Source organism: Oryza brachyantha, chromosome 3 (genome assembly GCF_000231095.2).
Source record: "Oryza brachyantha chromosome 3, ObraRS2, whole genome shotgun sequence".
In the NCBI taxonomy this organism is placed as follows: Eukaryota; Viridiplantae; Streptophyta; class Magnoliopsida; order Poales; family Poaceae; genus Oryza; species Oryza brachyantha.
Window position 1 is genome coordinate 970869 of NC_023165.2, and position 63385 is coordinate 1034253.

At 38.9% G+C, this 63385-nt stretch overlaps 4 protein-coding genes and 1 long non-coding RNA gene across 7 annotated transcripts; 2 read left to right on the forward strand and 3 right to left on the reverse strand.

Annotated features, from left to right (window-relative positions):
• The first annotated feature begins 4930 nt into the window (after positions 1–4930).
• Positions 4931–9459, forward strand: LOC121053916 (transcription factor bHLH70-like). The gene is made up of 4 exons (XM_040522449.1): positions 4931–5268; positions 5759–6151; positions 6257–6631; positions 8906–9459. The coding sequence occupies exons 1-4, from the start codon at positions 5230–5232 to the stop codon at positions 8990–8992; spliced, it is 894 nt and encodes a 297-aa protein (XP_040378383.1). The 5' UTR covers positions 4931–5229; the 3' UTR covers positions 8993–9459.
• A 3154-nt stretch (positions 9460–12613) lies between these two features.
• On the reverse strand, positions 12614–19865 carry LOC102720409 (flavanone 3-dioxygenase 2-like). Of its 2 annotated transcripts, XM_006649234.3 has the most exons (7): positions 19606–19865; positions 19275–19522; positions 17352–17676; positions 15206–16322; positions 14943–15115; positions 14789–14852; positions 12614–12975 (listed from the first exon to the last, which is right to left on the reverse strand). In XM_006649234.3, the coding sequence occupies exons 1-4, from the start codon at positions 19798–19800 to the stop codon at positions 16041–16043; spliced, it is 1050 nt and encodes a 349-aa protein (XP_006649297.2). In that variant the 5' UTR covers positions 19801–19865; the 3' UTR covers positions 12614–12975; positions 14789–14852; positions 14943–15115; positions 15206–16040. The 2 variants fall into 2 exon arrangements, with proteins under 2 accessions (XP_006649297.2, XP_015690865.2); XM_015835379.2 differs by lacking the exons at positions 12614–12975; positions 14789–14852; positions 14943–15115; positions 15206–16322 and adding an exon at positions 16915–17224.
• Positions 12767–15398, reverse strand: LOC102720123 (50S ribosomal protein L11). The gene is made up of 4 exons (XM_006649233.3): positions 15206–15398; positions 14943–15115; positions 14789–14852; positions 12767–12975 (listed from the first exon to the last, which is right to left on the reverse strand). Exons 1-4 carry the CDS (start codon positions 15396–15398, stop codon positions 12767–12769), a joined length of 639 nt encoding a protein of 212 aa, XP_006649296.2.
• Positions 19866–26594: 6729 nt separating the features above from the next.
• LOC102720685 (MADS-box transcription factor 50-like) lies at positions 26595–48913 on the reverse strand. 2 transcript variants are annotated; one of them, XM_015835515.2, is made up of 8 exons: positions 48689–48913; positions 48316–48543; positions 28102–28180; positions 27463–27524; positions 27279–27378; positions 27134–27175; positions 27016–27057; positions 26595–26825 (listed from the first exon to the last, which is right to left on the reverse strand). In XM_015835515.2, exons 2-8 carry the CDS (start codon positions 48495–48497, stop codon positions 26643–26645), a joined length of 690 nt encoding a protein of 229 aa, XP_015691001.1. In that variant the 5' UTR covers positions 48498–48543; positions 48689–48913; the 3' UTR covers positions 26595–26642. The 2 variants fall into 2 exon arrangements, with proteins under 2 accessions (XP_015691001.1, XP_015691000.1); XM_015835514.2 differs by having other exon boundaries at positions 48316–48547.
• On the forward strand, positions 26772–44908 carry LOC107303948. Its single transcript, XR_001549940.2, has 3 exons — positions 26772–26859; positions 38038–38164; positions 44580–44908. It is a non-coding gene; the product is annotated as an uncharacterized LOC107303948 (long non-coding RNA).
• Positions 48914–63385: the final 14472 nt, after the last annotated feature.

Here is a 63385-nt window from a genome sequence, read left to right on the forward strand (position 1 = left end):
TTTATAAACTATTTTTATTTTTAAATATGCTGAAACAATTGTCCCGTCGGTCGTGGTCGCGGCCGCCATCGCGTGTCTTGGCCTTTCCACTCCATACCACATCCCCATATTCCCATGTCACGTTGCCGCTGCACGCGCGTTCTCTCCGTACGCAAACGTACGTCCGGCTGATCAGGCCGCGCGCCTTATGCATGCCTGCATCTGGTTGCATCGTCGGCGTGCACGCCCAATCGATCGATTCCGGGGCCCTCGCTACGTGCATTTTCACGGCTACCGACCGAGACGATCGATGGAATGCCCCCCATGCATGCTTAACGCCAGTGGAGTATAGGCTTCATCCTTCTCCGGCAATGTCGGCCGGTTGCCATGATGAGCTCGCTCCTAGTAGCTGGCTATTCCTTCCAAGATCTGTGTCCATGGCGCATTGCGTGCGTGCTGCTTTTGGTCTCGCCGGTTCTTTCGCTTTCCATCCCTATTTTGCGTGCTGTCCATACATGGATCCGCCTTTGACGCCGTCCTGATCAATTCGTCGGTATATCATATATCCTGCCAATGCCAAGGGTGTGTACATCATGCATGTGTGGATATGCATCAAATGCATGCATGGATGCTCCAAACAACATGACAATTGTATTTTGATACATGGGATGTGTTCTTTTGCTCCATCAAAGATGAAAACTTTTCTAATTTTTTATAAGTATTTAATAATACAAACAACATAATTAACTACCATATATAGAAGCTTTTGCAAAAAGAAAAAAACACCGTTTAACTGTTTAAAAAAACATACGTAAAAACCGAGGAATAATATGAGAACAAAACAACCTATCCACGGTAGTAGTATCATTTTGATTAGGATGAGAAGGAGCAAATCTAGCTGCACGTACAGTAGGTAGCAAGCACAAGATCTATGGGAGTTGAATTACCGGGGCGCGGCGCGGCATACAAGTGGAAGCAACAGACAGCTGCGGTCCAGTGGCCATCGGATGCCTCCGAAAAAAAATACGAAGCACCGGCCGCTTGCGCGGTGTGGTCCGCTGATGGATGTGGATCGGTTAGTCGTATGCGTGCGTGCGAGACAATGTGCAGATCGACATGCATGCGGCGTACGTACGTAGCTAGAGACCGCTCAGTCCATGGACCGACCACCACCTACGATCTACGCACGCTCTCCATCGCTACCCGGCTCCATTCCTGAATGCATCCAGCCACAATACACGCAGTTGTAGTGCAGTTCTTCTGATATTTTGATTAATTGTTTCTAATGGTCTTTTCCCCCCCTTTGTTTGGAGAAATTTTGAAGAAAAGTTAGAGAGATCGAACCATCTCGGGAAATTTGAGGCCCCCGAACAAAATATAAGTTGTGGATCTAAGATTCATATGTATAATATAAACAAAGCATACTTTCACTCAATTATATAACTTTACTGTTTTTTCTTACAATATTTAGGTATATATCAAGTATTAGTGATGGAAGAGTCAAGGTAGTATTGACCTTGTATCAGAAATACTTAGGGGTTTTCTGGCTAGCTTCTTAAGGTGGTGGGCTAGTCAGTCTGAGTTTGAAGTTTTACTTTTATCTATTTCATTGATATTAGGTCATTCTCTAATATCCGAATTTTTTTAGTAGTATTGACCTCATGTTTGTGTTCTATCGAAAGGCAGGTTTGGAATGTAATCTTTACTTAAATATCCATAATTAATCTTTTCCATCTTCAAGTGCTGTTGTCATATATAAACCCATTGAGTATTTCCTTTGTCATAGTATAATGCAAATAAGATTTCACACAAAATATACATATTAGAATCAAACATTCAAAGTTCAAACAAGGGTCAGTCAGTACTACTAAGGGTGCGTTCGCAAGTGACATAAGTCGAAAACTTTTTTTTCTATGCGCACGCTTACCAAACTGCTATACGGTGTGTTTTATGCAAAAGAAAATTATATAAAACTTGTTTTAAAAATCAGATTAATCTATATGTCAAGTTTACAAAAGTTAATACTTAATTAATCATATGCTAATAATTTTTTTTGTTTTACGTGTGTGCTGATTAGACTAGTCATCACTTGCAACTTCGAACGAGCCCTAAGTACGAAGGAAGATAGGAAGTTAGGAATTCACTGTGAACTAGTTAGACAATCGTCATGGATTAGTCGCCAGGGTCCAATAGAAGGATCGACAAGAACCTGGTCGATCCATGCCAAGGAAAACAGTCACAGCTCTCAAACTGCATCTAGTTCCCCGAATCTTTGATGATCAATGACGATCAATTAGGAAGGACTAATAAGTTTATTTGAGAGTGTCACTCCACCGGACATGGTCACCTGTGATGGGTCCAAACTCTCACCTGTGACGGTTTTGGCCATGGTTAGTGATCAGTAGTCACTGGTGAGTGGAGTCACCTCTGACGGGTAGAAAGCCGTCAGAGGTGACTCCCCACCTCTGACGGGTGTATATTTGTCCGCCCGTCGGAGGTGTTGATCGTCGGTACTGTTAGGCCAGTTAGGACCCGTCATAGGTAACTCACATGTGACGGGCCCAAAGGGTAGTACACGTCACAGGTAACACGCCTGTGACGGTTCATTAGTGAAAACACGTCAGAGGAGATACTACCTATGATGGTTTTTACTACAGACCCGTCAGTGAAGAGTTAAATTCAAAAAAAAAATGCTAAAAATTGACTAGCCTCAAGATTCGCTAGCCATGCCCTCTGAATACACAGATACATGACAGTAAAAAAATTATAAGCATAGCTAGTCGCAGACTTTCATTAGGCATTCATAAATCACAAAAAATAATCACATTTACAATCATTTAAACACAAAACAGAATCACAAGAAACATCACAACCACGTTCATCTAGCCAAAGAACAAAATTACTTCACATTCACAATCATTTGGGCACAAAACAAAATCAAAAAAATCATCACCACTGTCAGATCTGGCGGTTGGAGCCCGGATCCGCCCAGAAGCTCCAAATCCGGCCTACGCATGCAAGCTTGGGCCAGTGGAGGTGTAGACGGAGGCGCGGTTGGTAGTAGAGGCGGTGGAGCCCACGGGTGGTGGCGTAAGCGGCGGTCGGAGGTGGAGGGCTCCGCCATCAGGCCGCCACCGCCTCTCCTCCCGTCGTTGGTTGCCACCGCGCCACGGCTCCAGATCCGTTCGATCCCACCGCACCTCCCCTCCCGCCCCTGCCGGATCTAGTGGAGGGAGGGCGCCGTCGCCCCTCCCGCCCCTACTTGGCCGCCGCTCACGCACATAGAGAGAGGGAGAGATAGAGAAATGGGGAATGGGAGAAAAACTGAGAGAAATGGGAGAGAGAACCGAGAGATCGGCCGACCTTATCTCCTCCTGTTGTGGGCCCCGCTGGGAGAAAATAAAATATCCTCCCTCACCTCAAATGGGTGAGAGCTTAAACCCGTTTGAGGTGGGTAAACCTCATCTCTGACGGGTCCCGCTGGGAGAAAATATAATCTCCTCCCTCACTGTTATGACTTCATCTGTGACGGGTCGGAAAACAAATCCGTCAAAGGTGGCAGCCCATCACCTGTGACGGCTTATAATGTTGTGGCCCGTCACAGGTGAGGGGATACCAGTGACAGGTTGGTCGGGAAATCCATCACTGAGTCATCTCTGACGGTTTTTTCTTTAAGACCGTCATAGGTGAGGGGATACCTGTGACGGGTTGCGGCCAGATGGCTCAACGATGACGGTAAACCGAATGACCCGTCAAAGTTAACCGGCATCTCTGACCAATCCTTAGGTCCGTCACTGTTGTTCCGTCATAGATGTAAGGTTCTGGTGTAGTGTGTACTCGATAGAAAAGTAGTCTCCCGACATGGTTCATATTGGGTGATATCCGTTTTCTCCTTTTTCTTGAAAGTGAAGTGACAACAAAATTATGGAGAATTGTATTTTACTTTGTTTTTTAGTAATAGGAAATGCACACTATAAGGGGGATGTCTTTTTGAATCCTAAGGTCAAAAACCTAGCGCTCAAATCGTTTCTGTAAAGGTTCTTCATTCTTTGGATCTTAAGTCAAGTTTGGCCAGAATATCCATAATGAAGTTCTGTGGTTTTGTTGGAAAAATTAACAGAATCTCGATCTGCCTACAGAATTTCCAAAGCGACCAAATACATTTTTATTAAGAAAAACAACTGAAATTTTAATGCGTTGTATCAGAATATTTGATGTGTCTATTGGAGGCTCAGTCGCTGTAATCTCAAGATTTGTATTGATCCCCCTACCCAAATTTCTGGGGTCCCTATGCAAGCGAGCAACTCAAACACCCTCACCAAAGTGCTTGATTCATGCATTTTGAAGATACCCTATTTTGGAAATGCTAAGAAATAAATAAAAGATAAGGGAGGCGAACGTATGTTGCCATGGACCAGATCGGCAAAACAGCGTGGAAGAGGTGTAACATAATACTTGTAATGTACGCAGAAATGCCCCTCCATTGGCATTGCATCCGGCAGGTTGAACTCCAATAAGATACTAATAATCCGCAGTACGGGTAAAGACATGGTCTTAAATTAATGCAGCAGAAATGATGCTGTGACAGCACTGTTATCTGTTGCCGGACACTGCTCATGGGTTGACAGTTGACACAGTGCGATGATACGGGGTAATTAACTGATCATGTGTCAACAAGTATAAACGGGAATAAATCCATCTCAGTGGATGAATAGTTTGCACTTGGTACTAATCAAATTGCAAGCCCTGGAGCTCCCGCTCCAGCGGCCGGGAGGAGTAGCAGTAGGAGGAGGAGGTCGTCCAGGCCCCACGCCGGCTGCCGCTGTCGCCGTGCCGGACAAATCTGCAAATCTGCAGCCGAGCCGAGCCGCGGCACTCCTCCTCCACGCCTCAATAATTCATTCTCACTTGCACAAATCTTCGCCTAGCTTCCTTTACCTGGCCTACCCATACAAGAGACAACCATTCGCACTCCATCCAATCGTCTCCTCTCCGGCCCTCTCCCCACATTCTAGCTCAGCTAGCTCCTCACCTCTACAACAACATTAATTGACATAGACAGCAGCAGCTGCTACTTGTAGCTAGCTCGACTCGAGATTCATTTGGAGCAGGAGGAGGAGGAGGTGAGGAGGAGAGAAGAAGAAGAAGCTAGGCGAGTTTGCTGTTGCAGCTGCTGCCTCAGGGGCTCATAACTCACCAGTGCAGTTATTGCTACCACTGTAGTGTAACCTTGCCACCACCTTCTTTCTAATGGAGAGGATGCAGCTGCAAGGGCCCATCGGCTCGCTGGTAAGCGTCCCCGCCGGGGACTACTCATCCTCACCGGCCGGCCACTGCACTGCTACGTACTGCTGCTGGTGGTAGTAGTAAATTGAGCAAGCATGCAGCTTCCATTCCTAGTCTCTGCAGCACATGTAATGCCGATGCAATTCGGCTGTATTGATTGCATCCTGCCTAGCCAGCTGCTGCTGCTTCCCTTGCGTTTTTATAACTAGGAGTCGTTCCCCATTTGCTCCTTGGCCATGGCTGGCCAATGGAAGGAACACTAGCAGCAGCAGCAGCAAGCACTCCTCAAGCAGGCTAGCTACGACGTCGCCCAAGCATAGTAGCTTTAGCCGGCCTGTCCGCGCACGCACGCACCATTCAATGCATTTACGCATGCATGCTGCATTGCATTTGCATCCATCTCTTTTATGGCGTTGCCGCTGTTTCTCGCTAACGTGCCTCTCCTCTGCCGGTTCATGGCGACGCCGCGGCGGTGCGGGTGGTAATGGAACAGTGGGCGGAGCAGCCGGCCGGCGCCGCGCAGATGCCGTTCCTCGCGCTGCTCCAGGGCGCCATGGAGGCCGATGGCGGCGGCGACGGGAGGAAGAGGCACGCCGCCTTCGCGTCGTGCCCCTGCCCCCCGGTCGCCGACATCGATCTGCTCGAGAGCTGCGTCACGCAGGCGGCGGCGCCCCCCGTCGCGGCGCCGGCGACTAGGGCGGAGCGGAGGAGGAAGAGGCCGAGGCCGCGCCCCCGCGCCGCGCCGCCGCCGGAGAAGCGCAAGAAGCCGGAGGAGGCCGAGAGCCAGCGGATGACGCACATCGCCGTGGAGCGCAACCGCCGCCGCCTCATGAACGACCACCTCGCTTCCCTCCGATCGCTCATTCCGTCCAGCTACATCCCTCGAGTAAGCCCTAGGCCGTGGACATCCATGGCGCACCGATGCATTAAAAATTAAATAAACTAATCTTTCGTAGCTGATAATTACAACATTACAACGCGACGTGTGTAGGGTGACCAGGCGACGGTGGTGGGTGGGGCGATCGACTACGTGAAGCAGCTGGAGCAGCAGCTGGTGGCGCTGCAGGCGGCGGTGGCGGAGCAGCGTGGCGTCGGGATGGTGGCGACGGCGGCCACGGCAGCGTCGGACGGCGTGTTCGTGTCCCCGCAGTACACGAGCTACTCGGAGGCGCGCGGCAGCAGCGGCATGGACGTGGAGGCGACGGCCGCGGTGGGGGGCCACGTGCGCGTGCGCGTCGCCGGGAGGCGGTGCACCGGGCGGCTCGTGCGCGCCGTCGCCGCCATGGAGGACCTCCGCCTCACCGTGTTGCACCTGGCCGTCACCTCCGTTGGACATGACGCCGTCGTCTATTGCTTCAATCTCAAGGTCAACAATTTCACCACTTTGTCTGATTTTGTCGAATCAAATTCAACGTTTATTCAGTGCAGTTTCTCGTCTTTTAAACTACATGCGATTTTGCCATAAAAAGTAGCCATTTTTAAACTATATTTGGTTGCTGCTTCCACCACAGAAAAAAAAAATCATTGCTGCTCGAAATGATGTAAGATCACTGTTGCAAAAGGTCTATTTCTTCTTTAGTCTTGAAAATTTTCCAAAAACATCGCGCCGTATAAACACCTAAATAAAACATTAAATATATATGAATATTAAAATCAATTATATAGTTATGGGAAAAATCATAAGACAAAATCTAAAATTTATTATGTAACTCTCTCCAAACAAATTTAATACTTAAAATGTGTGGTCTCCAAACAAATTTTTCCAACTAAACCGGACCTTAGTTGTTCACTTTTCCCCCCTAAAACATGTTACCGTTAGAGTTTTTTTTAACAGCCATGGACGACAACATAAGCTATATTTTCGAAGAATTATTTTCATTATAGTTTGTGTGCAGCTTTAAATATAAAGATTGAAACCAGTCTTCTCCTTCTAGTTCTAGCCTATTCAAATAGTGATGGTTTTTTAATCAAAAAGTGAGATATAAATATAACTCTGTCTCGCACGAATTTTCTACTACTTAAAATACACTTGCACCTGGAGGGAAAAAAACAAGTATTAGGTTAAAGTGGGCCGATATACCGCTTAGGGCGGAATTTAATTCTCCTATAAAAACAGTTTAAGGTAGTAAAATTGGACTTTGACGGTGGATTTGGAATGTTAGATTAGAATGAAACAGTCCCTTGCTAATACAAGTGATTCAAGGTCCTCCTCAACACAGAATGCTCCAAGCCTCCAACAATTTGAATACCAGCAGTAATATTTACCTTGTGTAGTCCAGATTTTACATCCTAATTCCTGGGCTGACCAGCAATACCGTTTATAGGTCAATTTTACTCACTTGATTAATCTATAAATATGTTTGTTTTCTTTAACGCTCCTTTGGAATGCATGATTTTTCAGAATTTTTACATGAAACGGTTTGGCTCCCTGAAATTTCTAATAAAGATCCTCCGTTCATAAGAGCCCTTAAGACACAAATGCTCTTTTCAACTAACCATAAACTTATAGGATTTTAGTACAATTCATGGATATAGACAGTACCACTTTCCATAAGAAATTAAATAACAATTAGGTACAAATAGTAGGAATCCAAAAGAAATTTAACCTTAAATTTAGAGTTCATTTTAGTTTCTTTCATCGTTTTTTATTTTTACTTTTAGATATTTAAGAAGACATTTATAACTATTTTATTCATATTTTTTTTGTCTTTTCCTGGAAAGAAAACGAAACAATGACCTCCCCAATCTTCTATGATTTTTAGTGTTGACGTATACTATAATTATAAAGGGTGCTTATATGTGGAGAAATGTGTAACATGTCTGTCATGCTTGGCGCTCCATCAGACAGTGATGGGTAAGCGAATCGGTCCATTGTCCACAGCTTGTTGCAGAGTGTTGCGTGGAATTTCCAACAGATCAGGGCCGTGGCTTTCGTACGTTTCTGTTAAGCAATTTTGGAGCTTGTAGATGGAGTGTTCGAATACGATGAGCATCCAGTACTGGGTACAGACACCCAGGCTCAGAGCATCCCTATTCCTAATAGCTCATCTAAATTTGGTCATCCATATCTTCGTTTGGATAATCATCTAAAATACTTTCATCTTTCATCCTTTATATCCTTCTGTACTTCAGCAGATTATCTATATATGACATCCTCTTTATTTATTCGGAGGATTGGAGAAGAGAACATCTAAATATAGAGGTTTTCTCTCCTAATATGGACGACGTCCAAAAATAGATGATGAGATAGATGTTTTGCTGGAGCTTAACTTTTACTCTTTATCCTATATTTCTAAGATAGAGAATGGGATGGATGAGCCATGGGAAGCGCTTAATCTCCAGACAATTACTAATTACAAGCCCCTGCTTTCTTTACGTGTCCTTTTCTCTCTCGTCGTGTCAAGACGCAGCCACTGAAACAAACGGATACAACAACCACACTGTCCTACGTATCCTATACATTTCAGAGAAGAAAAAAAGTAGAGTGCACTTGCAGTGTACTAGCTATACTTTACTGCACGATGGTTGCAATGCAGCTGTATAGAAGAATCTATATTTGCGACTTGTTTATATTAGATGAAGTTTACAATTATGTGGTGGTTTTAATTAGTGGGGTGAAGCAAATACATTTTTAGTGCAGATGGAGGAAGGGTGCGAGGTGGCGACGGCGGACGAGGTGGCGGCGGTGGTGCACCAGATCTTCGCGTACGCCGGAGCATGCTGCTGACGCCGCCGACGGCCGGCGCATGGCGGCGAAGCGGCCAGGATGAAGTCAAATTCGCCGAGGTGAGCACGAACGGCGATCGGAGGACGAAGGGGGGGGGGGGAGATTGCTTTAGCTAGCGGCCGGCCGGGAAGGGAGCATGCATGGCAGGGTGGGGCCCACGACCACGGCAGCAGCAGTGGTCCCTCCCATGGCAGGTCAGGCTCAGGCTCTGACGAAGACGACCTCTACTGTAGCAAGGTGAAGAGTAACAGTGTGCAGTGCAGTGTAAGCTCGGGTAATCAAGCAAGCACGTACGTACAAGCAACCGGATATTGTTCATCTAGACTTTGTTTTCGCTGGCTAGAGCGAGCTTGCTGCGTCTGAACGAACGAACGACGAAGGGTGGCCGATGATCCATGTACGCTAGCTGTGTAAATACGCATACTAGTGCTGTAGAAATCTTGGATTCCTTGCATGCAACTACTCCTATCTGCTTTGCGTTGTCTGGCCCTGGCCTGTCCTTGTGCACTGCTTGTGTAGTGTAGGAGGGGGCAGGCCTTGCCTGCCTCATCGGGTGGTGTGGCCATGCATGGAGATGGAGTACAGATCAACAGACGTACTACACCGCTGTGCTAGTGCTACTAGGAGGTGGTCAACGGCGATGCCGCCATCATTGCGGAAGCTTTTGCCCCGATTCGGTCTCCGCTGCTCGCACTAGAGGAGTAAACTCTGTAGCTATGTAGATCCCGAAATCATGATTCTTTCGCATGCTAACGCACGCGCCGCCCGCCCGCGGTACACAGAATCACCCAAACAACCCAAACGCGCGCGTGCCGTGTCCGCGCCTACGGTGCTGCGCATGCTACCGTGGCTTTGGCCGAGAGGGGGTAATGGGGTCAGTCATTTTATCTATAAAATTTAAAAATCAGGTTCGAGTTAAAAATAAAATTATATAGAGTTTTAAGTTAATTTTTTTAAGAATTAAATAAGGTTGTGAAAGAGCATACGGGTTATTCATTCCCACCCGTTGGTATTAGCTTGTGTTTTTTTCCGATTATTTCTTTTTTTCACTTGTTTCTTAAAGCATTAAACAATATGATAAATTTGTATAAGTTTACATAAGTTTATCATCTTATCTTCATAAAGTTTTGATTTTAAAATATTAAATTAATTATTTTATTATCTATAGTATTAAAAAACTAGCAAAATATTATATAATCTTTCATCTTTAATATTTTTTTAATAAAAAACACAACCGCACTCATGCAGTCCTAGGGTTATGGAAAACGAAATATGGGTATTGGACGAGTGAGGTACCGTCAAACGATTAGTCAGAATATAGATGCTTAAACGGAATTATACGGATTTTATATGTTCACTTTAGTGCATATGTTTTTTATGTTAATGGTTGTAATTCATGGAGATTATACAATTTTAACTAGCTATATTTGTACTTTTCTATAAGTATATCATGAAAACATCATTATTTGCTTAAAGAATACAAATAACGATGGATTAATCAACTTGACTTGTCCATGGAAGCGAGTGTAATTGTGCTGCAGAGCTACAATTAAGTTTACTGCTATTCCGACTTGGCAATACGGTATGGATCGGTCACCGTTTCCATATTTACGTGTGGCTGACTTTCACAACACTGGTCCTACCTACGTACGCACGCGGCAGGGCGAGCAAAATACACCCGAACCATGGAAATCGGGAGAGAAGAGGGAATTTTCTTAAATCTTTTAAATAAATAATTTTATTACTAAATAACGAAAGAAAATATTTTCGCCGCATGAACCTTTTAGCCGCGCCACCAATACTGATGTGACAAAACATGTTAACGTACGATCAAAAGATTCATATTGTAAAAAATATTTTCTTCGAGATATAGTAATAAAATTATTTATTATAAATGTGAGAAAATAAAAAAAAATCGAGAGGAGACGGGAGCAATCCCATCCCCATGGCTATCAATGCCAGCGGGGGCCGGTGAAACAATCGATATCCGTCACTCCTTTGCGCATGCTCGCCGGCCACCCCTCCGCCCTCCTGCTGGAGTAGCTGAGCTCACACGCTGTAGTACGAGTCACCCGGTGCCCGGCTCCGTAGGGACCTACACCTTCTCTTCGGTCGCATGCATGTATCGACACGGCCCGCTGCAAGCATTGTACGGTTTGTCAGAAAAGCGGATCGAATCGCATAGCATTGCTGGCCGGCGCAATTAGCAGCTGTAGCGGTTACTGTGGACGACGCCCAAGTGAAATGAGACAAATCGCGGGCTGCAGGACGCTAGTTTTGGGGCGTGCGTCATGTGAGTGATTTGTGCAGGATTTATCTGCAGCGTTGGCCGCTCCAATCAGCGACCAGGGAGCGTCTGTCCATCGCGCCATCATCATGTGAATTGTGAGTGATTTGTGCAGCGCTGCCCGCCGCTGCTGCAATCGGCGTCGCGCCCGCCCGGCCCGCTCGCTGCTTGACCTGCTCTGCTGCCGTGCTGCGGACTTTGTCCACACGCTGTTGCCTCCTCTTGCATTGCATGATGAATCACCACATCCTGTTGTAATGTTATCAAGATGGTGGAGTTGCTTCGGTGAAACATGCATTAACTAGCGCATGTCTTTTTTTTTCCTCTAAATTTAATTTATTTTAAATTCTTCACCATCAATACGTTTAACCAAATTACATTATAACTATTTCTTGGTCTTTATGTTATGTTAGTGTTAGTTACATCTTATATTATAAGATAAAAAAAGTATGAAGACGTTAGAACACGAACGTGGGCTGGGCCACGAGCCCATCTTGGGTGTCACTCGGTCTACGTGTTTCTGCTTGAATGCGTTGTGATTGTGAGCTAAGATCCTTTCAATTTTAGTTTTCCCGCTCTCTCCATCCTAGAAATATAAATAAGTGTCCTCCTTTGTTTGTTTTGAAATATGTTTATTTTTAACACTATTTTATTGAAGTTTATAAGAGTAGAGAATAAATACATAATATGAGCTACATAAATGCTATCTTGTTCTTTTTTGCTTTCGTATTAGTATATCTGAGATGATTGAAATATTAAGTTATTTTGAGATTATACTGTGTACCCGGATGCATCATACAGTTCATAGCTGCAGTTGGAAATGTTTCCGATGAAATAGGATGCTAATCTTTTCGCTTATACTTGTAAGCTAAAGTTTAAATTTTAAAACTTAAATTTAGAGTTAATTTTTTGAGTTATTTTTATCATATTTTATTTCCAATCTATGGTTTTAAATTGCTAAAAAACACATATATAAAAGTTTTACTACTAAATTATTTTGTATTCATTAATAAGCCTTTTCGCTTATGCTTAAAATAAGCATGAGGCTGGAAAATGCTATGAGCGAATTGTTAGAAGCACAATGTTAAAAAATGGTTTGCATCTCAAACACACAGAAGGAGGGTATTGGGCAACAAGAACAACAGAATCTTACTCACGTTTCACAGACCGAACTATAGTCTATGGACTATGGATTGGAGCATATGTATAGTAGCTTGAAATGTCCCATTATGTGCACAAGCGATTTGTAATACGGAATTCTCTATAAAAAGTAGTGGAAACTCAACAGCGAATTGGTGCAACATGAAAACACTCTACAATTTGGACGTAAATGATTACAGCTTGTGTGAAGTGGATGGCCTGTTTCCTCTCAAAATGATCATGTAGGGAAAATTTTAAGCATTAGAAACGCAGATTGTCAAATGAAAAGGAAACAAAATCTACAGATAGCCATCAATAAGATGGTTTATAGGTGCCGGAAAAACAGACTACAAGAGCACCTTTTCCTTCTTCTCAAGTATCGGAGGGTCAACCTCGATTCCCATATTAGCAGCAGTGCCCGCTATAATTCTCATGGCCGAGTCAATGTTCTTGCAGTTCAAATCCGGCAACTTTTCTTGAGCTATTGCACGTACTTGATCTGCTGTTACTTTTCCAACCTTTTCTCGCTGTGGTTCTTTTGAACCTTTGTCGATACCTAAGAATCAGGATTGGAGAAAATGAAGATGAGAATTCATTTGCCTACTTAAGTATGCAAGGCTGAAAAGAGAGCTGCTTGAACAATACACAAATAATAATAGCTGTTACTGGATTTGTTCGCAAGCAATTGTAGGCAGTCATGCAATTAATCCTTGTTTTAGTCTGCAGACATGTTTGAACTCATAAACAGCACTGATATTTGTGATTAACGAGTCCATTACGCAGCTGATTTCTCTCTGCCGTATGTTCATATTACAACCTTCCTCACCATATTAATGAGGCAAGTGAAATGGCAACCTAATGTCAAAATACATTAAATTACAAACAAAATAAGCTGCATGAATATGTTGCCTCAATAACATCCAAACACTTATTGGCTAACATACTTTTATTGCTCAATAATCCAACATACGGTATCTAGCGGTACTGATAATACATATACACCTAACATAAACTAGGAATATGAAAGAGTGAAAAGCAGTAGCGGTTTGCTATATCATTTTGCCTCGTTCTCACTATCCTATGGAGATGGCGAACTAAAATCACAAAAATAGAAATTATAACCAAATTGGGCAAAACCTGCATGCTGCATTCTCTTTCAAGCTTACTAAAGGGCAATGTTACGGTACCTACCCTCGAAAAAATCCTCACTAAAATATGCTAGAGTGGCTGAACAGAAAAGTAAAATGAATAAATAATTTAGTACTAGTAGCGATTATTAACTTTTCAGAGATCTTTTGTACAGTCTAATATGCACTTCTTTTCACAGTGCAACATTGGTGGCAAACATAATGCCTATGCCATAGCAAACTAGCAACCTGTTTTGTACTAGTTTGCTTTGGTATATACATTAGAACTTTTGTAGTCATCTTTAACTATGGGACAATGAATAACTAGCGTGACACAGAACTTCAAACAATTCCTTTGCACATCCCTCATAAGGCTATACTATTCCCATAGCTGCATGAATATTTTTTCCTCAGTAAAATCTAAAAACTTGTCGGCTAACTTACTATTGTTGCTCAACAATCCAACACAGTCCTAGCAGTACTGACAATACACATAACACACCAAACACAAACTACAAATATGTAAGAGTGAAAAACAGTAGTGGTTTGCTATACTATTTTGCATTGTTCTCAATGTCCTATGGAGATCAAGAACTAAAATCAGAAAAATGCAAATTAGAATAGCACTGAGCAAAGCCCACAAGTTGCATTCTTTCTCAAGCTTACCAAAATATGCCAGAATGGCTGAACAGGAAAGTAAAGTGAATAAATAATTTTGTATCACCTCGGTTTCATGTTATAAAATGTTTTCACTTTTCTTAGATTCATATGGATACTAATGGACCTATATATATAACATATACATTGATTCATCGATGAATCTAGGAAAAACCGAAATATTTCATAACCTGAAACGGAGGGAGTAGCAATTAGCTTTTCAGAGAGTTTTAAGATAGCCTAATACACACTTCTTTTCACATAACTGCAATTTATTCTTTCAATCTGTCATAGCAAACTATGTGACGATGAATAAATTAGTCAACCTTTTCACATAGCCATATTTAACTAAGTGATGATGAATAATAAGCGCGACACAGAACTTCAACTCATTCCTCTGCGCATCCCAGATAAGGCCATACTATTACGATAGCATTTGACCAAATGATCCACACCCACACATAAAAGCATCGACCTAGCAAGAGAATTTTCAATTTTTTTGTCCAATTGCTTTTACGTTTTGCAAATTTGATGCATAGACAAAGGAACAGCAAACAAATTCATGCTAACTAACAGGGTGCACACCTGCTGCCTTGAGTAGCAGGACTGAGGCAGGAGGGGTCTTCAATATAAAGGTGAAACTCTTATCCTGCAAAAACACAAAGCAAAGAAACGAGCATTATTAGGAGTACCCACATTAGAGATGCATGCTCACACAACACCGAAGATTTAAGCTTACATCGAACACGGTGATCTCAACGGGGATGATGTAGCCGGCCTTCTCGGCCGTCTTGGCATTGTACTCCTTGCAGAAGGCCATGATGTTCACACCCTTGGCACCGAGCGCGGGGCCGACCGGCGGCGCCGGCGTGGCTTTCCCGGCCTCCAGCGCCAGCTTTATGAGGCCTACCACTGCAAAAAGACAAACCAGCAACGCGCACCGCGATTCAGCCAGGAACCTCGCGCGATGCTGCGGGGCGAGAGACGAGCACGAGCGCGAACCTTTCTTGGGCTTGCCGCCGGGCTTGGGTGGTGCCATGGCCCTGACGGCGAGCGTCCTCCGTGACGGGGTGGCGGTGGCGGCGAGAGGCGGCGGCCGGAGGAAAGAGGAGGCAGGGGAGCCGAGAAAGGAGGAGGAGAGCTTGGTGGCGGTGGGGGAAGGCAGGCCATGCAGGGACAAGGGAGCGGTGGCCATGGCGGCGTGCATCGGGGAGCGCGCGAGACGAAGAGATAACGGCGGGAGCAAAGCGAGCAAGGCGCGGCCGCTTCCTCCTCCGCTCTTCCCTATCTAATCCGTTCCCCTTGGAGAACGAACACCCTTCGAATCCGTTTTAACTATGCTGATGGCGTACTTTAGTAAAACCCGCCTTCCTAGTCTGGACGTGCCTTCTCTCTTTTCTCCTGGGCCACGGCCCGGCGACGCGATGCCGGCCCATGGTTGGGACGCGTCTCAGAACGGCTTCTCGTCAACTTCTCGCGTCACGCTCCTCCGGTTCTCCGCTCCGCCCCCTTCTCGACCGCCGGCCGCCGAGACGGGGAGGGGGAGCGGCGGAGTTCAACTGCCACCCCGGCCGCCTGCGCCGCGTCGGGGTGTGTCGAGCCACGTCATACGCCCAGGTGATTTTTGCCGCAACTCTTCACAGTTGGACTTCACCAATCGACTGATTGATTCATTCCTCGCTAGATCCCAAACACGACGAGTAGTATTCAGCACACACGAGCATCTCGCAACATCATCGTCATCATCATCAACTAGGTTGTCTACACAGAAACTACGCCTACAAAGAGCCAAAGAGTACTGCAACAAGTTCTGGAGTAGTCGGAGTAGAAACCTAAATCAAGAATTCGAGATGGAGTGGTCGGATGGCGTCGTCGGCTGGGTTCTGAAGAGCTCCAGGCAATGCTCTTGGTCGAGATTTCTGCTCCAGAACTTCTTGTAGTACTCGTCGTAGGTGTAGTTCCTGTAGACTGCCGGGGAGCCGTCGGTGATGAGCTTCTGAGCTGGGCCGATGAGCACGTCGTTGCAGGGGCACAGGAAGGAGGCGACGGACATCCTCGCTTTGTCAGAGTTGACAACAGCACGGTGCCACACGCTCTTGTACCTGCCGTTGCTTAGCGCCTGCAAGAGAAGTTACAGAGGTTACAAGTTCTGCTACAGATCAGAACAATCACTTGGTTATTTAATTTGCAGAGGGGAATGTTTCTACTCCCTCCGTCGAATATTATAAGATTTTTTAACTATATCTATTGATTAATGCATATTATTTATATATTTGTTAGATTTATTAGTATTTATATAAATCTAGACAATGCTAGAAAATTTTATAATGTGAAACGGTGGTACCGAGGTAGTAAGATTTACTGAACAAAAAATGTAGTACTTTGCAGTGGTTTCACTTCATTTATCCTGAAAACATTTTAACAACTCTTTGCAAGGTATAAACCATGGCAATTGGCATCCGATAGAAGAATCTTTATTTAGCTATCTCCTAAACAAAATATGTTTGTGTTATGTACTATCTCTGCTTCATTGTACTTTTTATACTATCACGGTTACTATATTGTTGGTCTAAGTGCTCGTCTTTTTTTTTTGTTTTTTTGAAACAAGAAGCGCTTATCTTAGAGCAACCCAACAACTCATCTAAATTTGATCATTCATATCTTTATTTGGATAATCATCTAAAACATTTTCATTCTTCATATCCATTTGTACTCCAGCAGATCATCTATATATGACATCCTCTGTATCTATTTGGAGGATTAGAGAGAGAATATCTAAATATAAAGGTTCTCTTTTCTGATATGGATAACATTCAAAAATAGATGATGTGATAGATATTCTGCTGGAGCTTAACTTTTACTCTTCATCCTCTATTTTTAGGATAGAGAATGGGATGGATAAGCTGTTGGGAATGGTTTTTAAGTTGGTGTAGATTAGCTGAAACAGACCCAACTATACTCTGTTGCACAGCAGTGTCTGCCACCTAGCCTGGTCGTTTACCCAACAACCACAAGCTATACCTGAACACACGAGTGCTTCAGTTACCATGGTTAGATTTTCTGCAACTTTATCAAAATAAAACTTCTACATACTGAACACTAGGGTGGCTGCTAGATACTAGACTGATGAAAGAAACTCATACATCACCTGTAGCTGATCGCCAATATTGATCACCAGCGCATTGGGCTGTGGATTCACCGCGATCCACTTGCCTTCATTGAGAACTTGCAGTCCGGCCACCTGCTGGTCCATGAGGAGGATGGTGAGGGCGTTCGGGTCGGTGTGCGCCGGGAGTCCGAACGTCAGCTCCGGCTCCGGGCACTTTGGGTAGAAGTTCACCGCCATGTGCTGCTCCTGCTCACCAAGAACGTTCCTGATGTAGTCATGCTCCAGGTCCAGGCTCTCGGATATCGCTCCGTAGAGCCTGAACCCGAGCTCTCGAACTTCTTTGCAGTATGTGCTCACGATCTCCCTGTGGCACCATGAAAGTAAATTCATGTTCCTGGTTAATGACCTGGCCATAAAACAGCAGAAAGAATGGAAGATAGATACTCTTCAGAATAGTTTAGAAGATTGGTCCAATGGTCCTCTAAGATAATGTTCCACTACTCTTTGTTCTACTGCTCCCACTGAAATCCCCTTCCAACCAAGACTGTTTGCCACTTAGCACTGCAAGGAGAGAGGGCCTACGAAATCGACAATGGTGGATTCTTAGCAGGTGAGATGATCCCAGCACTCAGCATGGATATGCATGTGACCACCTCATCGTCTTTGATGTTGGGATTTTCATGTGATTGTGTGCACATGGTAGATGCTATATTTTTTTTAGTAGGGAAAGAAGTGGCTCCCATTGCATTGCCTAGTAGCTCCAGCCTTCTTTCTGTTTCTTCGATCGATGTCTGTGCTAAAATTGCCTCTCTATGAGTGCAGAGACATAAGAAGGCATCGGCAGCATGACAGGTCCCGCTCACTAGTTCGTGTTGGTTTTTTTTTTTTTTTGCTCTCCCTCAGGTGATAATTTCGTTCATTCTACAGCTAGTGAAACATGCTAAACGTGCAGCCGTGGTCTATTGGACGGCTGCTTTCTCACTTCCTTATGCGTGTACCTGAACTTATCTTTACTGAAAGCAGGAGATCTGTTTTTACCGGATTTGCTTGGAATGGAACCCTCTCTCATTCTAGCAGAATCTGTAGTCACGTCCAGTATATATTTTTAGACGTGGGAGTGCTCTCTCCTTCCCAAAATGTTACCGCCCATTTCTTTACTCGTCATGTCAACCAATCTCAACGATTCTTTATTTAATTTTTCACATGCATTTTCTTCTTAACCAATCATAACTTTTCTCTAATCATTCCCACCTAATTTGTAATCCCCCATGACAGGCTATAGAAATGGTTAAGTATTATTAAACCCATCCTAAAATAAAATTATTTTTTTCCATACTAGTCTGTTCTAAAATAAGTTTATTTTGAGTAATCATTGTATTGGAGTCTGTAGAAGCAACAATAAATATATTGAAAATAGATAAAATATAGAATGTATTGAGATTTAATAAGTATTGCATTTTTTAATTGTATGTGTGTTATGAATAAAAAATAAAGTTATTTTTGGTACGAGGGAACCGATAAGAGTCGTTCAAGTTCAGAGTGGTTAGCCCGGCATTTTCGAACCTCGTTGAAAGGCATCGTTTAGTATCAGGATCGAAAGAGATCGGTTTAAGTACTTTTAAGCTGCTGTCTGTCGTGTGGGCTGTGGCTGAAGCTTGAAAATGCATGGCAACGTTTTACTCTGTGTCCAGGATTACGCATTTTTTTAAAAAAAGAAATAAAAACTCCGTTTTCCCAGGAGAAAGCAATGCTCAACACACTCCTGTACGTTTTAACCGGTTGCAATTGCATGGAGTAATTTCTCCTGTCCAAGCAAGGTGATTGTTAATTCATCTGTCCTGTTCTTGCTTTCTTCCAGTACCAAAACCAGAGCAAAGATGGGGCACTGACTCTGATTGAGGTGAGCAAGAAATGGCCATTTGAGTAGTAAAGAAGGCAGCCATGAATGGTTGGTTGGATTACCTGAAAGAGGTTGGGTTGGAGGGCCAATCAGGGAGGTATCGGTCAAGCGGGTAGCAGTGCAGGCGGAGATAGTCGCGCCAGTTGTGCACGGTCTCCTTGCGCACGTTGAAGCTCGTGGAGAGGCGTATCTTCTTGGCCGGGTCGTCGGAGTAGAGCTTGGCCATCTCCTCCGCCGGCAGCCGGAAGAACTCGTGCGCCACCGCCAGCACCGACAGTATCAGCTCCACCGGCACGCCATGGTTGAGCACCTGCGATGATAAGCTTAGTAATACTGTATTAGCTTATGCCGAGTGAGAGGGAGAGGAGGAGGTAGATTGGACGTGCGACGTACCTGGAAGAAGCCGTGGGAGCGGCAGGCGGCGCCGACCTGGGAGACGAGGTGGGCGCGGTCGGGGTCGGCGAGGTCGACGACGGGGATGGAGGCGTCGGCGACCACCTCGGCGAGGCGCGGGCGCTGCGCCTCCGGCCGGACGTAGCTGCCCGGGAGCGTGTCGTGGTCGGCCGTGGAGATGAGCTGCTCCGCCATGCTTGCTGCACGCAACGCACCGGCGCCGTGGATACCTATAAATAAATATAGGCGGAAGGCGCGCGAAGGAGGAGGAAAACTCGTCAGCAGTGGGGCTGCGCGAAACGTCATGGCGGGGCGGTGATGTACGAGCCGAGGCCGAGCCAATGGGGCCGCGCGTCGTGTCGTTGCCGTGTTTTTCGCCGCGTGGTGAGTGGGGGAGCGAGGGCGACACACAAGCTCGCGCACAGTCACGCCGTGGGGTGGGGTTTGGTCCGTGTCACCGCTCACATCACTCTCTTTCTCGATCACGATCAGTATCAGCCAGCACTGCCAGTACCGTCCAGTCGGCACCGAAAAAGAACAAAGAAAAAAAAAAAGGAAAACGCGAGCTTTGCTGTCTCAGGCGCTCTGTTGTAAAGTGAAGCTGGAGTTGGCAAAACGAGCGTGCATGATTAATTAAGGCCCCATTTAGCCCGAAAAACTTTTCGTAAAAACATCGTATTAAATTTTTGGATACCTAAATAAAATATTAAATATACATAAACATTAAAACTAATTACACATTTATGCGGAAAATCATGAGATGAATTTTTAAGCCTAATTAGAACGTGATTAGCCATAAATGTTACAGTAACCAGCATGTACTAATGACGGATTAATTAGACTCAAAAGATTCATCTCGTGGTTTTCAGGCGGAATCTGAAATTTGTTTTGTAATCAGAGTACGTTTAATACTTCAAATGGGTGTCTAAAAACTTGATTTGATGTTTTTGCAAAAACTTTTTGCTAACTAAACAGGGCCTAAATATTATACATTTAATTTTTTTATTTATTATTTTTTTAACTCAATCTTCATATAATTATAATCGAAGGTTTTCGTATTTGGCGCCTGCTTTTATTTTGGCCGGATATTGGGGCGGCCTATTTGTTTCTTTTCTTCGCGCCCTTTAGTTGCTGTACTGACACCAGCGGACAGAGTGAAGCATTTTCCTCGCAAAAAAACAATGCATGATTCATGGTTTCACTGCATTTCCCGATGTGCTTACGGCGAGTTTGAATTGCTAATAAATATCTATAGAAGCAATTTCTTTAATATAAAAGATGAGTCTATTGCATTGACTTCCATGCACGGAATATACCAATAATTTGACTAAGTGGGTGTCATGACAATTTTTATGATGTTCCAACGTATTCATAAAGAGAGATGAAATAAGTTTGATAGAGATAAAACCATATATGCATAATTACTTAGACAACTTGTATCTTACATGTAATATAAACAACAATAGATAAAACTATACATCAAGAGAGGGGTGTTTTATCCTAGTTTTAAATATTTTTAGATGACATGTTGCTCTAGTTAATCGTGTCCATAAAACTTACATCGATAATGACCTAATTGTTGACCAAAACACAGAGTTTGACCTTTTCGAATGTTATATGCCTTTACATGGACATCTATGTCAAGTTATCTGATATGCGCTAACCCAAGAGGTGAATTCAAACTTTTCCGTTTTTATTTAATGACATTGACTATTAAAAAAATTAAATAATGATTAACTATTTTATTATGATTTAATTTATTGCTTAAGATAGTTTAGCCATGAATTATAATTTTGTATATTTGTAACAACGAGTGAATAAAACGAACAATATATCAGAGCGAAATATACCAGAGCGAATGATGTCAAATAAAAAAAAAAGTCGAGGGAGGAGTGCATGCATATATATGAATGGATATGTGTGTATTATATCATTTTCTGGCATGGCTGGCAGGTTGGTCCAAAAAGACTTCGAGATAACCTTATCTCAAGATAAGTGATGTGTATATGCTCGTTTGGGACTTCGTCAAAACAATGCATCACACCTAGCGCTGTGCCAACTTGGTTTTAGCATCAAAACTTCTGGTGGCGTAGTGGTTTTCTCTTTTGAGAATCGATGGGATAAACGAGGGCATGCTATTTTTCGATTATGGCTATCAAGGTCAAGAGATGAGATGATCATCCTCTGCTTGACACATGTACCCTCATTTTGATCACTTGAGAGATAATGTACACATGTATCTAGACAATGTAGGTCGTGTTCTGAAGGACATTGCCACCCCACGTGGGAGATCGCCGGCAAGAGCATCAGGCAGAGACCCAATATGTGTTTCTGTTACCTTCATAACTATCAGGCAGATGACCCAATACATTTATTTGATGTTAAATAAATTAACTTCTTCTCCAGAAATAGATGAAAGCAGAGCGGTGGCTTTGAACCTGGTTGTCCCTAGACTTCTGTTTTTTCTTTAGATGCTGTTTTACTTTGAACCTTGGTTGTAAGCTGGTATCCCCAGCAGCGACTCTTTGTTTTATCGCTTTCAGTAAAAACTAGGCTCTTTCTGAGCCTTTTATCAAAAGAAATAAATAAATTAACTTGTGTGTAAATGTTTTTAAGAGCACATTATTTAATGTTTTATTACAAAGTGACAAAGGTGTGCCCATGTGTTAAAAAAAAACAAAAAAACAAAGTGCGCCAATGATAATCTAGCGGAGCAGCCACCTCAAAAGAACGGGGTTTCGTGAGAACTGCTGCCCAGGAAAAGTAGCTGCAAACAGGAGAATGCCTACCTACATAACACTACTCTAATATTCTTTTCATTTACGTTTCATTCAGATGCGCCCAACCACGCCACTCTGATATAAACCATGTACTAGAGTTACTGTGCAGACAGCGGCTATATAATGACAGCGAGAAAAACGTGCGATACATTTACATTAATATACCGTTATTTAAAATATAAATATTTCTAAAGCTTTAGTCAGAACTAGGATTGAGGATAAAAAAATACGATGCTTTTTAATAAATGAGGATATATGAGAATGGAAGGGTAGGTGAGGATAAAATAGAGAATTTTAATGAGAAGTAATTGAATAGATAAACAATATCAAAATGCTTATATAAAAATACTAATATTATGAAATAATATTTCAATACTAAAGTTAATTATATGGCTTTTTTAACATCGTTAAAAAAGTATCTCAAGGTAACATATTTTAGTATAAAAATTTAGTACCTCGAGGTATCAGAATTTTACACTAAATTTTTTGATACTTTAAGATACTTTTCAATAAAACATAAAAAACCTAATTATATTTTGGAGCATATGGACATCACCTAGTAGCAATCAAAACTTTCTTTAACGTGATAACGTCGTACTATCAATATGCTGCAGTGGTTAGTCGGTATGGTTGAGGTGGCACCGCCATGGAAAACATTTTTCCTTTTCTGTGCCCGTAATGTCCTGTTTCCACGACATCAGCAGAGATTCTTATGAATATTTTCTCATTTTTCTAATTCGACGCCGTTGCTTTAAATCTATATTTGATCGTTTATTTTATTTAATTTTTATCTAAATATATAAAATTACAAGTCATGTTTAAAGCTATTGTACAAACAAATTAAATCATAGCATAATAATTAATAATTATATAATTTTTAATAATATAAATATTTAAACATAGATCTAAAAATAAACAACATTAAATAATAAATAAAAGGATATCATATCTTCTTTTTGCCCATGACGGTCAGTATGGTGCCGACGAAACATCGATGGTGAAATTGTGTTTGATTCCCACCGACTAACGATTCCCTTAAGCTCTTCCAAAGATATTCGTTCCTTTGGAAATTTCCAGGAAGTTTACGTTCGACCAAGTGATACACCTGTAGGAGTCCACTGATGATGGGGCTCGAAAAAGCCCAAGGCCGCGTTTGAATGGAGGAGATAAGTTAACTTATCTTTGGCACGGAAAACAAAGTAATAGATTAGTATATGATTAATTAATTATTAATTATTAAAAAAATAAAATAGATTAATATGATTTTTTAAAACCATTTTTTTATAGAAATTTTTTTATAAAAAATATACCGTTTAGCAGTTCGAGAAACATGTGTGTGAAAAACGAGAAGGTAAGTTAACTTGGAGGGAGGAAACGAACGCGGCTCAAAATCATGTTCTCTCTGTCTATTTTTTCATTTTTTTTTTCAGACTGGACTGGCCAGCCCTCTTCCTGGGAGGCTCTGTATCGTTTATATACAAATTGGCTTACAGAGGAGTGTAAAAATGCGCATGCTGTCACGCGTATCGTTAGGCCCCATGTTAGTTAGGCCCCATGTTAGTAGGGTTTATAGGTTTAAATCGTATTAAATAATATGTCACATAAGCAAAAGATATTGACGTGTATAGAATTTATGATGAGAGATAAATTAAGTTTCATGAGATAAAACTTGATGTACCGTGAAAAAGATCGAAATATTCATTAAGAGTAATTCATTTTATCTTTACATATTTGATCAACTACTATTGGTCATTTGGGTGTAATATTTAAGGGATATGTTAGCGTATGAAAAAAAATGAAATCATACATCGAGCAATTGTTTCATTCATCTACTTAGTTTTATGTTTTAAGGTGGTATAAAACATAAAAAAAATTAGTAGCTTTCATTACCATATAAGAATGATAAAATTACTATTTATGGGAGCATGGATGTGTCCTATTGTAATCCGTTTCCACAATAAATAATTGAACGATGATTGATCATTGATGAACTCAATAACTTGCTAAATGCATTTAGCGAGAAGTCATCAGGTGTCCGTGTGACACGCCATTTGAGATTGAATTATGTAGTAATTAAGAAAAAAATTACTTACGATGTCGCTGTTGAGAGGTTTCCAGTGATCGCACGCCATGCAAGCTACTATAAAAGCGTGTATATATGATTCTCTTGAGATATGCATAGCACAGCATGCAAGCTCCTATAAGAGTTCTATACGCAATACGACGCATAGCACTCCTTGTCAACTCTAGCTGCAGGGTTAAAATAAACTGATCAACCGGCACACTGTGTACGTACTGTAATTAAATTGTTAGTAGAACGAAATAATGCTGTACTAGTATATGATCGCTTGTTCGTTTAGACATGATCATACTCTACATTAATATTAGTACTAGTTTGCTTACCGGCCGTCTGTATAATACTCCAATAATTAATCACCGGTACAATCCGTGTCTTGCATCACGGGAGAGAGTGCAGCTGATGTCGTATCCTCACGTAACGCCGATTGCGTCACCCGTGCCATGGTGCTCGTACTGTACTGCAGTTGGGATACTCCTACGTACAATCGTATTCCTACTACGGCTGCATGATTGGTTTCTTTCTAGGATATGGGCTGTGCTGATGTCCAGATACATTATAAAAAAACGCATAGAAATATTTATATTTTGAAATAAAGATAGTATAATAAGGAACCTTTAAAACAAAGAAACTTTTAGTACTTTTGGATAATTGTTTGTATGAAAAGTTTTCCTTTATAGGTGTTTAAGATTATAGGAATCGCTCCAAAATTCATATAGGATTTCCGCTATTCCTTCACTTTTTTAGAGGATTTCAGACATTTGATCAAAGCTCATGTTTTCTATTTCCTTTGACGTCTCTCTTCTTTTTTCTATTCTATTAGAGCGTTTCATTCGAAAATACATGTGTATTTCTTTTTTGAATTTGGGGATTAATGGTATATCCTCCGTCTCATGATACAAAAGATTTTGCACTTCCACTTTGCTCCATAATAAAAGCGATTTTGTGATCCTGATGTAGCACTTTATTCCATTTATAAACTGTTTTACTACGTTATTCATCGTCTACCAGTTTTTATACTATTTCATTTTACATGTACTAACTTTTATAAGACACGGATACTGTAGCACACAAATTGATGTAATTTAAGCCGTCCAAAAAAATTAACTGAAATTAGGCTTATTTTCCGGTCACTAGCAAAAGAATTAAAAAAAAACGCGCAGGATCGCACGGGATGCACGCGGAGAGTCCCGTGGGCCGCGGGAAGCTCAGGCCGGGTCTTGCTAATGGGCTTATCCCATCACGGCTAGCCCACTACTGGCCACGAAGCGATCGCGTAGTGACAGCCCAGCAATTCGGCCCGGCCCATTGGACGATCACCGCAAGCCCTAGGCGACAGCGACTTTACGTGTGCATTCCGCCGCTCCTAATACACCAGCACCACGTGTAGCACATGCATGTCAGCAACGAATGGGTTCCCTCTCAAAACCCTACTGTGATTCCGTGCGGTTCCTGCCTGCCTGCCTCTTCCCTCTAAATTGCATGTGTGTGTGGGGCCAGCTTTTCGCCTACCACTCGCTGCTCGATACAAGCTGATTAATTCGATTCTGTCAACTGAACATGGAATGTTTTGCACGCATTTACTCGCAGCAAACAAACAGGAGAGGAGATGTTTTCATCTCGAGCCACAGAAATTAACATCACATGATGCCGTCGGCATGCGAAACCAAACAGTTTTCACTCGCCGACGATCGATGCTACCAGAAGCGCGAAGCGACTGGGGTCCAGAAGTCTCGTCGGCTGCCTCTGCCGAATCGACACGTCAGGGAGAGGACTAACCACAGGTAGCCTTCAGGAGATCGAAACGTCGAGCAATACCAACAGGGATACAGGTGGGTCAAAGCGATCTGTCACCTGAATGTGTCTTACCTAGTCTTTTTAACTCCCCAACAATCAATTCGCCTTCGACCCCAGAGAGAAATGAATCAAAAGCTTATAGCATGCAAGCAGCAGCAGGAATTCATACAAGTTATGCACTTCAGATTTCGATTTAGATGATGGTAGTGGAGGCAGCCGACCGAAGAAGGTTTCTGCCTGGTGGTGCATGCACGCATCTCTCAATTTGCAACCATGGACGTCGATACAACAGGTAAGTAGATATACAACGTGATGGGGGGTTTTAGGGCTCATTGCATCTCCTTTCTGAACGCAGATATCCAGCTTATTCCTGGGCTTGCTACTTAAGAATGGGGCTCTGCTTGAGCATCTGCTGCAGCACCGCTGGAGCGACCTCTGCCAGGCAGCCCTATGAATAGCTCAGTTTCCACATCCATGTCGTCGTCGTCGTCGTTGTTGTTAAGGTCAGGGTTCGCAGCTTCAGTTAAAGGAGCAGGGGCCACCGTGGCCGCAGGCTGATTCTTACACTGCACAAGTTCATGGTCAGGGGGACCAAATCAGGTGAATTATTACGCGTTTGCAGAATATTTTTGGCATTCATATTGGTGTCCAGACGTAAGATATCACATGAATTAGCTCATATGCTAGGCTGGGGGTGTGGGGGATAGAGTTTAGCTGCTGCTGTCTTCAGGGCAGCAAAAGTTTCGCTCGGTTTACCTTTTCACGTAGATCTTCGTTGTCCTTGCGCAATTTTATCTCCTGATAGATTAATTGCAAAACATTAGGACTAATTCGGTTAAGTATAGCAGATGATAGGTTAGTAAGGGTATTATACCTTCTCTCTCAGCTTGGCAACTTGCTCTTCCATCAGCCTTGTCTAGTGTGCAGAGAAGGTTGTAAGTTTGTGGCCATAGATTCATTGCTGTGAACGTATATAGATTGTATACTGAATTGGAAGATGGAATGATGGATTAGATAACCTTCCTTCCCCTGATGCTAATGAGGCTTCTTTCCAGCTTGACCTCCAGGCTATGGAGTTCTTCAATAGAACATTCTTCCAACTTTTCACCCAACAGTTTTCTGCATGTCAACAAATTAAACTCGATGGTAATAACTTAGTTTAACAGCTATAAGGATGAAAATTGTGCAAACCGAAGTGAGTACCTTTTGTAAGCTTCAAGAGCTTCAAGTTTCTTCGCCAAACCTTCAGCGTCAGCTTTTACTTGCTACAATTCAGATAACCAAACAACCTTATGAAATTGTCCAACGAAAACAAGCCTATGCTAACTTCACCCATTTAGCGCTCAAGTCCTTTATTTACTGGTCAGCACAAACATTCCTACCATAATCTCAGAGAGACTGCACGTCCTTAATTGGTGAATTGAAAGTTGCTTGTATAATATATTTGTTATATATATTGTTTGTTTTAAAATAATACTGCAATGACATTTCTTTCATATACATATTTTATCATTTCATAATCACGTTTTCTTACTTGAACTATAACAAACGAACATCTGCTTCGGTGAAGGAATCTTATGCCTATTTATGCATACCTATAATCTGCTGGGATTGCTCTTTAAAAAAAATACAATCTATCAGAAAAATGGGCAACCAAATTAAATAAAAATTGGAAACAGAGTTCCCAACACTAGTGCCTTAATATACAAAATACATTAATGGGAGCAGCATATGACATTGGCCAATGGAATTTATACCCACACATATGACATAAAGAACACTCAAATCAATCTATCAACAATAACGTGGTGATAACCAAGTTTGTAAATCAGAATCATATACCTCTATATCTTGCTGTACCGACTTATTGCCGATATTGTCCTTTGTATATGTCCTATAACGTTCAATTGTTTTCTGTGTACTGACGTAAAGAGAAAAGAAACAAGATATGTCAGAAACTCAGTAATGTTAATATGCAAACTTAATTAGAAAAGCACAAAATGTAAGATATTTCTCAAACCATATATCCAAATAGCTTCATAAAATATTAAATAAGAAAAAGAATGCAGTCAAAGGTGAATTCCTCTCTGCAACTAAGGAGGTTTCACACCTTTCCTTATTCTGATACTCCAATAAGAAGAAAATATCATATTCCAACTGTACATGTTTGATCTCTGTTATATTGTTGTCTTAGGCCAGATCACCCCAATATCACATGACAATTGAAACTTGTGAGGTTGGAAGGGTATTTAAAGTATTACTATTAAGAAAACATAGGAATGCCTATTGGACCGTTGCATATACATTTTGATTCACTGTGTGAGATATATCCAATTGTCAGAAAAACTACAGACCAAAAGATATAACTAGCTACGGATAAAATTGGTAGTTCCAACATTCATGCATATTCCTGACTTAACGTTAGAACAGATTTTAGGGGTTTACATGCTAATACCACCAGAGAATCTGCCGTTTTGGCCATTTATAGAAGGCATAACTGTTCCAGAGCTTTCAGAGATGTGGCTACTGTGCCATCATTTGTCATTCTGCGTGATCAAAACTTTGCCCAAGCTCATCATTGAATGGTCTTTCTTATCCATAAAACCTAATTATCAAGTGTGGTAAATGGTACAGCTGGTAGGTTTAAAATCTGTAAGAAATGGAATCATGTGAATGAAATAATGAATAACTGCTGAACAAATGATATCAAACTAAGAGAAACTTTTGATAAAAACTTAATCATAAAATAATGACTAAACTATCAGCCATATGGAAACTTGATCTGTTTATTTAATCTGAACTAATCATAAGACTGCTGCTACAATAGAATTCACTTAACCAAAAAAACGAGGTGACATTCTGTGGCACCATATTCTTCCTTGGGAAGGGCTAATGCCTTCGTGTGGTCGATACAATATAATGAGTTATTTAAATATCTAGTCAACGTCACCACAAGAGGTTCTAATCAATATACTATATCAAGAAAATAAATTGCCAAAAGTAATTCTCTCCTAATCTAAAACCTGGTACATTTAGCACATGCACATGTGGGGAATACCATTAGAAATAAATTATCTTGTATACACACAAACATATATGAATATGCAACCATGGAAATAACCCTTTGGGCTGGATCGAAGTAGTAACTACTTTTACAAGAGTAAAGAAATAAATATACAATAGATTATATTATATTAGACTAACTTTGACCCATGGCCAGCCTCCAGCTACTTAAATTCTTGCTGAAGCCAACAAATGGTACGAAAACTTGGAGCAAAAATTCAGCCATGGCTTCTTGCAATCCTAGTGTACCAAATTTTGACTATCTGTCTGAGTTGTTTCAACTTCAAGTTAGTTAATTTTGAAAGAGTATGTGTCTATCGATGAACAAAATGTGATTTTATTCCAAAAGAAACAACTGATTTTTACAATAAAAAATGATGTGGCATCAGAACTAAAACATAATCTATAATTGTCGGTTCAAAAAATCTTGCAAACACACTTGCCACTTTTGGATGTTTGTCATAAGTAAAGATAATAAGTTGTTCCTATCTTCTATGGGAAGGGGAAGGCAAAAAAGTGCACATTTTACCCCTCAACTATGGCCTTGGTCAAACCATCTTAATAACCATGGATGAAATGTAGACAATTTGCAATGTTGTAGGATCAATAGTTAATGATTGAACAATAACATGTCCACAACCATTGGAGGACAACCACCATTTACCTACCCCTTGCAACTATCACATAGTATTTGACCTCATCGTAGGGTTAGCCCTTTGCAATTATCACATTTTTCGACCACTAAGATATGCTTAGTACCAATAACATATTGAATATACCCCATAAGCACACAAGTCTAATTACACTTTTCTCTTGTTTTGCACATAGTGGCTAACCCAAGGATTAGAGCATATTTGACACTTGGATCTATATCTTAATGCTCTAGTAGCAAGGTGGGATTACTCACACAATGCTTGAGCTAATGCACTATGACTTGTGAATTGGATGCAACCTTCTTCGGTCGAGTTTGACAAGTAGATCTATGAGTGGTAAACACAATTATTCTATGACGTATGGTATTCTAGTGGTGAAAGTCATGTATTAGGGCCATGTAGGGTTAACTTGTGTATACATTTAGTACATCTCTCCAAACTTTGAAAGGAAACATTTTGGACTTGGCATCCCAAATCGTCTGGGAACTAACTGTTTACCACTCTTACAAGCTATCACTCTTCACTTGCCACTTTCATGGTTGTTCCTACGTATTTGCCACCAAAGAGAATATTTCTTAAATTTGTGCCAGCTTTGACACTATGGTGTGTAACTTAGGCGTACCAATGTGGATTGCAAACGTCAAAAATTCATTATGCCCCTTCCACACCCCTCAATGTTATGGAGTTGTCAATGTCATTGTTGGCAATGCTAGCTATTGAGGATCTGCAAGCAAGGACCAAACTAGTGTCGATTCCAAGGACAATAGTGGAGGATATGGAGGGGTTGAGTAGACCAGGATAGGTAGGAAGGCAATGATGGCGGTTGCACGTCAAATGTAACATCCCAAGATGCTTTGGCCAAGGTATAATCCTGTGTGTAGGGCGGTTGTTATCCTAGTTGTGGTCATCAATGGCAGATGTTGACTTGAAACAAAGCTGACTAGTAATGTTAGCAACAAACATCTTCTCTTCCATTTCATTATGCCCCTCGCTTACACAAGAAGCACAACTTTAAGGAAGGGGATGTTTTGTTAGGGTGGAGGAACATGTCGGCTAGCGATGGTAGCAATGGAGTTCTTCGGCATGACCATCTTTGCTATTCAGCTGCTGCAATGTGGTGTAGCACCACTATAGTGGGCATTCTCACATGTTGCTACATGAAAGTAGGTAGGTTGGACCCCCTTGCTAAGTGCTACGAGGGTTGTAGAGTAGTGTAGGTGGATAGTGAGGTGGATAAAAAATGAGGAACAAGGACAACACAACAGCTCTACTATGGGTGGAGTTCATCGATCAGGATGACTACATCAAGGTGGGCATCCAAGGACATGGATAACCAAGTTAGTAGCTTTGATGACTCCTTTCTTCTTAGAGGGGCAACCTAACTTTTCAAGCCAATAATCCAAGCTAACATGCCTATATGCCACACTACATATGCACAAAATTCAAAACTCTCTCCGGTGGGAAATATGTAGCGACAATTGCAAAAGTGGCAAGCAGAAAATGGTGGCTTATATGAGTGGCATTCAAATGTCCTATGATATTTTACTGCTTTCATATTATAAATATCTTTTGTTGATTCAAAGATAGTTAATACTTGCCTCCTTATATACTTTCCCCCATTTAAACTATGAATTGAACATGTTGTCTTTTTTATTTCCACTTATATACTTTAATACAAAAAGGGCTAGAAGAAATATTCTTAAAGGTCTACTAAGTTGACAACTCACTAGAGGACCCAAATACTTTCATAAATATGCCAAACTAATAGGATAACAAGATACTAATTTACATGATGATTTTAGAAGGATATGTCAACTATGTCGTAGCCTATGGCATCTTCTATAATTGATTATTTACCTACAGTTCTACAAACTTAGTAGTTATGGACATATGTTTTTTTTACAGTGGTCTATCCAGGAATTATTCTGAGTTTGAGCAAAGAGCAAACTTAATGATGGCCCTACTCAATACGTATTTTATCTGCACCATCACTTAGTATTAAGTCCCTTCACTGAAGGCCCATGAGCCCGAGCAGGCCTATGGTCGTCGAGCCTTTGTTTCTTGATATCCATAAATCTTGTGTACTTACGAATTCACATCAAGTACTAATTGATGTTGTATAATACTCTCTATTCCTTTTTGTTATCACCATCAACCAGGACTATTGTAACTTTGACAACCAATAATTTTGAAATGAGTAAACTACATTAATGCCAAGTTTAATATTTATATGCTTAATATGTAAGACATTTAATTAATATGAAATTTATTTAAATATTTAGAATTTTATTTGCAATAAGATAGATTGTCGATGTTTAGAATTGTGCTTGAAGACAAGTATAAATGAATGGAGGAAGCAGAAAACCGTGAAAGTAGATTTCATCTAAGTTGTAACATCAATGATGAATCTAAGCAAAATTTGGTATCCATGCACGTTACAACAGACAACCAATAATATAGAAATAATATGGTGCACATGAGAGTAGTTTTATCACTAGTGATGTTGAAGACAAGCCATATTCAACAGGTTGCTTAGTAACTTGCGTAGAAAATTATTAGTGGCCCAAGAGCTCTTATCGACATAGCCGTTTGGCAACATATGATGAATTAATTATTACATATATAAAACTTGAAAACTGGAATGCTATGTTTTTAAAAGCAACTTTCCTTATATTTTTGCAAAAGCACATTGTTTAACTTGGAAGTGTGTGCACGGAAAATGAGATATGGGTTGCGAAGGAGTAGAGTGTGGTAACTTTTGAGACATTGGAGCTAGGGTGTGGATAAGTAAATATGAGAAGATTGTCTATTGACATTCGAACTACTTGCAAAAGAACAAGAAATATTATACATGAAAATGGCAATTTTAAACCATTTCTTATTTATTTATTTATGACAGGAAGTAATTGGTTATAATATTAAATGAGCCAATTAACAAATGCACATATTGCGTGGTGCAACTTTTGGATTTTCCATGCCTAGAATCGCTTGAATGATTTACCATTAGTTAGTAATGATCCATGACAACTAGATTGATCCTAAATATTCCTTTGAGTATAACATACTCAAAAGTAAGAAATCAAGGGTTCTATATCATATTTGGTAATGTTAGTGCTAAATGAGTGATAATCATTACAAGTGTTTTTGGGCGTCTCCTGGTTTGCGGGTGTTAAATAGCATAAGTTTAGCAACAGTATACAATTAATACAAAGTTTCTAGCCAGGGTATATTGTGTTGGTGTAAAGACAATCATATAAACTCATAGATTATAGCCAACTTCAGCTCAATTCTTCACAAAATGAGGCCAAAAGATGGATTTTTAAATCACTGCATACAAACACAAACATATGGGCTAGACTAGATTCTGTAAGCAGGGTATTGCATTTTAATTGTGAAAATTTGTGACAAACAATTGTACTTTCTTGTTCCTAAATGGAAATTTATTATATATATAATAATTATCATCTCTATTAGCTTAACACTTGGGGCAGCAATAGCATACATGTAACAAAACCTGCAGAGAAGGGTTTACTTTATACACCGTTGTTAGGTGCAAATAAATAGCTCTACATAGACAAGGTATTATGAAAAACTACCCTTGGAAGGTTATGGCCTTATATGGGTTAAGCTAACTCAAAGAGCTATGGAAACGGTTGCAAACATTGAGGTGGACTGTCTACCCTTTTTCTTACATTGGTCCAAGGTATATCATCAAATACGCTAACAAAGCAAACTTTACAATTTTACATCAATAGGCATGCACTAGCACCAACGAATTTATAAACTTATATTTAATGGAATATTATGTAACTGAAAAGAACAAGTGGAGGCAAATATTGTATAGAAACAAAACGGAGCAATTTTCATTGGCAATTACATGTTTTTAGTTAAGGGCTTAACACAAACATCATACGCTACATATAGATAGAGCTACAAAAAAGTGATAAATATTTTGTGTATCGAGCATGCTCTCTCATTGACCCAACATCTTCATTTTGAGTTAAGTAGTGAAGCTGCCAAAATAAGTGCATTCCATAAGAGCTAATAGACAAGATAGACATAATAGTTATAATGAAAGAAACTATAAAAACCATAGCCAAAATATACCCATTTGCAAACTTATGTACACAAATAACCACGATGCAGTCAAACATGATGAGGCCAAAAAACAAAGAAAAAAATATATATAGATGTATAACGCTAGACTTATCTCATCAATAATTAATATATATCTTTTTTTGAAAAAGAGAACTATTTTTAATTACAATATACATTTGATGACAAGAATAAAAATCTAGAGACAACTAGACAAACACCAATACACCATAGAAAGAGGTAATAGTGCCATAAGGTGGTTTATCTTCAATTATTGTGCCCAATAAGGGTGAGACTATATCAATACATGTAAAAAGAACATGAACTTAGTACCTATGGTCACAATTGTTGATTAATGTCTTTGGCAAGTTACATAGTTTTGCTAAAAAGGAACTAGAATTAGACTGTACACGATGTTAATTGAGAAAAGATTGCACAAAGCAAATGAATAGTACATTGGAACCAATCAAATCGTTATCACCCATATTACAAAGTTATGCATACATGTGTGCCTCATTCAATTCTTATTTAAGGTCTAATAATCCACAATCTTCGTGTGATAGGCCTTTTATTGATGATCTTTTCTTGAAGAACTTTGACACGGTCTCCCAAATTTTGTGTTAACCACACTTACTTTGAAAATTGAACGATGTATATACTTATAACCCAATAATGTAAAATATTATCACAAAATACCTTTTTAGACAACCCATACGATGATTTCCATGTATACAAATAGTGTATTAAGAAGTTATCAAATGAGGATAACCGAACCATTAGGTCGAATATGAGCCAACATATGTTTCATATCAATAAACCAAAGAAAATTAAGTTTATTATCTACATTTTAAAGCAAAGAAATACTAGAACATGAGTTTCATGTCTTTTACTTTCCGAAGTTCCTACATGTATCAAACAAATGCAAGCACGTAAACGAAAGAAATGAATGACCAATGAAGTTGATTGGGCACCATGCAAAGGTCTTCCGCGAAGTCTTCTCCCAATCGATAATGTCACCATTGTACCATTTGAGGAAAGGCATGGGGTTCAAAAATGTTGCGGATTCAAATTCGACTCTCCTAACATCCATTTCAAGTGGGCCTAGCCTCTGATCTAGGAGGTTGATAGGCCTACGAGTACTTGTTGGAAATTTTATGAAGTGCACTTTCAAATGGTGGGTCCTACTCACCAATTCATTCAAATACGTCTAGATTCAACCAAACAATCACTTCTGTGTGGCAGTCCATGAGTGGCATATGGGTCTTATAACATTACTTAGGACTTCACCTACGTGTGCCACATTGTGCCTCCCTAAAATGGGAGGACGACCCTAGGGTTACTCCAAGCTGTGGTGCCATGTGGTTAAGCAGTTAGGCACCATGTCCTTCATGTTCATCCATAATTTAGTGTGTTTTTCTTTGTTCTTGTAGGGTTCTTCGATTGCTTAGAGGAACCATAACCTTCCTAGTCAAGTGTATTGTGTTAGAAAGAGGTTGGTACGGTGATGCTTATGCATGTACGGATTGTAAGATATTATTAATTTGTTTATGTAGCATGATATAGGTATATAACTTTTGAAAGTGTTGATTTTTTTTCCTCTCTAACGTTCATGAATATGAGCAAAATGATGTATGCATCTTGTAGTATAGTCTTGAAGACAACTTAGTAATAGAACTAATGGAATCACCAATTTTATTTAGTATTTTATTTATGTCATGTGAGATTTTTTTATTAACATATTCATCTTGGCCTACACCTAGGAGGTCAAATCACATTGGAAGAATGGAGCAATAATGCAAACCGACATTATATTTTGAACAAACCAAGATAGTGGGTTGAGGACATCGTTCTAATACCATATTCTAATTTCTCTAGTAAGAAGGGATTGCATGTGTCTTCGAGGGAAATTAGCACGACATGCTAAGCTCTCCTTTTTGTCTAGCAATAGGCTCTTTTTTGTCTAAACAACGACAATAGCCTAGCTCTCTTAATATCAACCATAATTTTGTCATGTTGAGTCTATTTTGCAGGAGTCATGTTGTTAATCTTTCTAATACCTATATTATCTCAATCTAACTAAAACTAGATGAAACCACACATGTTGCCTAGTGAATATTGTATCAAAACAATACTATTGAGGTGCAAAATGGATTTGCTCTGTAGCTAAACCACGGCTTTATATTCTTTTTAGAATTTGCACTTTTGATCATTCAACCAAAATGCTAAAACTAAGGTGATGTGGATTCATGACATGAGAAGAAAAGAGACAATTTGAACCATAGAGTAATTATCTATGGTCTAGACACAATTAAGGTCGTGTAGCTTAATATGACAAGACATAGAATTAAAAATAGGTAGTTTTAGTGAACTATTATACATGTTTATGGGATTCAGCCAACACTTTTTCGCCGCTTGGGATGAGATGGGAATAAATTATTGAGGGGTTTGCTTCTAAAAGTGGAGCTACGGGCATTCAATAGGGGGAATGCATGACATTGGAATCAGGAAAGGGACTTAATCCAATCATCCACTAACTAGTTTAACCTGATTCTTTATTTTTTTCACATGACTTTTTTTGTTAGACACCAATATAACAATTACTAATGTTAATCACGACATCTTAGTGTTAATCAACTCAGATTTGGGAATTGTTTATTTTGTTCCTGGTAGGTAGGTACGAAGTTTATTACGTTAATTAATTGATCACATGACAATTGCCTCATTGTTGAAATCCCCGTAGGTACTTATGGATTTCTTTGAACCTAGATAGAATTAAGATAAACACTAGTGTTATTTTACGATTGCCTCATTCTTACATGTTTGTTTTTCCATATTTGTAGGTTCAATAGTTATCGCTGTAACTCGTAAGGTAAACTAGGCTTCACGATGGATTACTGTAAGGTGACGCAAGTGTTTTCATATCAAAACAAGTTTAGTTAGTGGCTTGTCTAACTAATATTCTATTTTCATATTATAAGACGTTTTGGCGATACCTGGATTCATCTATTGATCCATGTAGCGAATGGGCTTATAGCTGATTTGGTTAGGTGGCTCTAGTAAGCACTCCTTAGGTCCTAGATTTGACTCCTCTCATCTGTCCCAATCCAAAGCAAAGGTCTAAGGCCCGGCCTAGGTTGTTGGTCGTTCTCACGTGGACTATGGTGCCACTGAGCAAGGGTGAGACATGGGTTCGAAGGTTTTCTTGACTTGCGTTAGGTCTTCTTCTACGCTTAATACCTAGGGTTGTCTTACATCCTACAATTACAAGTCAAGGTTTTTTTAATCTGTTGATCCCTATATATTATTTGTATATAAGTATAGATTCATTAACATCTATATGAATTTTGCAAATGCTAGAAATACTCCCATTGTAAAATGAAGGTTGTATTACCTAATCGGTAGTTTAGGCAACCAACTGACTGCCGACTACAACGACTTAGTGATTAAACGGTGACCAGCTAGGGGATCCATTATGGCTAAAGATATATTTCACAAGTATCTAGGTGACTAGGTGCATTAGTGAAGTACAACATAGACCGACATAATGGGGACCAGGCACCCTTATCCCAACAAATGGTTACTTTTTGTTGCATGACTTGTTTACTACCTCAAAGGATCAAACTATGAAGATTTACTCCATAAGCTTTAGTACTTGTTAGCCCCATAGAGGTGCAGTGAAACACGACACCACCACAAGTAGTAATGAGTATAGGCCTAGTGGTAGGTGGCCCACCTAATCAAGATTTAGGAAGGTTTTGGCTAACATTGGCTGTGCATATCGCTAGAGAACTCCAAATCTCAATATATAACTATTCATATAGAAAGATCCTAAAAAGATTCTCTATATGTTTGTTCTCTCTAACGTGCTTCCTTGGTATCAAACGACATATTTAGTTTCACTATTTCATTGATTTTCAAAAGATGTCTTCAATATTAATAGCTACATTCTTGATGGATAATATTACAGGAGTTACAAAGTTGGAAGTGGCAAGGAATGAAATATTTTGGGTGGAGCAGGAGTAAAGGGACGAGAGGAAGGCAACATCTAGTGGGACTTCTATAAACTACAAAAGAGAAACCTTGATGGTGATAAGGTTTGATTTTCAAATGTCCTCTTATGAAGTAGACAATGAACTGATGAACAAGAGAGTTGTTGATCACTGCAGAACTTCAAAAACTACAAAAATAAAACCTTGGCAAATGATAAGGTTCAATTTTGTAAGGCACCGATGTAATCCACAATGAGCCATTAGATAAACACACACCAACATAATTCGGTGAGTTGGATAGACACCCACGAAATTTAGTAAGGGAAAATGTCATCATAGCAAACCCCTAAAGTTAGGGTACGATAGATCTTAGGTCAAACCATTTTCCTCATCAATAGCCTAAAACCGATTGAGCTAGTACAATCAGTTGTTAAACTAACTAGCCTACCAATTGCCCTGATGATAAAGGAGGTTTACCACCTACAAGTGATTAGTCAGATACTACGCTGACGAGATGAACACTACTAACAAATATTGTTCCTTAGCCACTACGTGTAATCATTAGTACGATACTTCGACCAAAAGAAATTCCCAAAGAGTGATTGATGTCAACTCACTTACATTATCTACCTTCAAGATTCATATTTGCCTCAAGCCATTCATAACTAAGGCTCAAGGCTAGTCTGGGCAAGTTAGCAAGGCCAAGCCAAAAGAAATGAAGGGGCCCTTGGCTACACATATATACACACAACTAGCTCAAGTCAAGTAATAATAAGTTTGAGGAAGCCCAAGATTGTTAATATTAGCTATGCTCCTAAAAAGCACACAAAATCTTACACCATAAATTACAAAGCATTGTGTCAGCCACCTTATTCCCTTGAGACAACTTTGTTCGCATGTATAAATGAAACAAGGCTTATCGGTTCTTCTAACATGTTCATGGTCATTAATATCTATACACCACATCTCCATGAATTGGCTTATTTTTTAGATTATAGTATTTTTTGATAAAAATATGTTTTTTTTTTCATAAGACTTCTCTTTGATGAATTTTCCCTAATATTTTAGCTTCAACACACACATCCCCTTTCCAACTAATGATCAACTTTGATGACTAAAGTATCCCACTCCATCTTCTCAACCAATCACAATATTTCCCCAATTTAATTCCACCAATTTCCTTGATACACATATCAAGCTCAAACTTATTTCTATAACTAAGTTCAAATAAATATTTTTCCTTCTAATACTAAAAGTAGGATACGGGCAACCATGAAAGCTACAATACATGTATGGTTTATCTTTTCATGACTTTGTTTGTCACCCGAAATATGTCTCAAAACATTTTGCAAATGTCTACGATGAACATGAACTTTTTAACACTAGAAGACAATCACAAACATCCACTAATGTCCATGACCCAATTGGTTTGAAACAAAGCAATAAAACCTTGATGATGCCCACAAGTATTATTTCCATAATTATTTAGGTTCTCTAGAAAGCTTTATAATAAGGTTATAATTTTACACAAAATGATCCTTATGCGAAATTATGTTTGATTTGAGGCAAAGTAAATATAGTTGTTTAGGATAGACGTTTGTGAATCAGACTACAAGTTGTCCCAGTCAAAGCAATTTGGTGGAGAAGAAGCAATAGGATAGCGGGAAATAGTTGCAGCCGATGGAATCCGAAATCGGGACTATGAATAGGAAATAGGCCCTATTACGAGTCCAATGGGGACAATATCGAAACTGAAGGTATAAATATGTACGCCCATGGTTATTTTCGATAGAGCGAGCTGTTAGTGTAGGGATGCATCGGTTTAGTTCGATCTCCTATTATGTAAGTTAGCTTCGTTGCCCCTATCGACTAGATTGGCTAGGACTTTCTTGATTAGATCCGACACTCTAGTCGATTTACTTGATGGATTTATCTGATATTCTATCATTATCTAGATTGCTATGGATAGCATACAGGCTGTTAGGATGGTTTAAATTTTTAGTTACTTCAAGCTTAATTTTGCCTTAGTTCGGTTTGATCAATTACATTTGTTGTTAACTGCTAGCTTAGATCAATCCATATGCATACATTTTTTGTTTTATTGGAGTTTTAGCCAATAATATATCCAAGTGATCTACCAGCCAGTTATTTAAGCAAATATAATTACAAGTTTAAACCATATTTTGTAATCTCAATGATGTACTGTCTTGGTTCAGTATGATGTATCAGGATGGTATTCAATAATACTAATGTTTGGTGGGAATTATATCTAGCTTAGGAATCTAAAGCCGATATGTAACTCTATCCCATCAATTGTTGTTACATAACCTTTATTCTAATTTTTTTCACTAGTTACAATCTTCTAATGTCTCGTTCAGTTCGATCTTCTAATATTATGTATTGCTTAAACTTCTACATGATGGAAAAGGCTTTTATGTTTTAATTGCGTAAACAGCCGAATCAACTCATGCGTAATCAATATAACAATCTGTCATGTTTACTATCTCAGTCTTAACTATCTCGGTTGTGTCCAATCTTCTAAGACTATTTTTGTCAATATTACTTTTTACAGTGAATTATATTTTATTCTACCCAATTATAGTTTATTTACATTATACTCTTACATATAAATTCCTGCATGACCAATTTTCGCAATCGCTAGGTCCTAAAAGTATCCATCAGCCTAATAGTCGATCGATTGATGTTGGTTTACCGTTGTTTCTTGCTTTGCCTTGTCAATTGTAGGATGAAACTGTGTAACACACCTAATTTCGATAAATCCTACGATGAAGGACCTGTACTAGAGCTAAGCAAATCTCCTAGGCATTCGCGAGTGATCAGCGCATCAGATCAACAGATTTCATGTCAACAATAGTTCAATTGATATACCATAGGCAAATAATACAGAGCCTGTCGAAATACACTATTGACCACAAAATCACAAAACTACACATTATGACACAAAGTGGATCTGTTACTCTACTTGACCACACAAAAGTAGATATGTTGCTCTCTCACTTCGCTAACCAAAAAGCAACAACTCACTTTTGGTGTAACGACACAAAATGTCAACAATCCTAAACGAATCAATGTCAAAATTGGATCCATCAGACATGGAGAAGAACAAGAGCATATTTTCTACCAAATTTGGTATGGCTACTTTGTCAAGTTCCCGAGGTTTTGCTTGTAATTTCATAGGGATAACAGATGGAAAAGGCTCATATCTTGAAGAATTGTGTTAGCGTTCTAGATATAACATACCTATGCATGGGCAAATCGTCTCTAAGATACTGCATACCTATACATCTACAGACAATTAGCTCTAAAGATAGAAGTGTGTACAACTACATAAGTAAAACAACTCCATGCAAGGCAAAAATACATAGTATGGTCCAAGGTTGATTCCACCTACTAGATCGTATTACTTGTTCCATTGACGATGACTTCGAGAAGTGACACGTTCAACGAAGGTTTAAGCGAAAGCTCAGGCTCGAAATGATCAATCTGGCCAGCTAATGCTTTGGCAAAACCAATGAAGCTATCAATCTATATACCAAAATCATCCATGAGGGTTCAATCTCAATCCTACAGGAAAGTTTTGACGAAGTGCTTATGGGGTCTTGTTTCTCACCCATTATCTAAGTGCAAGGTGTTCAAGACGGAGGTCACCCAGCAAGTTGTTTCCATCAACAAGGATGCAACGACAAGCATACCACTCCCCTCTCGTCAGATTCGATAAAGTAGACTCACTGAAGACTACCTCAATTGCTTAGTGGGAGTTCATTGGATTTGATCCAGATGAGCCTTCTAGAATTCAACATCTTCCTGTGATGTTGGAGTGATCGAGAAAACAAACGTAAGGATCCAAAAGAAAGGCGCAAGACACCAAAAGACATGATGTACTTAGATCAACATCACCAACAACTTCCATTCCCTCCGAGTATAAAAAATATTACTTTTGTGCAACATCTTGTGGTTGCACGTTCTCTGCTGGACCAACCTTCGGTAGATCATTCCACACCCACAACTCATGGAGTGGCTCAAATAGATAAAATCCTCTATCACTAATCTCAACACTACTTTCTTTGAAGGTACGGAACAATGACAGGAAAAAACTCCATCAGTTAGCAAAAAGTCACTACCTCCATGAGGTTCCTAGAGCGATGAAGGCAATGGCAACCGCAGGGGTAACGCAAATAACGATCGTACTCATAGAAACACGCAGGCTTAGCTGAAAACAAGATACTTTGTTGATGTTCTCGCCAAGATTTTGATCTACATGACAACTTTGTCAAGAATAGCACGATAATCGTGAATGCACCTTACATCATCTATAGGTATCCAAGTCTTGATCTAGCCCAGAGGAGAAGTACGATGGAAATACATATTTAGAGGAATATCTCTAGGTGTACTCTACAAATGAAGGGATCTACAAGTAATCTCTAAAAACAATTTGTGGTGAACTTCTGAGGCACTTATAAGAGACACAATCAAGGATAATCTACATGCTATGAAATAGGACAGTGAATCCTTATGAGACTTCACATGGCTCTTAAACGAGTGTCACAATACAATCTCGCAGGTCATCGATGCCTTTGTTCTTAGCAGATTAAAGTATGTTGTCCGAGATCCATGGACAATACAGGAGATGGCACGTGAATCAAACAGATCACCTGTCAATACATTTTAAGTCTACTTTCCTAATGAATCAAACAACACATGAATTGGATGTTCAATAATTTTACTAGAGGTTATGCATGATTAAATCATTCGAATCTATTCGTAGACTCTCTGGCACATAAATTATCCATACATCTACCATGAATCCAAGTGTTTCAAGCACATGATAAAAAAAAAGAAGGAATGAAATGACATGCACATTAGATTCCTACTGGATTGTACAACACAAGAAAGTTCTAGAACTGTTGTTTCATAGGCCCAAAAAAACATTGGTACTCAAAATACGGAAAACAAAATATGAGGTGAGACCTCATGCTTATTTTCCTCCAAAATTTCTCTAGAGAAGCCTATTCTATAAGAATAAGTATATATAAATTATTTGGTTCAGAGGGCTTCATAGGATTATTTCCCATGACACAAATCCTCTAGAATTCCTTTTTCCTTTGTTTCAATTAGGAACTAAATATGAAGATATTTGTATCAATTTGAATTTAGTTTCCTCTAGAATTCCTTATTCCTTTCTTTCAGCATGTGGTAAAACGATCATGTATTTCACATACGGACTTTGATTTGCACATTCAAGTACTTGCTGGAAATTGTTTTCGAGCCCCACGTTTTCAATATGGTCCAAGAGTATACCTGATGCTTTGTGCGCAATAACCAAAAGAATATTTCACATCTAAACTCACTAATAGTTATTGCGAAATTCATTTTACTAAAGATATTTTTGATTCATGCTGAAAGAAAATTGAGGTTATTTCTCAAATAAAGTAAACAAACAAACAATCATCGGGAGATGCAGCGAAGTTTCTTTCGTAGCAAAGTGAAGCAATGTGTTTCTTTCTTGTTTTAGCGGTCCTACGATTGCTATATCAACTATAGGGGGGTGTCCATTACTCTATCACCAAACATTACGAACTAAAATTAGCTATTAGTTGCCCAACTCCTTGATGGTCTCACCACCCGTTCTTCCAATGATTTAATGGAAATAGGGTGATCCTATCAAGATAGCCATTGCTTCCCCACTAGGGATTTACGGCTAGATAGTTATCTACCACATGATTCTACGAAGGTAAAATGGACGGTGTGTTGCATGGGCAACACGTTATTCATTTAGTTTGTTATGGGTTCACGGTGTATCCATAATCCTCATTGACAATGTCGAGGCCTCTTTGACTCGATAGGATCATACAAGCTTGTTCTACATACTAGATGTCAATTCAAGGTTAATATGGTCCTACTAGTAATTAGTGTAGTATTGTTGCTCATGCACAATAGGTTCTATAAATTATTGGTGTTGAGTTGCATTAGATGGAGTTGTATTCTGATTTGTAAGCTAACTTTATAGTTTGTTTTTGTGGTCGAACCCATGTGGGTTGGAAACATGCCTAGCTATAAATTAGTGAATACCATATGTGTTCTAGTGAGGAATTTAGAAATGCCTTTAAGAAAGCTCAATGAAGACATTTTGGAAATCATGTACATGATAGTTCTACCAAATCTTTGTATTTCTAGAATGGCAAGGAGGGGTGTGTTGCATGGGTAGAATGTTGTTCATCCAATCCGCCGAGGTTTCTAGAGCATCTAGTTCGCACGTTGAGAAGACCTCCCTTCTACATATGATGATAAGTAACAAAAGTTAGGTGAGGCAGTATCTTATGTTAGATATTCTCTTACGAGGATGCTACTATATGGCTTGTTCAACTGCAATTTCATAGCTTGCAAATGGTAGTATATTGGTGATATAAGTCATGACGTCAACATAAACCTTGAGTAGAAATATGAAGCAATTGAAATTTGTTGATGATTAATTAACTTTATCAATGATGTGTTTTGTTAGGATAATGTGACATCGGTGAGATGGAAAGCCATCTTTGGTTGTGACATATCGGTGACATGGAAAGCCATCTTTTGGGGCATATTCTTATCCAATTAGGTAAAGAGAAGTGGTGTCTTCAACCTCAAGAAATGCTCATGAATGCATTGAGTGTGAGCTAAGGAACTCATCCTTTAAATGAGATGGTTGATGTTAAAGATAATATATTGACACTCATGTTTGTAAATTTTGTGTTTTATCTCTCATATTCTTTAGTGAAATGTGCAATATTGTGTTCTTCAAGTTGAGTTTTAGAGTCCATATTTTCTTCACGTGTAATGGTTCACTAAATATGGTTTCCAAACTCATGTATCAAGTTCTTTTATTCTAAAAAATGTGTTAATATATTCTTTTGTTACCCAACATTATTAGATGATAACATGCTACATACTAGATGTTATGCAGAGCCCCCAATGTTATATGTTATCTATAAAATTAATATGTCTAAACTACACATTGGCTCCCTTCTAGTATGAAGGTTCATGCACAAAACTAAAGTTTGCTACGATCCTTTGAAACATATGTAAAACAATTGATCGGGGAAAGTATTAATGGGTGTGTAGGGCACGCTAGAACATCTAGCTAGGAAAATGCTATCTTTGATAGGACAGGAAAGCCATTTGGTAGTGCTACAAGATTCTCGGTTTGCTAGACAAATTGCTAATAATGATATCGAAGACCTAGTCGTTGATGGTGAGCCAAATTGGCCCACCCACAGGAGCAAGAAACACAACATCAAGTTAGCAACGATGAACTCACACACCCACAAGTTGTCCTTTTGCACTCTTTTCAACCAAATAATGGCATTTGGATCTCTTGGCTATGCATGAATACTCTAGCCTAAATCAAGATTAGCTAGCAATTCATCATAATGTCTTCTTTGTATCTTAGATAAATTTGTTTATGATATAGTTAGTTTGGATAAGGAAGCTATTACCGCCTAATTATGATGTGTATGCAAGAACTAAATGCTCATAGCCAAAATAAATAAAATTTGGAAAAATGCTAAAAAATATGTACAACTATAGATATTAAATATTGTAGTTTAAATACACATTTATTATCCAAACCGATTAAAATTGTTAATTTTTCTCTCTTTAGAGTACCCCCTATGTTCAAAAGTATAGGGTGCATTAGGCTTCGTTAGGAAATATTTTAACAAAAAATCCTATATTAGGATCTCAATTTTGTGATATAAAAGCAAAATCATATATGAGTGCTTTCAAATATGAATCTAGTAACATCAGTTTGTGTCATAAAAATTCTTTCGTGTTAGATTAATCGTTAATCAAAGCCTTGTCATGAAACCTAATAGGCAATATATTTTTGAATGGATGGAGTATGTGATTAACAATTATTCTATGAAAGTTTTTAGAAATGGGAGTGGCATCATGATAAGTAACCAAGTTGAGGGGAATCAAAGCCTTGTCATGAAACCTAACAGGCCATACAATTTTGAATGGATGGAGTATGTGATTAACAATTATTCTATGAAAGTTTTTAGAAATGGGAGTGGCATGATGATAAGTAACCAAGTTGAGGGGACAAATTAAAAGACAAATTATGATGACACAATGATTTTAGTAATTTCATTAAGGTGTATGATAAAGAGCTCTTTCCATTCAGGGTTAGAGGAACCCATTCTATCCTAAGGGAAAGGAAAATTGTGTTATTGCATGCTTTCAAACAGCACCTATATTATCCTAGTCTATGTTTTCAGTATTAATGTGAAGACAAATCTAATGCTTATTGATTTATACAACACATTTTAGGATATGATTAACTTCCTTTTCTAATTCAAAGCATGCATAAAAAAATCAGCTGAATATAATCTTAGAGTATGCATTGTTACACACACATATATATGAATATATCAGTATGGTTAACTCAAAACAATAATTGACAAATGAAATATGCATGTGTCTTGTTTTAATTTCTGCATAAACCTTATTACATACTAGTTGTACAAACTGTGCAGGAACAACTGAGCGACATTTATATGATGTCTAATGTAGCATACATCCATGTTAGCTAAACATCAGTAGACAACCGTAGTGTAAGGTTTAACATGAGTGTTTCAACCCAATATGCTTATTTCATTCTGTCTTATTAAGGGGGCTACCGGATCTAAAAATAATGTGGTTCTTATATTAGCTAGGTTCCACCCCCAAACATGACTTTGGCTTGAATAAATACAATCTGATTAGTCAGTGCCCACCCTATGTTCATGTACATATTATTGCCTTCTGTGAACCACATAGGTGCATTACATATTTTGGATAAAGAGCCAGTCTTGAGAGAGTGCCCTCAAGACAGCAAGAAAGATCAAGATGTAGAATTTCATAGTTTTCCTTTATCCATTTGTGCAGTTGTGGCAATAAGCTATGTCGTTTTAGTTGTAGAGCCTTACTAAGATTTGGAGGCTCTCTGGAAATAGGCCTACTCCCTACAGTGTACTCATCATATTGCCGTCCAGAATGGCAGTAATGAGTTGCATATATTTTCACAACTTTTATCTTGCCAGTTTCACAATTAATTTGTTTACCAAAGCCGTGACAGTTTAGACGGCAGCTGAACAAAGCAAAATGCAGTTTTGGCGGTTCAGTAGCATACGTTATCTAAGAACTAAGTTAACAAGTGTATACTAATTAGGTCCTGCGGATTGGAAAACTGAAAAGATCGGAATTAAGCTGACGGTGAAATGTATTTCTGAAAAACTAGTGGGCACTGAGTACAGTAGAGTACTCTCTAATGAAGCAACAATAGACCACCACTAGATGTGAAACCGATAGTTCCATCTGGTTAATATAAGTACTTGTCCGGAAATTAAATCCACCACAGTACATGCATACAGGATTAGCTAGTACACAACGTTATCACATGCATTGGTTTTGTTTCTGCACGGGATGTAAGTCCAGTTAACAAGATTGCAAACAGCAAGTAGCCCAACGAAGGACATTGCAAAGTAATCTGTGATTAACTAGCCGTCTAACAAGCCTGGACCACCCAAAAATACAGCGACGACACCCTGAAACTTTCTTCAGGCAAACATTAAGTGCGTTCTCGACAAATTATAGCCTGATTCAGTAAGTATTAGTTTTTGCCGTCTTTTCAGACCCAGCTTCCCTATTGGCCGTATTCAGTAAATTTATCGGGTGGTGAGTTACCTACATCTAGTAACTATCCCTGTAGCTAGTCGCCGGTCGGCAGTGGATGCTTTTAAAGTTCAGCCCAAACTGCAGCAAGCGTGAGGATTGGCGGGAGAAGATGAGAACGCACTCGTCGGCAAGAGAATCTCTCGGCCGGAGACGTGTGCAGTTGGGGAAATACTATTAGCTCGAAGAAATCAATCGAGTAGATAGATACTCCAGTCCAAGCAGATACTACTACGAATGGGGAGGAGAGAGAGAAAGAGAGTATGGATGGGGAAAGCATGGTGCCCGCTCAGTGCAGACCGCACAGATGTTAGTTCATCAAACCCATAAAACAATTGCAAGAGAAAAAAGTCTGAGAGGGCCATCTAACCGGGGCAGTTGCTACAGGAGTTCGGCGCAGGGAGCGCGAAGATCCATCGGGTTCTCGCAGGTTTTGTGCTTAGGATTTCAGGAAAAGACTAATAAACTAAACTGAACCCCCCATTCTCCACCACCACTCAGCAGCAAAACGAAGAAACGTGGAGCAGATTGGGGGGAGGGCGTACCTGGCGCTGGCGAATTCGTAGAGCTTGCCGCGCGGGGAGAAGACGATGAGGGCGACCTCGGCGTCGCACAGGACGGAGAGCTCGAAGGCCTTCTTGAGCAGGCCGTTGCGGCGCTTGGAGAAGGTGACCTGGCGGCTCGTGGGGTTCTCTATCCGCTTCATCTGCGTCTTCCCCCGCACCATCCTCGATCGCCGGCGGTGATCCCCCCGCGAACGACGGCCTGCCTGCCTGCCTGCGCGCGGCGGTTAGATTGTTGTTGTTTTTTTTTCCTTTCCTTCTTTTTTTATCCCAATTGGAGGGGCGGCGGACAAGGCAAAAGTGGCACTAAACCGCAAGGGGGATCTGAGTCTGAGGTCGGCAAGGGGCGACTCACCAAAAATGGCAACAAGGAGTGGTGGTGGTGCGGTGCGAGGTAGGGTTTCGCTGGCGGCCGTAGCGGCCAGCTCCGTCTTCTCGCCTTCCCCTCCTCCTCTTCTCCTCCTCCTCCTTCCTTCTTCTCTCCCCTTCCCTCCCCTCCCCTCCCCCACCTCGCCGCTCTCTCTCTCTCTCTCTACTCCTCGGCTTTCCTTTTTGGTCCCTGCCGGGGTTGCCGCGGATGCGCGTTTCCTTGTTTGCGTAGTGGCCACCGCGGTGAGCGGAGAAGGAAAAAGGGAAAGGAAACCTGAGGGGGCCACACCACGGCCGCGAGGGGTAAAAGTGGTATTTTAGCCGGGCCGAACAAACAAGGCAAGCCAATGCCGAAATTTCCCATCCGAGGAAAAAGTTCGTTCCCTGATTGGCTGCCGCTGCTGCTGTCTCTTTTCGGGGAGGGAATTCAATTGCGAGCAGGAGGAAGCCCAGAATTATTGGTGCCCTCCCTTTTTGCACTTGCCCACCCGTAACCACACGCTATTTGCAACTTCTCTCCGATCTGCTGCTGCTGCTGCTAGCCCCCTCTCGTTCCGGACGAGCGTGTCAGTCACGCGGCCATCAGTGATTGATCAGCAGGCGGAGGACGAGGGCGACGACGACGACGACCACGACGTGTGGGTATGGTGGCACTGGCCGCGGGGGGCTAGCTTTTGGTATCTTGCCACTTGAGCCGCTTTCTTTCGTATTATTCCGCGTTAATTCCCAAACGGCTATATAGTATTTTATAATATATTTATATAAATTCACTACGTTAACTTTCTAAATTAAATTTTAACAGTATTTAATTTCATCGTTAAAAATATATATAAAAATATTAACTATATTTCATCTTTTGTCTTTAAAAAAGAAGACAACCTTGACTATCACTAAGGCCGTATCCAGCAGGAGGATAAATAATCTGCATAGAAAATATAGTAATAGATTAATACATAATTAATTAATTATTAATTCTAAAAAATAAAAATAGATTAATATGATTTTTTAATACAACTTTTCAATAGAAAAATTTTAAGAAAAATATACCGTTGAGCGGTTCAGGAAACATACGTGTGGAAAAAAGGTAATCTGGCTTAAGTAACTTACCGAACGAACACCGTCTAAGGCCCTGTTTAGTTCCCAAAAATTTTTACTCAAAAACATCACATCGAATCTTTAGACACATAAATAGAGCATTAAACGTAACGTAGATAAAACGAAAAATTAAATGCACAGTTATGTGAGAAATCGTGAGATGAATCTTTTGAGTCTAATTAGTTCATGATTAGCCATAAATGTTACAGTAACCCACATGCGCTAACGCCAGATTAATTAGACTCAAAAGATGATTCGTCTCATGGTTTCTAAGCGAGCCGTGAAATTTGTTTTTTCATTCGTGTTCGAAAATTTGTTTATACGTTCGGTCAAACGTTTGATGTGACACTAAAAATTTTTATTTTCCGACTAAACACCCCCTGGATCATCTGATATCCACTCCTTTTCGACGTTAAAGCGTCCTGTTCGGTACAATATAATATAATACCGTATCGAAGATTGGACTGTAAGACAAACAATCAGATCGCGCGCTCGACGAGGATAGAAACAGATCATGCATGCGCTGTTCCAGGTGCAGTAGTATTACGAAAAGCTCTATACTGACTTATTATTTACAGGTGATTATTGTCTCCAAAATCACTGTTCAAAAGAATCTTCTTCCCAAAAGAATCACTATAGACATTGGAGTTTGTCCACTGCTTCACATCACAAGCAATGCGTCCATTCCAAAACAGATACATGCTTCTAGTTCATAATTGTTCATAAGGAGTAGTATGTTAAAGAAAGCTAGGCATAGGTCACTTGGTTAGGCTTTGTGTTAGGAAAATAGACGTAGAGTGGAGACACAAAATTTTTATGTAGAAACCCTTGCAGAAAACTATTAAAAGCATCAGCCAGTAATAAACACTTCAAAAAAACACTACAACATGGGAAATACAACGACTTGTTAGGAAAATAGATGCAAGTTGATACACTTACAACATATATATAAAGAGAAAATCTAATGGTAATAATAGAAAAAGACTACTATTTTTATCGGAAAACTCTAAAAGTCCTAATAAGTAAATATTAGAAGTCATATTAATAAGAAACTAATAGCATAACCCAATTACATTCATATTAAATTTCAGATCATATCTCTAATAGTTTCTTAAGTGAAACTTACTGTTCATATCACATATGTTTGGATTAAATACTAATTGATGGTATGTAAACACGTGGAAGTATTTAAGATGTCAAAGAGTTTCTGTCATGACATCCTCTTCAACCTTGCTTGGATGTGTATTAGGATGCATTCATATGGCATTAGTGCCTAGAGCAATGCCCCAATCTAGACAGCAATGTATACAGATATCTTAGTATGTAAAATCATTCTATTTTGATGTGTTTTATATCAATCAATATATATCCATATCCATATCATTGAACACTTCATAGAAGCTAGAAATGGATATTGCTGATTAGATGGTTTGCATTATCAACACTGTGTTACTTTATTTAACGTGAGACACATGTTAATAACCCATTTATTCTTCACGTCGTGGAAATTGAGACTCCAAATTAAATACAATAATTATTTTATTTCAATTTCATACTTATCCAAAGAAGGAGAAGTTACCATGAATAATATAAACTAAATACAACTTGATATTTATTACTCCATCTGTTTTAAACTGCAAGTAATTATAGGTAAGTATCCCTTATATTTAAGGACGGGTAATAATTTACAACTCTTAGAACAATTAAATTGTGTAAATGTCTTTTAGTGTTGTTAAATATCAATAACAATTAGCAGTGCAATGCCTAGGTTGATGGCTGGTGTTATCAATTTCTCCTTCCGATTTATTTTATTTATTACCATCGGCTTTTTATCCATGTTTAGTCATCCATATTTAACATATTTTAATAATTATTAGTTATTTTTTATAATTTGATTTAGAACTAAAAAGTATTTTAAATGTGACTTATGGTTTTGTATATTCGCATAAATAATTTAATTAGACAAATGATCAAATCTAAATTTATAAGTTAATGGAGTTATAAAAAAAGAACGGGGCGAGTACATAATACATAGGATAGGGCATAGCTTTGGGATATTTTTCATGGGCCTAAAATATCAAGGATAATTAAAAAAAAGGGATGGAAAGGGATTGTAGGCGATACCCATTTTTCCCTCCCAGATGCTAGCACGCCACTTTCCGCTCCTGGCCTGCTTTAGCGTCAGCCTCACATGCTGCTTGCATCTTATTGGTAGATGCCTAAATGGGATCTTTAAAACGGTTGTTTTACAAGGAGAATAATGCAAGACAAAAAACAAAAACAACACAAGACACAAACAAACAAAGGAAGAAAAAAAGAAGGCGGGCTATCATTTTTTACGACGCCGTCAGCTTCCCCTAATTCCTAAACGGGACGACCCTACACCGTCAGCAAGCTTATTCCTTCCACTAATTACCAACTCATCCTAGGCCCACGTGGCAATGTCTGGGTAGACTTTTCAATGAGCCAAAAGAAGGTGTTGTCATCCTAGGCCTGGACCACGCATTGGTGGAGAGAGAAAGGCTATACTCTCCGTCCCATAATACAAAGCTCAATTATCACTCATACAAAAACCAATTAAAAATTATAATAATATATTCGTTTAGGTTACTTAGGTGCATTTAAAACATCACTAATATATATGGACTACTTATTCCATAGAATAAATGGGATCCACATAGGTGGTTTTTTTGATATTTCAATTTGCATAATGTATAAAGATAGCAATGTACATAAGGTATGACTCACAAATCACGTCCAATTAATAATCCTAGCTCTCTCAAAAGAAAGAAGAGAGATGAGAGAGATAATATATTTTAATCTATATGGGTAGTCCTTATAGCTAAAGATAGCTCATCCTATTTCACTCACTAATACCACTTCCACAATGGTAAAGTAGTCTTTATAGAGTTATAAGGACCACTTTTCATATATGTTGTGGATGCCCTTATGCATACATGTAATGAAATAAATTAAATTTAGATAAAACATATATGCTAGTTAATGTATATATGCATACACTTCTTATATTATGGGGTAGAGAAAAAAATAGTTGTGCCTTATATTATGTGATAGAGAGAGAAATATCCAATTCCTAGCGAGTGGGGCCATGGAAGAGTATTAGCCAATCCCGAACCCATGATTATTCATGCCCACCGCCCTCGTCTCCTTGCTGGGTGGATCCTCTGCAGTCTGCGGATGAAACTTTCACGTACCAACGCCCCCACTAAAGGATGACCGGGTGGCAACCTTTCCCATTAAATACATGCAAGTGGCGGCAGGGTGGTACACCCACTTGTCCCATGCTTAATGTATGGACAACTAGCCACAATTGTTTACCTATTATATTTGTTACGTTAGAAAGACGAGGCATGACTAAACTACAAGTTATTCTAGTGGTTATTTCTATATTTCTCATATTTCCTTGTCACAAGATTTAATTATTAAAAAGATCTAGCAGATATTAGAAAAAAACTCATATTGTCGATAGCTTAGCGTGGCACCCTGCAGCAGCATAGTTTATTCAACTTGTGCAATGTTTTTACTTGAAAACGTCGTGGATGGTTCGTATAAATGATCTGTGGAAACTATGTGCGCCAATAGTTTGGATATTTAGCTGTCAGCATGATAAAACTGAGCTCTATATTACATTTTAATAGTATGGATAGTTTTTTTGGGGTTTTCCTCCAGAATGCAAATGGTAAAGTGGAAAAAACTCACAAAGAATCAATTTTTTGTGCACAAACCAATCATCGCAAAAAATATATATTAAAGAGTCAACCATAGTGAAGCTAAAGAGGTTGTTAGTTTCATAAACCATCTTGAATTTCTAAATGACCACTTTGTACCATAAAACAACATGGTGCAACATGACTCATAGGGTATGTTTGAAGATAGAGTCTAGGTCATTATTACCATTCTTTCTTTTTTTTATCCACCACATGTGATAAAATTTTCTTTAATAAAAGTTAACAGTCGATTATAATTCGTTGTCATGCATAGCAAATACATTTCTCTTTTCTCCCATATCTCTTCTCCATGCTATAATATTTGTTTATGTGATGATGGAGATGATCAGCTAATAAACATATTTATACTTGCTCAAACATATAGTCTCTAATCTACTTGTCCTTAATTATCTCCTGACATGTTTTAGACGAGCACTCTTTCTGCCTGGTTAAACATCATGTTAAACATCTAAACCGAGAAGGTACAAATTATTTGCCATTTGTTTCATTCAAGTTTGTGAGATACAACCTCCGTCCCAAAATAAACGAATTTCTGTGTTTTTTTTAGAATTTTTGTCTCTTCGTCTTATTTAAAATTTTTTTATGATTAATTTTTTTATTGTTACTACATGATAAACATTAATAGCACTTTACGTCTAACTAATTTTTTTCAATCTTTTAATAAATTTTTCAAATAAAACGGATGGTCAAACATTCGATATACACATCTGTTAAAAGTGATTTTCATCGTTTCCCGTGACTAGGTCTGTAGGTCAGTAGGTGATGTGAACTCGAGAACGAGGCTCGTGGCGCTGCCCCCGTGCCTGTCACTGCATTGGTACGTACTGTGTGGGTCTTTTTTGGCAACATTAAATTATATTAATGACTCCTTTGAAATCAACAGACAAAACAAAGTAAGATTTTGATAGTAACCTAAGTGCAAATCAGAGGAAAAATATATATGAATGGTCATGCAAATAGATCGCAAGCAAACACAAGATTTAGATGAGAAATACTCCCAGAAAATTTGTCAAGAGGCTAGAGCTCATGCTAACTTTTGTTTGAAACCTAATACTTTCGCTTCAAAAATATAAACATTTTTATGTTCTTCAGTAGATGTTAAGGTTGAAAAAAAAGATGATGTTCCTTAACAAATGAATAATAAATGTGGGTCAAAGGGTATATGACGATAGAATAGGAAGAAATTTGAGTGTGAAGTAATTGATAGGACAAGTATAAATAATGCTGAAAATGCTTATACTGCGGGACAAGATTCAAATCTTATAAATGTTTATACTTTGGAATGTATGAAGTAGTGCATACATTTCTTAAACAACAAAATTTCATATGATTGGGAAAGCTTTGATCATTTGTTTCAAAGAGCCAAATAACATAATTTTGCTGTAGGATTTGAATCCTACAAAATTCATCCTTGAATATTTTGATTAAAAAGGGTATAGGATGTTATTTTACCTATTTCCTGCTTATTATCTTATCAATCACGGATAAATGTTGTAATTAAAAAAAATACTTTTAGAGTTGATTTCGAGGGGGGGGGGGGTTATCACGGTAAACTTTCTAATATTGGCTTTCAAACCACTTGTGCATGCCTTCACGGACATAAAAGGAGATGAATGAAAATTAAATAGGGAAAGGTCGTGATGCTTGAGATAAACAAGTATGTGGATAATTTTGTTATATTCTAGAACAAATTTTGAATGTTCTAAGTTGGTAAGTTTTGGAACAGGGGGTATGCCAAAATTTTACCTATAAATGATATTTGATTGTTTCCTCTATTTGCGTAATATTTTTTCCTTTGTATATCGGTCGTTCTGGCGGCACTGTTCTTTGTAGGGCACTGTCACGGTACTTTTACTAGCAGTGTTATTAGTGTAGTAAACTTTATATATAACCATGTATTTTTATAAGCATATTAAATATTTTATTCGAAACTTTGGTAATATTTTTCAATTCATCTATTTTAACATAATATAAAATACATAAATTTATCGCAAAGTTATATATTTTAGTTCTAATTTTACTATAGCAGAATTTGTACTACACATCCTACCAATGTAGTATAATAAAATCAGATTCTTTAGATCCAAAACAATTGACGGCTCATAATCATTCGAGGATACCTTAAAAAAATCTTTCTTAAAAAAACTGATGATATATGTGTATATGGTATTGGCGTGCATCCTTAGATCGTTATTCTTCCCACTATTATATTTATCGTTGCGTAATCCGTACACCTCTATCAGCTATACTGTCGGTTGTGTTCAGAGATGAAGATGGCAAACGAAGAGGCGGCCTGGCCAATAATTTGCTGCTGTTTGTCGTCGGACTAATTAATTCAAAGAACATATTATTCGCATATATGCAATGGCAAACCATATAGTTTCTGTGTACTAGCGAGTTGGTCGCAAAACACACAATGGCACATGGTTGCAACATCATCAGCTTGCCCCGATCGAGCTTGGAGTGCGAAAATATTGGAACTTGCATTAATTATATTTGTTCAAATGACGGTGATGTTCAAGCCGAGGTTGCTGCTCGACCGACGAGAACACTTGCTGGTAGTTGGTTTGGAGTTATATATAACCCAAAATTTAAAGATGATTTTGAGTCTTTTTACCGATGTTTATTTTATAACTTTAGCTTTTAGATCGATATAAATACGTATATAAAAATTTTATTTATAATGTTTTTAAAATATATTGTTTTTTTTCACCAATAAGACCTTAACTCAGGCCATGTTTAGTTTTCAAATTTTTTTTCTAAAAACATCACATCGAATCTTTGGACATCTAAATAAAGCATTTAATATATATAAACATTAAAACTAATTACACAGTTATAGAGAAAATCGTGAGACGAATCTTTTGAGCCTAATTAGTGCATGATTAGCTATAAGTGCTATAGTATCCATCATGTGCTAATGATGGATTAGTTAGACTCAAAAGATTTATCTCGTGGTTTTCATACAAAATTAAAAGTTATTTTATAATTAAACTACGTTTAATACGACCGTACGCTCCTAAAAATAAAATTTTTGGAACTAAACGTGGCCTCATTAGACGAGGGTGAGTAATAGTAGGAGTACTAGATTGACTATTCAGCTTTGATCCAGCAGATCGCCTGATTCACTTCTTTTGATGTTTGTACTATGAGTCTGAGTTAGTAATAGTAAAACATATGTTACTACTGCCATTCAGCGTTCATGTCATGGTGCCATGCCGCCAGTGGGTGGTGTACGTTCATGGCCCAAGACCATGGTGGCAGTGGCACCGCTACGTCGTACATGGTCCACGACCACGATAGACACACACGCACACGCACCCCTGCTAGCTTCTCTATGCGACAGCGATAAAAGGGGTCCTTCTCTATGCAACAGTGGAAAAAAAGAGAGAGCGAAAAAGCTTGGCATCCATTTTTGTCGTGCTCCCTAGCTTATTACGAAAGAGCAAGACAAACCACGTCTTGAGATCTTATGTGTGTGCATAAATGGAATACAAGTACGCTTACACATAGCTAAAAATGAAGGTAGCACAAGTGCTAAGCAAGCATGATGCACCATGGTGGCCAAAAGCAAAACCTGACTGAAGAAAAGATCAAGCAAGCAGCAGCCAGTGGTAAGCAAAAGGGCAGGTGTGGTGTGGTGCAAGTCGCGACCAATGAGATGAAGATGACAGCGGAGATGGAGATGCTGCAGGAGGCACCGTACGTGGTCACGTGTGGCCAGGGCCCCGGGTGGGTGCCCGTGCCTCGCTGATTGGTCAGGCCTGCCTGCAGGCATGTGCATGCGCGTGTGGTGAGGAGCCAGCGGTTGAGCGTTTTGTGGTGGTAGCCGCTGAGTCGGCGGTGTACGGACGATCAGTATGGTCATCGACAAAGTCAGGGGAAAATGGTCATTATAACTCTGTATAGGCTATTTTGTTATTGTGAAGAGGTATTAAAAGATAAAATAGGATAAACTATATGTAGATATATAGACTCCCATATATGAATTAAAATAGATTTCAAGTGTGAAAGAGCTAGGACTATTGGATTGTAATTTATGGATCCTAGTTTATGTCTAGTACTCTCTTCATGCATTGTGCAAAATGAAATATCAAAAGACTATCTACGTGGGTCTCATTTATGTAGACTAAGGGGGTGTTTGTTTTCCTCAAACTTTTTTTCCTGTCACATTAAATGTTTGGACACTAATTAGAAGTATTAAATATATACAATTAATAAAACCTATCCCATACTCTGGACTATTTCACGAGACGAATCTATTGAGCCTAATTAGTCCATGATTAGTGAATGTGATGCTATAATGAACATTTGCTAATCGTGGATTAATTAGGCTTAAAATATTTATCTAATGAAATAGCTTTTATTTATGCAACTAGTTTTATTGTTGGTATATATTTAATACTCTTAATTAACGTCCAAACATCCGATGTGATAAATGGACTAAAAAAAGTACATGGATCCAAATAGCCTCTAAGGATATGTTTGGTTCCTAGGATGGGATGGGTTGGGGCAAAGCCAACCCATCCCTAACCCTGTTTGGTTGGTAGATGGGTGGGGTGGGTTGGACACAGGAAAGGAATATTCCTCTCAGATCCAGGTCCGATCCATCCCACCAAAACGATGGGACGGATCCGTCCCAGGATGACTACGACGTATAGAGGAGTGTCCATTTTATTTATTAAATTTATTTAAAATATATTACTTGTATAAATATACATCCAATTACTTTAAGTTATTCATATATTAATCCTAGTATTTAATATTTTATTTTGGATATGAGAGGTAACATTTATCCTATCTAATCTCTTCAACCAAACAAAAAACAGGTTTAACCCATCTCATCGCATCCCTCCCACCAAACAAAAAACATAGTCCAACCCATCTATCCAACCGAACAGAAAAATAAAACCAATACATTTTACAATTCAGGGATGAATCCAACCCAACCTGTCTTGTCCACGAACCAAACATATCCTAAGCAGTCTATATACGTCGGGATGACCTGATAACTCTACTGAGCTGATTACTGGTACTTTAGCTTTTCAAAATATAATCATTTCTACTATGGTTTACGGTACTAATTCAGTATATCAATTATTTTTTATTCAAGATTCTTTTAATTTATATTTCATCTATTCTTACACAGTCATCTATTTCTCATCATTAAAGAATAATGTAGTTTTCTCTTCTTTACCTGCTAAACAAACTAAAAGTATTTATATTTTAAGAAGGAGGTCGTGCTTTGCCTTGCGAAGGTTTCGGCCATTCAGATTACCGAATGAACCTCTCATAGGGTGAGTTTAAGATTGAGGAGGGCAATATAAAAGAAGATAACATACGTGAAACACGACAAGTTATTAACATATGATTAATTCTGTATTAATACCCTTCATCTCAAAATAGGATCTTTTTTGCTTGTTTTAGCTTTGTTTAAAATAAGTTTATTTATGAATAATCATTGCAATGTAGTTCATGAAAACAATGAATAAATGCACTGAAAATAGATAAATAAGGAATAATTGTATTGGAATTTGATGGAGTGGAGGGTATTTATCCTTTATTGGTATGCAACTATGCATGCGATCAGTGAAAATGAAGATATTATGTATCGGATAGAACAATTACTTTGATCTTTAAAATAGATCAATACGATTTTTAAAGAAGTTTTATACAAAACATTTCTAGAAAAATATATATCATTTAACCGTTTGAGAAACATGCGCGTGAGAAAAGATAAGGTTTCTCTCTTTTTTTTTCTTTTCTCTCGATCTGGAACAAAACTTTTAATATCAAACGGTTTACAGGTTATTCCACCCATTCTTTCAAGCTTCTAAACATTACATTTTTAACCAAAGTTTCCTAGTTGGCCTCTTTAAAAATTTCATTCAATTACATTAAGCTATTAACTTTGCAATATTTAATATATTTGTCTGTTGCACTGAAAAATAATTATAAGCTTAATTTCATACGTGCACCATTCTTAGTACTGTAGAACACACCAGCCCATGTCAGTAATATGCGAGAGAGCTAAGAAGACCGATCATCACATGAGGTCCATTGAAGCACAGGTACGAGGCGATCGAAAACAAAATCAATCACATTAATGGTTTTAATTTATTTGGTACGCACTTCAGTCCATCTTCTTTTTTTCCATAGCGTTCAGCTGGTCTTACTGTACCACACAATGTACTACTAATTACTTAGGGAAAAAACTTACGGTTATGCAACTTGCGCACAGAGTACGTAAGTACATATTTTTGTACAAATATCATCGTAGTTTAGTTGTATATATAGTAATCAACTTGTATGGTGTTATTATGCACCTAGTTGGTAGGTTTTAAATTATGGGTTTGATATGATGTTGGTATCAACTGGTTTTTGGGGTTCAGTCTTATCCAGTTTGTTACTCAATATTACATTGTAAGACAGTACATGTCTAAATTTATCTATAGATTAATGTATAATATTATTTATATATAAGTATAGATTTATTAATATATATAAAACTAAAGTTATAGAAATTCTTGAAAATTTGGTAGTACACGTCACGTGTACACAGGCAGGTTACAGGAAAATAAGTAGAGCGGGCAAGAAAAGGCAGAAAAAAACGAAAAACTTTGGATTGATTAATCCAATAAAAGGTCGTTGTATCTCAACTGATGATTAGGGAAGTTTCTGTTAACTAACTATAACAAACGCTGAGAAAGATGTATTTGACGGTGCGACGATGTATTAAAGTTTGTATTCAGTAGATGTACCTCTCCATTTCAAACTTTCTAGTATTGTCTAAATTCATCAACTAATAAATATATATAATTTATATATATGTCTAGATTCATTAGCATATATATATATATATATATATATATATATATATATATATATATATATATATATATATAGGCAAGTCTAGTAAGTCTTACAGGGAATATATGGAGTTACGAGGCATGGGATAAAATTTGAGTATTTGACTCTCTCATGGATAGAAGAGCACACCGATTGTAATCGCATAGTGGTAGCATAGATAAGGTAGTGGCCAGCCAACGGCGTTGTCAGCTGAGGGTCCTTAATAGCTTAATAGGATGTAATTAAACTGAAGGAAGGGGAAGTGTCATTCATGAGTGCCCGGGAATATAGGCTTCAGCTGAACAAAATTTGGATTTTTATCGATGCTTTCTTGTGTCGCTAGTGAGGGATTTCAAGGCTGAATTTATAACATGGTATTCAGCTATCTCTAAAAAAAAGGTTATGTTTAGAGGGTTTCTGACAATTGTAGTCCCCCCTGACCAAATCAAAAAAATATATAAAAACTAAGCAACCAACTCCCATCCTGGATGAAGTATTAATTCATGTGTCGCCTCCAACACCGTTCCTTCCTTTGCGTGGCGCCGCTACTCTATGCTCTTTTGCCAACGGTGCTCTCCCCCGCTCTCGCCTGTGTTCTTCGTGCTACCCTCACGATGACGATATCAGATGACACTAGTCGATACCAACCGATATCGTCTAACCGGTATCGTCTAGTTCATAATTCATCTCGTTCTAATGGGATTCTATTTTGAAGTCAACTTGTATCTAAAGCTCTCTCAAACAACAAATTATGAGATAATACACTTTGAACTACAAAATACACTAGAACACATATGCTGAGAAACCTACCTATTTCATATTATTACCCATTGTTTTTTTGGAATCTTAAGGCTTCAAACGCTTTGCATTTTGAAATAAAATGTGAAATGACTTATTGCAAAAGAAAAATAATATGTGTATAAAACTTTTAGAAGCAAACATCGTAAAATATACTACGATGAAAACACCACAAGTTTAACGGCTAAATTAAATTTTAGAGCTCCGCTATGGTGCTCTTTATTGACATTAAAATTGAATCAGAACCTATTTATCTAATTTTATCATAGGGTTCAGATATATTTCTACTACCACCTCACTTGAGATCAATATAAACATAGAGAGATATAATGGTCCAAAAAAGAGCGGCATGCGATATAAAATCGTACATTTTCCCCCATGAGTGAACATCATCAAGTATATGCTAATAAAAAATATGATATGATAAATGGGTTGAAAACATTCTATGGTAGACCGATAAAATCATAATAACAACATTACCCCTGGTCAACAAGTTAGTAAAATACTAATATACCTTTATAAAAGAATATTCAAATCTACTCTACAGGTAGTATTGAACACCATAGCGTTTTTTTATATTTTAAATTTTAGAATTTACCTTGCAAGCAATTGAAATATAAGAGCCACCCCTCCAGATATAGCCATACTCTTTTAAAAAAAACCTCAGTACGGAGAACCGACCGACCTGAATAGAAGTATTTGTTTATATATGTGCCAGATGAGTTAGTGCCTATTGATCGATATCTACCGTTTGCTAAGAATATATGTCTGCCCCAACGATTCATGATGCCACTTACGTTAATTAAGATAAAATCTTTTGTGTTGCGTTGTATTACCAAGGAGTGTACCATCTTTATCTTTTCATTTTTGATTATGCTTATAGCCAAATTTTAAATTATTAGCTTTAAATTTTAAGTTGATTTTGAGATTTTTAGCTTTTAGATCCTTAAAAACACATATTTAAAATTTTCTATTCACAAAACTATTTTTTCCAAATATATCATATCTCGTTTGATTTTTTTTTCCACGGTCACCCTGTGTAATCAGAAAAAAAATAGTAATCTCGTGCATAAAGTAGACGTCTACTTTTGAATATATCATATATATGGAAGTGTCTCCTGCTATCAGAAATTAACCAACACGAGTATTTTATTTATGGGTACTTTGGGTTGCTCTTCTTCACCGACATGAAACAAACCAAGCAGTATTTTAGTATTGGCTCGTTCGCCTCTCATTGTTTGTGGATGCAATGCAGCCACGAGGCCCCGTCGAGCTAGAGGCCTAGGGTAGGGTAGTACGTACTCCACTTCTTTAGCTCCGGCCTTTGCTGGTCACCATCCAGCTCCAGCTTCGTCCATCCAGGACCACACGATCATGCACCGGCCACCAGCTTGATAGCTGCAACAACCTACAGGCTACTACAGCTTATATGCTCATTAATTATCGTTAATGAACCTGTCAATCAAGCTGTACGAACGTACTAGGATGCAGTCATTAGTTATTACTGTAGAGTGTGAAGGTGCATCGACCTCCTAAAGTATATTTTGGATGATTAATGATAATGCTACTCAAACATGTGTTTGTGATTGTAGAGAAGAAAAGAATTAGGTTTATATATGGAGTGCACGAAAATATTTAAAGCAAAAGTGATCCAAAAGGCGAAAATTCTACGGAGTCAAGGCGGCCAAAAACATTTTTCGTTTTTGAGTCGTAGGACAATCCGTAGGAGATGACCATCCAGGTTTTTTATGCGTTTGGTTTGTGGGCGAAATTGGATATGGTGACCCAAGAAGAGAATATTATATGAAGATACTGGATAGGTGTATCCGGCCAAATTGGCCGGATCAGCTCATCCACCCTCACTAACAGTAATCATTAGTGATTGTTTAGTGATAATTAGCTTGTTTTGTCATTTATTAGTAATTACCAAGTTTAAAATTAGTGTTAATTAATTATTATAGATGTTTTATTGATAATTTATACTAATTAGGATAAAATCTATGATTATTAATTTATATTATTATTTATTAGTAATTTAATATGTCCATCCTCATCCATCCAACCAAACAAAAAATTGGATCATCCTATTCATCTAACCAAACATAAAATTGGATCACTGTAGCCCAAAAATATGAATGACCATATCTCATCCAACCTTAACCACCGACCAAACGCGCCAAATCGCTACATGC

What these genes read in the sequence shown, in the direction of transcription:
- LOC121053916 (XM_040522449.1), top strand. Translation starts at nt 5,230, where the DNA reads ATGGAGAGGATGCAGCTGCAAGGGCCCATCGGCTCGCTG. An exon ending in AAGGGCCCATCGGCTCGCTG is followed by an intron (nt 5,269 to 5,758) that starts GTAAGCGTCCCC and finishes GTAATGGAACAG; the next exon opens with TGGGCGGAGCAGCCGGCCGG. An exon ending in TCTATTGCTTCAATCTCAAG is followed by an intron (nt 6,632 to 8,905) that starts GTCAACAATTTC and finishes TTTTTAGTGCAG; the next exon opens with ATGGAGGAAGGGTGCGAGGT.
- LOC102720123 (XM_006649233.3), bottom strand. Translation starts at nt 15,398, where the DNA reads ATGGCCACCGCTCCCTTGTCCCTGCATGGCCTGCCTTCCCCCACCGCC. An exon ending in CGGCGGCAAGCCCAAGAAAG is followed by an intron (nt 15,116 to 15,205) that starts GTTCGCGCTCGT and finishes GTCTTTTTGCAG; the next exon opens with TGGTAGGCCTCATAAAGCTG. An exon ending in TTGAGATCACCGTGTTCGAT is followed by an intron (nt 14,853 to 14,942) that starts GTAAGCTTAAAT and finishes GTGTTTTTGCAG; the next exon opens with GATAAGAGTTTCACCTTTAT.
- LOC102720409 (XM_006649234.3), bottom strand. Translation starts at nt 19,800, where the DNA reads ATGGCGGAGCAGCTCATCTCCACGGCCGACCACGACACGCTCCCGGGC. An exon ending in GCTCCCACGGCTTCTTCCAG is followed by an intron (nt 19,523 to 19,605) that starts GTACGTCGCACG and finishes TTATCATCGCAG; the next exon opens with GTGCTCAACCATGGCGTGCC. An exon ending in TCCAACCCAACCTCTTTCAG is followed by an intron (nt 17,677 to 19,274) that starts GTAATCCAACCA and finishes ATGGTGCCACAG; the next exon opens with GGAGATCGTGAGCACATACT.
- LOC102720685 (XM_015835515.2), bottom strand. Translation starts at nt 48,497, where the DNA reads ATGGTGCGGGGGAAGACGCAGATGAAGCGGATAGAGAACCCCACGAGC. An exon ending in GCTCTTGAAGCTTACAAAAG is followed by an intron (nt 27,379 to 27,462) that starts GTACTCACTTCG and finishes GTTGACATGCAG; the next exon opens with AAAACTGTTGGGTGAAAAGT. An exon ending in TTAGCATCAGGGGAAGGAAG is followed by an intron (nt 27,176 to 27,278) that starts GTTATCTAATCC and finishes TCTGCACACTAG; the next exon opens with ACAAGGCTGATGGAAGAGCA.